General features: G+C 42.7%; 1 protein-coding gene, 1 non-coding gene and 1 pseudogene across 5 annotated transcripts; all 3 read left to right on the top strand.

The window, feature by feature from the left end:
* LOC114228608 (programmed cell death protein 2-like) overlaps nucleotides 1-364 on the top strand; it is an 830-nt pseudogene extending 466 nt beyond the window's left edge.
* Nucleotides 365-8,644: 8,280 nt separating this feature from the next.
* On the top strand, nucleotides 8,645-8,751 carry LOC114228642 (U6 spliceosomal RNA). Its single transcript, XR_003614771.1, has one exon. It is a non-coding gene; the product is annotated as a U6 spliceosomal RNA (small nuclear RNA).
* Nucleotides 8,752-25,133: 16,382 nt separating this feature from the next.
* On the top strand, nucleotides 25,134-60,419 carry IGFL3 (IGF like family member 3). Of its 4 annotated transcripts, XM_054710954.1 has the most exons (8): nucleotides 25,134-25,178; nucleotides 37,767-37,875; nucleotides 45,604-45,804; nucleotides 56,531-56,578; nucleotides 57,208-57,344; nucleotides 57,475-57,744; nucleotides 57,916-57,980; nucleotides 59,372-60,419. In XM_054710954.1, the coding sequence occupies exons 3-7, from the start codon at nucleotides 45,638-45,640 to the stop codon at nucleotides 57,978-57,980; spliced, it is 687 nt and encodes a 228-aa protein (XP_054566929.1). In that variant the 5' UTR covers nucleotides 25,134-25,178; nucleotides 37,767-37,875; nucleotides 45,604-45,637; the 3' UTR covers nucleotides 59,372-60,419. The 4 variants fall into 4 exon arrangements, with proteins under 4 accessions (XP_054566929.1, XP_054566930.1, XP_054566931.1 ...); XM_054710955.1 differs by lacking the exon at nucleotides 37,767-37,875 and having other exon boundaries at nucleotides 25,135-25,178; XM_054710956.1 differs by lacking the exons at nucleotides 25,134-25,178; nucleotides 37,767-37,875; nucleotides 45,604-45,804 and adding an exon at nucleotides 55,763-55,780 and having other exon boundaries at nucleotides 57,297-57,344.
* Nucleotides 60,420-60,948: the final 529 nt, after the last annotated feature.

The following is a 60,948-nucleotide window of genomic DNA, read 5'->3' on the forward strand; positions in this document are numbered from 1 at the left end:
AAGTTTCTGAAACAAAAGATGAATATGAGATTATCATGAGGAAGAACTGGATTCCATGGCAAAGCATGAATCCAGGGAAGATGCGATTTTCCAGAGGTTTAAAACTAAAATAGCCCGGGAACCAGGAGAGATTCTCAGACATGGCAGAGGGAGTGCCCCATCTGGGTCTCTGGCGAAATGTCCCCTGTGGTGCCAAGAGGATATCTGGCTCCCAGGTGAGGCCTCAGCTGCGCAGCTAAGGAAGGCCCGGACTGCGCAGGCGGGTTGATTGGGTGCCCTGGCCGCTTCTGCTCAGAGCTGCAGACCCGGCACTGGCTACACAGAAGAATTTGTAGGGAGGCAAGATGTAACAGATGCGCCTTAAAGACAACATAGTAAAGCCTTAAAAATACTCATAATCTTCTAGTCCTTGCAATTCCATTTTTAGGGCTTTTAAAAAAATTTGAATTTATTGGGTGACATTGGTTAATAAAATTGGTTTCAGGTGCACAATTCTATAATACATCGCCTGTACATTGTATTGTGTGTTCACCACCTACCCCAAGTCAACTATCCTTCCATCCCCACTTATCCCCACTTTACCCTCTTCTACTGCCCCACCCCCTTTCCTCTCTAGTAACCACCATTCTGTTGTCAGTGCCTATGATGGTTTTTTTCTTTTTTTTGGTTTAATCTCTTTTCCTTTTCCACAATCCCCCCTTTTTCACAAGCCTCCTAATGCCTCTCCCCTCTGACAGCTGTCAGTCTTTCTCTATCTACGAGTCTGTGGCTATTTTGTTTGTTAGTTTATTTTGTTCGTTAGATTCCACATTTTAGTGGAATCATATTCTATTTTTAGGACATTACCCTAAGGAAATAATTATACAAAGATGATGTTTTAGAATTTCTAAATATTAGTGAAACAAAAATGTCCAAGAGCCCTAGCTGGTTTGGCTAGTGGATAGAGCATCGGCCTGCGGATTGAAGGGTCCTGAGTTTGAGTCCAGTCAAGGGCAGATGCCCAGTTTAAGGGCTCAGTCCCCAGTGGGGGCCGTGCAGGAGGCAGGCTCCCCCCGGGACCATGTGTGGGAACCAGATCTATAATGCCAGGGAGAACTGGCGTGTGGAAGAGACCTCGTGCTCTTTGTCCAGAGTCTCCGTGTGGATGTAACTCACCTCCTGGCCCTGCTTCCAGCTGTGCAGCCTCAAACCCTCTGGTTTCCTGGAGGAGATGACGAGATGACTTTGAGGAAAAGGTGCCAGGAGTGAGATCTGACTGCTCCTCTGCCCTGCCATGAAGGAATGCCTCGGGTAGGGGCCCTGCTGCTCCAGGCTCCAGAGAGTGTGGGGTGAGCAGGGGACAGTTTAATGTTTGGGTTCTCCAGGCAGGACACCCTGCTCTGTCCTCCATCGTTTCACCTCTTGTCCCAGATTCTCATTCACCTGCTCTGCATGTCTCCCTCAAGCTCAGTCTCATAAAGTCCCTCTGTTTGTCATTCTAGTTGAAGAGAGACCTGCCAGAGGGACCAGAGTCCATGATTCCTGCAGCCGCAGCCGCCTCAAGAGGAGCCTGGGATCCACCTGGCCCTGGGATACCACCCCCCCCATTCCCATTCCAAACCCCACCACACGCATGCCCCCATCCCCCTGTTTTCTGTGATCACTGGTTAGGCTCATATGCAAGCACACAGTCCTTTGGTTGATCTATCTCCCTTGTCCCCACCCTCCCCTACCTTCCCTCTGAGGTCTGACAGTCTGATCAATGCTGTTCTTGTTCATCAGTCTATGTTGTTCATCATTTCCCCTAGATGAGTGAGCTCATGTGATACTAGAAATACACTTATAAGAACCGAAAATGAGACAAGCAATAATGGTTATGCTGAGAGGCAAATGAATCAGTCTATAGTGAGTTTCTTTCTGGGCCTACAGTTCTTTTGAGTCCCGATTTCTATGTCCAACAGTTGTTTATGTGTTCATAACAGCAATGATATTTCAGTTCTGGATGGTGGACAAATGGTGGTAATGCAGGTCCGACCCTCTCTGGTTTTGTCCTGGGCAATCTGCAGTGACGCACATCTGCTGACTCTAGTATGGCAAGGCATGGTCAGTGTCTTCCATCTCTGGACTGTTTCTCTTCTGTCTTCATGGCTGGAGCACTCCTGTCAATTCCTCTCTGTTTCAGGAATCCACATGGTCTCGGAGTTGTTTTCTGAAAATGTACAAACATATTCTCGACCAAAAGTTATTAAAAGAATATTTTCTATAAATTTGACTTGCGATCCTTTTTCATTTTTTTGCCCAAACAATTTTCCTTTGGCTTGTTTTGACACCATGTATGTTTTACCTGGGTGTCTTGCTATTAGCATTACAAATGAAAGTTAATTTTCTAAAGTAAAAATTTTCTAGATGTAATTTATTTATAGGATATTTTTCCTTACATGATATTCTTCTACTATCCCCCCTTTTTTGGTTTAAATATTGGGAGGCTTTGGGAAATTTTATGCTGTAATCTTGATAGCTTTTAAATTTTACTTTTTTGCACTAAAATGTGACTGCTTTAGGTTCATTATATGTTACGCAATTTTACCATGAGATGAACTACCAATAAAAATTTTAGTTAACACTTTAGGAACAGCTTTTTTGTCCAGTACAATTGATTTTTCTAGAGTATTTGCTTATTTTGATTGGCCAATTCAAATTAGTCTGAAAACTTGACTACTATTTTACTGTCAAATTTAATACTCTCACAACCATCTTGTTTTACCCTGTAAATATTAGTGGAGAGGATTATTTGCCTTCTTGAGTAGGCCCTGAGCATTCCTGGTGCTAGGCTGGATTTAGATATCATAGACCCCAGTTCCCCAGATCATGGGTGCAAGACATCTCCATCAAGTCTTGTTGCAGTGAGAGGGCATCTGCTGTCGGTCAAGTCTCTGTTACCTGGGTCCCGATTTGAGCTGGGCATGTGAAGCTGAGCAGCCATGGGAGCAGGAGATCTCCCTCGGCAGGGGTGAGGGTTCAGGCCCCTGCAAACTTGGGTGGGGTGAAGGTCTGTGCCCCACCTCTGTTGACCCCCAAGTTCTCTCCTGATGGCCCCTATGCGACTGTGCCTGTCTTAGGTTGTTCCTTCCTTGAGGAATCTTACCTGTCTCTGACTAACCAGCCATCCTCCGGGGCCAAGCAGGGTGATGTGAGGTTTAGTTCTGTCTCCTTGGTCGCCTATGCCCCCATGGCCTCCATGCCCAGCACCTGCCTTGGCATCCCCTCGCCTGCTGGCAGGGTCCCAGCACTGATCACATATCTTGTGGAACCCAGGTTTCTTCTTCAAGGAAGAAACACATTTCCCTTCTGCTCTCAGATTCTGGCTGGAGGGACGTGTGGAGTCCCAGCTCCAGGTTGTAGGTGGGAAGTGGGAGAGCTGTCCAGTCAGCTCTGCTCAGATCAGGGGGTCAGGGGAAGGCCCCCTGGACTGAGAAGACCTGTTGCCATGGACTGTCTCCAGACAGAGGGGGATTGTGAGCTTCGTTCTGGGTGGGTCCAGAGGCAGGCCAGCCACCGCCAATGCTAACATGATCTTCTGCCCTCCCCCCGACTTCTCTCCACCTGGAATCTCTGTTGCTGAGTAGTTTTGCTCTGTCTCTCCCCACCCTCTGTGACTCTTCTCTCCTGTCACCCTCTCTTGATCTACCGTTGGTTTATCTCAATCTCCTGATATTTCTTGAAATAACAATGCTGATAACAGGAGTATATTTTATTGAAAATGGTTTCATCTGTTGAGAACTAGAGATTATATAGTGGGAGTTTACAATATTTGTTGCATCACTTACTCTCCCCAATGGTAACTGTGTTTACAACCTACTGCTTGCATTTTTCTATAGATGTTATATATTTATATGCATATAAATGTGGGTACACATAGGCCACACTTTTCTCTTAAAAATAGGAATGAATATATATATATATATATATATATTCCTAAAAGCTCACCAATATTTCTTATGGCTGCCTAGATTTCCATTTTATGAATAAATTGCAATTTATTTCATTTGTCTTCTTTGAAAATCACATGAGTTGTTCTCAATTTTCAGTTTTATCCTAAAAAATGCTGCAATAAATAATCTTGCACATATTTTATGCATGTGTTAGAGTGTTCCACCAGAAACAGCACTAGGAGGGGAACCGTGAAGCAGGCTGTGCAAGGTGCACTGAGTCATATGTAAATGGAAAACAAAATAAAATTGAACCTATGTACAAATTCATTGGCTTATGTAACAAGAGTATGAGCCAAGATGGACCCAGGGTTTCAGTTCTACCTTGTTAACGGCCTCCAATAAACTTGGCACCAACTCCAAACCTTCCAAACAGGAGCGTCATGTTTATCGGAGATTTTATTTCTGGAGGTGTTTCCCACGGTTGTGCAAATTCCCCAGCAGTTGTGACTTTCCTGTCCCACAACCAAGTCAAAATGCCCAAACCCTTTTAAGGGAAATGCCTTTATTACACAGAGTTGGTCATGAGAATCGCCCTCACTAACCCATGACATCAGAGATTACATCCATTGGCTCACCAGCTCTCCTTTTATCAAAATAAAGCGCCTCTCAGAAATGAAGGCACAGTTAACAGTTAAGAGAACCAGGAATCACTGCTCCCACTCCCATTTTTATATCGCGGAGCCTAAAGCACTCCTGTCAGCACAGCAGGATTTGACTCATTTCGATTGTGTGGTTTCTTTCTTTTCTTTTTTTTTTTTTTTAAAGTACATATGAATGTGTATTTATTTTTTCACTTTTTTCTTCATTGATTAAGGTATTACATATGTGTCCTTATCCCCCCATTACACCTCCCCCAACTCTTGCCCTTACCTCTCTGGTGTCTGTGTGTTCTGTTTAATCTTTTTCCATGCTTTTGTATCTTGGGAAGAAACAATTCATCCTCAATGGGTTAAATCACCTAAATCTTCCAGATGTTCCTCAGGAGATAGCATTGCACTGCACTCACCTAAGGTCTGTGTCATTTGCCCAACAAAGTATAGCCCCCAACAACCCTGCAGCCCTTCATGCAGTCTACTTCCAGTCCCAACTCTGGGGTCCATTGGCATAGGTGGGACCCAGCTCCCTGGCTCTTGGGAACCAAGAACTCAAGGACATGACCTTGGGTCTTTCTCTGCCGGTCTCTATCAGCCCAACATTTCTCCCCAACGAGCTCCCCTCAGTTCAGTGGCACATGGGAAGTCAACAAGTCAAGGGTTCAGAATGATTGACCTATGACACCAGTCACTTTCACCTCTCCCCTCCACCACATGGGAATGAGCAGAAGTTAGTGTCTCTAGAAAAACAACATTCTTCTTCCTCAAGCCACCCCCTTCCTGGGTTCCAGCTCCCTCTTATATGTCTAGTTGGTTGAGCGCCTTTCCCATCTCGGGACTCAGAGAAGTTTCAAACCAAATAAAGAAACATACAAATAAAGAGATAACCTTCATTGAACTGGGGATGGGGGAGTAGAAGACAAAGATAATGGTGACTCGCATGAGAGAAGGTGGTGTGAAATCAGGAGTCCTGCAAGGGCAAGTCTGGTCTGTTGACCAAGAACATGAACAGAACTAATTGGGAGTTTCCTACTGAACCAGAGAAAGTGGTAGTATGACATTTTAAAAAAGGTAAATGAATGCAATCTAAAATTGTACACCCTGATAAAATAGCTGACCAGTATGATCATGAAGATTCTCCTACTTACTATCATGAGGGCACTAACGGAAACCAGACCATTTTTCCTGATAATAACAACAATAAAACTGAGGCCACTGCCTTCAGGTAGTGGATAAAGGCAGCATAAGACCTAAGACTCTGAAAGAAAAGAACCTCACAAAGTGAGCACCAGGATAATTGAGCTTTCTGCTCGGGGACAATTTCTCAACTTCGTCCAAGTAGCAGGGAGGCAGTGGTCAGAGCAAGCACCTGAAAGGACACAGAGTTGGGCTCTATTTTCTGCTCAAGCTTTTTATAAACCTAAAACGGCCACAAAAAATGTTTATTCATTTAAAAAGTGTATGTAGTGTAACTGTTTGTATGTGTGGTAGGTTATGGTCTGATATGGCTATAATTTTATCTTGATTGTGCTCTTGAGGAAGATAGCCATATATGAAGCTTTTTTGATGTTCACAGTGATTGGCAAAATGAACAAAAGAGTTTCATGACAAGGTCAGCTTAGATCAGCTCAAAATGTTTGGCACATCTGAGCTGGGTGGTATTTGCATAAGTCCCCAACTAGAAGCAGGCAGTATCTTGAATAGGAGGAAACTCTTTGAAGCTGGAAAAAACAGTACAAACTTGTAAAAGTTTAAATAAAAGGGAAAGAAGAAAGTTGGGGACTACTTAGAAACAAATCTGTCATTGAAAAGTTGGAGAAACAAAGGGAAGTGGCAAACCAGCATGACTTTGAGGGGAGAGTGATCTCACCGCATAAGAATTCTTTTTTTCCCCATTTTTTAAATTAAGGTATTATATGTGTACATATCTTACCATTGTCCCCCTACCCCACTCCCATACATACCCTCACCCACCAGAGTTTTGTGCCCATTGGTTATGCTTATATGCATGCATACAAGTTATTTGGTTGATCTCTTATCTCCCCCACCTCTCCCTAACCCTTCCGCTATAATTTGACATTCTGTTTGAGCTTTACTATCTCTGTATCTATCTTTTTGTTCAACAGTTTATAATTTTCTTTATTATTCATAAATGAGTGAGATCATGTGGTTTAAACATAAGACGGGAAACCATAAAAATACTAGAGGAATCCACAGGCAGCAAAATCTCAGACATATGCCGAAAGAACTTTTTCACTGACACTGCCCCTATGGCAATGGAAGCTAAAGAGAAAATAAACAAATGGGACTACATCAAAATAAAAAGCTTTTTTATAGCAAAAGAAACTATCAACAAAACAACAAGAAACCCCACTGTATGGGAGAACATATTTGCAAATGCTATCGCTGGTAAAGGTTTAATCTCCAACATCTACAGGCAGCTTATACAACTTAATAAAGGGAAGATAAATGATCCAAAAAAAAAAAAAAATGGGCAACGGACCTAAATAGAATCTTCTCAAAAGAAGACAGAAGGAAGGCCAAGAGACACATGAAAACATGCTCAAAGTCACTAATTATCCGAGAGATGCAAATCAAAATGACAATGCGGTACCATCTCACACCTGTCAGAATGGCTATCATCAACAAATCAACAAAGGACAAGTCTTGGCGAGGATGCGGAGAAAAAGGAACACTCGTGCACTGCTGGTGGGAATGTAGACTGGTGCAGCCACTGTGGAGAACAGTATAGAGTTTCCTCAAAAAACTGAAAATGGAACTCCCATTTGACCCAATAATCCCACTCCTAGGAATATATCCTAAGAAACTGGAAACACCAATAAGAAAGGATATATGCACCCCTATGTTCATAGCAGCACAATTTACAATAGCTAAAATTTGGAAACAGCCTAGGTGCCCGTCAGCAGATGACTGGATCAGAAAACGATGGTACATCTACACAATGGAATACTATGCTGCCATAAAAAAGAAGCAATTCTTACCATTTGCAGCAACCTGGATGGAATTGAAGAACATTATGCTAAGTGAAATAAGCCAGTCAATGAAACAAAAATACTGCTTTAGAATTCTTAATTCTTGACTGAGTTTTCAGTTTGAATGAGGTGTGTAGCAGATTAATACCAAGTTATTCTTTTTCACTGTAATGAGGTAAAATTCTACCCATAATTGCTCCCTTTTTACCAACAAAACTGATTTCCACATTCCTATTTTTTTGCACTAAAAGCTACCTAATTGAGCCTTAAAAAGCCAGCAGCCTTCAGAATTTTAAAAGGACTTTAAAAAGGCAATGAAGCATAAGCAGCCATGGGAAAAAATATAATTCTGCAATATGAAACTTCTTCAGAGACTCTGTTTTGATAAGGTGAAAATAAACATGTAATAAAATCCATCTTGTGAAAAAAATGGAGATTTCTATGAGTACTGATAGGAGTTAGATTTTAATCTTCTTTATCAATAATAATCTTCTTTATCAACAATTGTTGCCATGACTTATTTCAAGTCTTGTCTGTTTAGTTTTCTTATTTTAATATCTTATCATTTTGGAACTGATGATAAAAACAAAATTTCTGTAGTAAGTAGCATAAATATTTATGTTTCTTAGTTAAAATTTTCCATATGATGAAATAAAACCCTAGGTTTTTCTCTTTTAACTGAACATATTGAGTCTTACTTCATCTAATTTATAAATGGTGGTTGCTGAGTTCATTACATCACTAAGGACCCGTGGAAAAGGGTCTCCACTCTCGCAAGAAGAGAGGATGAAGGTCTATGTAGTGAGGCTCATGGCTTTCACCCTTAGAGACGATGCCCGAGAGAGATCACTAAATGGTCCTGTGTCCAGCCATCGAGAAGTAAGTTTTCTGGCCTCTTGAAGTCAACAGTAAAAGTCACAGACACTTGCATTGGGAACATTTGCCTCACATGTGACACCTCTCATGGGAGGTGGTGGTCAGAGCGAGCACCTGAAAGGACACAGAGTGGGGCTCTACTTTCTGCTCAAGTTTTTTATAAACCTAAAATGGCCATTAAAATGTTTATTCATTTAAAAAGTGTATGTAGGTGCTCATTTCGGCAGCACATATACTAAAATTGGAATGATATAGAGAAGATTAGCATGGCCCCTGCGCAAGGGTGACACGCAAATTCATGAAGCGTTCCATATTTTAAAAAAAGTGTATGTAGTGTCACTGCTTGTATGTGTGGTAGATTATGATCTGAGATAACTGAGTAAAATGTACAAGCAAAAGTGGTAAATGAGGATGGAGTGACAGAAAGCCAAGAGAGCAATGACTAAGAAAATGGGCAGACCATAAAGTAAAGCACATTGGGACAATTAGCTGGCAATCAGCTTAGGTCCCTCAGGTGTTAATGTAGCAGAGTGAAATGTTCGCTCTCTCTGACTCCTAATTCTAGCCTGCATTTTCCCCGGGCCTTCATGTGAATAGCTCTGGCTAGATTTCCCTGGCTGGGTAGCTCATTTGGTTAGAGTGTGATCCCGATACGCCAAGGTTGCAGGTCCAATCCTGCAACCTTGCAAGAATCAACCAGTGAATTCTTCCTCCCTTTCTCTTCTCTCTCTCTCTCTCTCTCTCTCTCTCTCTCTCTCTCTCTCTCTCTCTCTCAATTGTGTTAAGAGTAAAAAACAAGTGGTCCAAATGGTCACTTAACATAATCCACCAAGATCCCTAAAACAAGAGGTGGGGCAGGCCAACACTCTAATCATTGAGCCAAACCAGTCAGGGCAAACCTGCAATTTTTGGTGTACAAGACAACACTCTGACCAACTGAGCAACCCAGAAAGTGTCATCAACTACTTTTAAATTACTTATTTTGATCTACTATTTCCCTATCTTTCTGGAAATATGTGCACACACGATGGCATTTTTATACACCAGTAATGAACAATTAGATACAGAAACTGGAAAAAAAATCCCATTTACCTCCACTCATCTATTGATGGATACTCAGGCTGTCTCCAGATCTTAGCTATCATAAGTAATGCTGCAATGAACATAGGGTACATATATTCTTTCTGATTGTGTTTGGGATTTTTAGGATATATTCCCAGAAGTGGAATCACTGGGTTAAACAAACAAACAAACAAACAAACAAACAAACAAATTCCATGGATAAACTTAACCAAGGAGGTAAAAGACCTATATTCTGAAAACTATAGGACATTTAAAAAGGAAATAGAAGAAGACACAAACTGTTAGAAGCATATACTGCATTCATGAATTGCAGTATTAGCATCATTAAAATATCCATCCTACCCAGAACAATCTACAGATTCAATGCAGTCCCTATTAAAAATCAGCAATCTTGAGGAAGAAGAACAAAGTTGGAGGGATCACAATACTCGATATCAAACTATACTACAAAGCCATTGTAATCAAAACAGCCTGGTACTGGCACAAGAACAGGCATATAGACCAATGGAACAGAACAGAGACCCCAGAAATCCATCCATGCCAATATGGTCAATTAATATTTGACAAAGGAGGTAAGAGTGGTTCTGAATGAAGGTTGTTCTGAAGTTTAGTTATAACTTTGATGTGGTTGTGAAAGGAGACAAGTACTGCATTTATCTACACCTACATCTTGACCAGAAGTCCACTACCTATTTAGTCAGTGTAATTGCAAGCTCCTATCAGGCAGGAATAAAAGCAGCACAACAGGCTGAATTAATTGCCTGAACTCAGGCCTGTCATCTAGCTAAAAACCTTGACCACAAATATATATACCCTGATAGCTGCTATGGTTTTTGAGTAGCACGTGATTTTGGCATGCTGTGGGAACAGAAAGGTTTCTTAATCTCCTCAGAGCAACCTATTACAAATGGACAACAGGTTGCAGAATTATAAAGCAACAACCAAAATGATGGACAATAATTATGATATCAGGCCACTCTGACTTGGATACTATGGAACCTAAAGGAAATCAATTGGCTGACAGAACTGCTCAGCAAGCAGCCCTAAATGATAAGTTATCCAGGTGTGCAAATATGTTTAAAAACGCTTAAAATTTCAGGAAACTTCCACAGGCAAAGAAAAATGTATATAAAAGCAAAAGGAGGAACTTTTAAAAATATATATTTTTATTGATTTCAGAGAGGAAGGGAGAAGGAGAGAGATGGAAACATCAATGATGAGAGAGAATCATTGATCGGCTGCCTTCTGCACGCCCCCTACTGGAGATTGAGCCCACAACCTTGGCATGTACTCTTGACCGGATTTAAACCCAGGATCTTTCAGTCCGCAGGCTGACGCTCTATCCACTGAGCCAAACCAGCAAGGGCCAAAAGGAGAAACTTTTAACAGTAATTGACAATTGTGGATTAGATCCAATAAAAGACCTGCTGGGGCCTGATAAAATGATGTCATGGGGGAAACAATACTATTGGAAACCTCCTCCCACAATGGCCCTGAAAATTTATAGCCATGATTCTATTTGCCCTAAATACAACCTTGAAAGTCCACCCAAGGGTCCCACGGCATTTTCCTTTACCCCTGAGGCTTCTGAGATACAGCAGATGGATTTTATCTCAAGGACACCATCTCAATGATGTAATTATGTATTTGTATTAATTGGTATGTTCCACCAGGAAACCAAGATGGTGGCCTAGGTAAGCATCTAAACTGCTGCCTTGCACAACAATTTCAAAACAACAACTAAAAGACAGAACGGACATCATCCAGAACCACAGGAAAGCTGGCTGGTGGAAATTCTACAACTAGAAGGAAAGAGAAAAGCTCATGGATCAGAAGAGCCGCAAAGCGCTGAGGTGCGGAGACATGCACGTAGAGGTGAAGGGTGGCAGAGTGCCTGGCTGGCGGGAGGGGAAAGGAAGTCCCTGACTGCACTGAACCCCAGTTCCGACTGCACTGAACCCCAGCTCTGACCGAAACCCCGTGGACCCAGGCTCATATGGGTGGAGTCTGGACTGTAGAGAAAGGCACACGGAGACTCGGAGACTCGGAGACTTGGGGGAGCCGCAGTGGGAAGGTGCCTGGAGGCACGCTCACGCGCATGTGTGTGCAAGCGCAGAGAGGTCTGACTGCGGAGGTTGCTGCAGGCTTCCCATAGGGAAAGGAGTCGGAAGCTCCTGACTGCACTGAACCCCAGTTCCGGGTGAGCCCCTGGGGGACCCATGCTCTTACCGGGGGAATCTGGACTGTCAGGCGGAAACTCAGGGGATCCGTGGAAGGCAGAGGTCTGGAGGCGCATGTGCAAGGGCAGGGCTGACTGGAAGACAAGACTGTCTGCTCAGCCCTGAGACTCCAGCCCATCCAAGCTGAGCGCAGAGGATTTTGCAATTTTGCAAGTCTGGACCTATAAGGTTGTCTCCAATACAGAAGTTCTCCTGCTGATACTCACAGCCAACTGGCCTGGAGGCCAATTCCTCCCAGTGATACCAACAACAATCAAGACTTACCTACAACAAGGCTGTACACACAGACCACAAAGGGGTACACCAAGAGTGTCCACCTCAGGTAACTTGGGAGGCTGATCCACGGGGCCATATAGGACAACTAGCACACAAAGCTACCCTACCAACTCAGGGAAGCAGCGAAAATGCAGAGTCAAAGAAACAGACCACAAATGAAAGAAATGGAGGAGAACAAACGACTGGATATAGAATTCAAAACCACTGTTATAAGGTTTTTCAAGAATTTCCTAGAAAAGGCTGATAAATTTAACAAGACCCTCGAGGATATGAAAATGGACCAACTAGAAATTAAACATACACTGACTGAAATAAAAAATATTATACAGAGACCCAGCAGCAGACTAGAGGAATGCAAGAATCAAGTCAAAGATTTAAAATACAAAAGAAGCAAAAAACACTCAACTGGAAAAGCAAAAAGAAAAAAGAATCCAAAAAGTTGAAGATAATGTAAGAAGCCTCTGGGACATCTTCAAGCGTACCAACATCAGAATTATGGGGGTGCCAGAAGAAGAGAGAGAGCAAGATACTGAAAACCTATTTGAAGAAATAATGACAGAAAACTTCCCCACCTGGTGAAAGAAATAGACTTACAAGTCCAGGAAGCACATAGAGCCCCAAACAAAAGGAATCCAAAGAGGACCACACAAAGGCACATCATAATTAAAATGCCAAGGGCAAAGACAAAGAGAGAATATTAAAAGCAGCATAGAATAAACAGTTAATTACCTACAAGGGAGCACCCATACGATTGTCAGCTGATTTCTCAACAGAAACTATGCAGGCCAGGCGGGAGTGGCAAGAAATATTCAAAGTGATGAATAGCAAGAACCTACAACCAAGATTACTCTACCCCAGCAAAGCTATCATTCAGAATGGAAGGTCAGATAAAGAGCTTCACAGATAAGAAAAAGCTAAAGGAGTTCATCACCACCAAACCAGTATTATATGGAATGCTGAAAGGTATTCTTTAAGAAGAGGAAGAAGATAAAAGTAAAGATAAAAATTATGAACAACAAGTACATATCTATCAACAAGTGAATCTAAAAATCAAGTGAATTAAAAACATGAGGAATGGAATAAACTAGTGAATATAATAGAATCAGGGGCAAAGAAAGGGAGTGGATTGATAATTATCAGGGGGAAAAGGGTGTGGTGGGTGCAGGAAGAGACTGGACTAAAATCGTACACCTATAGATGAGGACAATGCGGGGGGGAGGTAAGGGCAGAGGGTGGGGTGGGAACTGGGTGGAGGGGAGCTATGGGGAGAAAAAGGAGAAACAATTGTAATAATCTGAACAATAAAGATTTATTAAATTTAAAAAAATAAAAAAGTAATTTGTATGTTCCCAGAGTGAACTGAGGCTTTTCCTTGCAAGAGGGCAACAACACAAACTATAAATATAATTTTTACTGAGAAAATAACCCCCCTATGGGAATTCTCTCTGAGTTACACAGTGATGGAAGGACTCATTTTACTGGACACGTAATTACATCTATTTGTGGAATTTGGCCTATGCTGCAGCATTTTCATTGTATTGATCACCTCTAATCCTCAGGATTGATGGACAAATCAATAAAACAATAAAGATCCAACAGGCAAAGTTAACAGATGCTGCTAATCTCTCATGGCCCAAAGCCACCCCCACCCCACAATCTTCAGCCTGCAATCACCCCTTTTGGGAGACATCAATGATCACCATCTATTTTTATATATAAAGAGGTAATATGCTAATTGCTCCTAACTGTGTCCCAGTCATGACCGGCTCAGGAGGAGGCTGTGTGTGCAGATGAGCGGGAGGGGACTGCATGTGTGGTGAGGCAATCCATGGATGGCGCAGGCCCGGAGACGGGGGGCCTGCCCAAGCTGTTGCGACATGGCTGCCATCAGTCCCACCTCTACGCGTGAGCTGCAGAGGAAACACCTTTTCTGATCACTCATTGGCTAAGCTCCCAGTACACCACTGGCAGTGTTCTTGGTAACTTGGGTAATAAGAATCCAAGAAGGTGATCTAGGGTTTTCCACCACACTCCTGGAGGAAAAAATGAAGGTCCGCTGCTGGAGGGGCTAAGAAATGTCATATCCTGCCTTAGCCAGTTTGGCTCAGTGGATAGAGCCTTGGCCTATGGACCGCAGGGTCCGGGTTCTATTCTGGTCAAGGGCATGTACCTAGGTTGCAGGCTCCTCCCCGGCTGGGGCCCAGGTCAGGGCTCATGCAGGAGGCAACCAATCAAAGTGCCCCTCTCACATTGATGTTTCTCTCTGTCTTTCCCTCTCTTTTCCACGCTCTCTAAAAATCAATGGAAGAATATCCCCAGGTGAGGATAAAAAAGAAAGAAAGAAAATAATGTCATATCCTATGGAAGAGACATCTTGAAAATGCCTAAAGAAAGTTGTCATTTTTTCATGGTGAAGGGACTGGTGTTCGTGTTGATGAAAACACCTTGGCGGCTGTGGCAGCTGGCAGTGGCAGCAGCAGTGGGGTGATGGGGGTGGCACCCTCCCCTGATCATCCCAGTCACCTCCTGCAGAGGGAGGCCACTAGGACATTCCCTGAGAGCTCCCGGACTGTGAGAGGATGCAGGCTAGGCTGAGGGCCCCCCGCCCCCCCGCCCCAGTGCAAGAATTTCATGTACTGGGCCTCTAGTATATATATAAAATGCCAGCGACTTTAATGCCCATAACAACTGGACGACAAGTCGCTATGACACCCACTGCAGCCAGTGAACCCAGCCCCTCCCACCTGACCGGCCCCACCCCTGATCAGCCTCTCCCACCCTGATGAGGGCAGGGTGGCTGGCGAACCCCCTCCAGGCCCCTCGCCCAGGCTGGCCCTACCCCCGAGTGGGAACCCCCCACCCCGATAGGAGGAGTGGCCCCTCATCCAGGCCAGCCCCGCCCCCAGTGGGAATCCCCACCCTGATTGGGGGCGTGGCCAGCCTGCAAACCACACATGGCCCCTCACCCAGGCTGGCCCCGCCCCATGCAGAGACCCCCCCCCCCCCGATCCAAGGCCCCCATCAGGGCAGGCCAACTGGCCCCCACCCATGCACCAGGCCTCTATCCTATATAGTAAAAGGGTAATATGCAAATTGACCCTAAAGATGGAATGATCAGAATGACCACTGGACCAGTCACTATGAGGCGCACTGACCACTTCTTGGTTCCTTTCCTTGGCCAGCAGGCTCTGATCGCCTGGATGGCAAACGGGGAAGCAGGGGTGGGTGATGGGGGATGTGGGTGGCACCAGGCCAAGGCCACCGCCCCGCTGGTCATCCCTCACACAAAGGGCAATCCACAGCGGGGGTGGGGCTGGCAAGCTGGTGGTAATAGCCAACCTCTTAGTCCCTTCCACTGGCCGTCAGGCTTGATCACCCTATGGTGAAAGGTGAACCGGGGTGGGTGGTGGCAGGAGGCAGGACCAGCTGTGGGCAGCCAGGGAAGATAGTCCTGATCACAGGCCAGGCCTAGGGACCATGCCTGTGCACAAATTTCGTGTGCTGGGCCTCTAGTTTGAGAAAATGGGTTGCTTTATGAGATTAGATGAAGGAACTTACCAGCTTACACTATTAAAAGGAGACATCTTCAACTATTGCCAAGGTTTGACAAAGTCACTTCAGGAAAATGCCAAATTGGTAACCACTCTCTTTCACAATGAGCTCCCAAGATGCAATGACTTGAAGGATCACCCACTGCAACCTGGAGATTTTGTTTAGTGGGAGCCACCAAATAAAGATTCTCAATGTCCTAGTTGGAAGGGACCATGCCAGGTATTATTAACCAAACCATTTGCAGCTACATTAAAGAGTGTAAAATCATGGATTCATGTTTCTTATTTAAAAAAGGCACCCTACCCAGAATGGTCAACAGTCCTTGTCTCCTATTACAAAGGACCAAGGAGATCTCTGAAGATGAGAGGAAGAGGACATCTGGGTAATTAGCTATTCCAAGATCCCCAACCTGACCTGCTACAAGTTTAGACTTTAAAACTATTTATTACTTTTAGATTTTCTAATTTTAGATTGATTTCTTTCTCATTTTATTTTGATAGTAATACCTGGAGCTGTTGCTGTAAAATTGTGTTGGATCACATATATATTTATAAATGGGCTAATATAGGATAGAATAGGAATAGAAAATGAAACTGATTGACATTCCTATTCCTCTCTCTCTGCTACATCTACATAGAAATTTCAGATCTTCCTCTCTGACCAAACGTAGAAAAGTTAGTTTGAAAGCCTGCTACTCTTTCCCATTTATTAGAAAACTAGAGGCCTGGGGCATGAAATTCTTCACTTGGGGAAGGGAGCAGTCCCTCAGCCAGGCCTGTGCCCTCTCACAGTCTGGGACCCCTTGCTCCTTACCACCTGCCTGCTCACTGCTCCTTACTCCTCAGCTCGCTGCTCCTTAGTGCTGCCGCAGAGGCAGCAGAGGCTCGCCATCCATGAGCCTGGCTTCTCCTGAGAGGCGCCCCCCCCTGTGGGAGCGCACTGACCACCAGGGAGCAGCTCTTGCGTTGAGCATCTGTCCCCTGATGGTCAGTGCTCATCATAGGGACTGGTCGTTCTGGTTATTCCACCGTAACAGTCACTTAGGCTTTTATTATATAGGTGACATTCTAATCATTCATTATGATGATGACACTGATTCTTCATTAGTTACCCTATGGTTTTTTCCCACTATATTTTATATTTTCCTTCCAGTAGGCATTAAATATTATGCATATTAGTTTTATGTGTACAGCATAGTGGTTAGACATTTAGATAATTTATAAAGTGATCCCCTCACTATGTCTAGTACCCACTTGGCACCATACATAATTATTACAATATTATTGACTCTATTCTCTATGCTGTACTGTATATACCATGACTATTTTGTTACTACCAATTTGTCCTTAATCCTTTCACATTTTTCACTCAGCCCCTAACCCCACCTCTTCTCTCTGGCAATCATCAGCCTGTCCTCTGCATCTATGAGTCTGTTTCTTTTTTGTTTGTTTATGTTGTTCTTTAGATTCTACATATAATTGAAATCATATGACATTTGTCTTTCTCTGACTGACTTATTTCACTTAGCATAATACCCCATAGGTTCATCCATGCTGTTGCAAATGGTAAGATTTCATTCTGTTTTATAGCCAAGTAATATTCCATTGTGTATATACCACATCTTTTAAATCCATTTTTCTATTGATAGAAAAATAGACACTTAGGTTGCTTTCTTATTTTGGCTGTTGTAAATAATGCCACAATAAACATAGGGGTGCAAAAATAGTTTTGAATTAATGTTTTGGATTTAATCAATAAATCAACAAACAACAACTGTTGGTGAGGATGAGGAAAAAAGGGAACATTCATGCACTGTTGGTGGGATTGCAAATTGGTGCAGCCACTATAGAAAACAGTACAGAAGTTCCTCAAAAAATTGAAAACAGAACTATCTTATGAGCCAACAATCCCACTTCTAGATATTTATCTGAAGACTTCCAAAACACTGTTTACCCCCCACTAATAACATAACTTTTAGTCACATACAATGAACCACATATTTACTATTAGATTATTATAATTTCTCTTTTATTATGTAATTATAATAAATAAATAATGAAGAAGCACAACAGAAATAATAGAACTTGGATCATGACAGCTGTAGATTAGAACTAATCCAGAGCCCTAGCCAGTTTGGCTCAGTGGATAGAGGGTTAGTCCGCAGACTGAAGGGTCCCAGGTTCAATTCTGATCAAGGGGTCAAGAGTCCATACCTCTGTTGCAGGCTTGATCCCCCTCCCTGGTTAGGGTGTGTGGGGGAGGTATCCAATTGATGTGTCTCTCTCACATTGATGTTTCTCTCTCTCTCTGTATCTTCTCCTCCTTTCCACTCTCTCTAAAAATCAATGGAAAAATATCCTTGGGTGAGGATTAAAAAAAATGATTCAGAGGGTTTATCCTCATTAACTGTCAGATCTATGCTCACTAAACTCCAATGGGGAAGTCTTTCTTGAAACAACAACATCAACAATTTTGCCCATGCTCACATTTAAGGTTGCCTAAATGTCTCTTCCTCCTTATTGGTCAAAATAAAAATGCCTAATACCATCTAGCATAACTGCAGTTGACTTCCTAGGAATGAGCCTTCCCAGGTTCATGGGTCCAGACGATGATCAAGTTGGTCGTCAATGCATCCCCCGACTGATTTATGACCAAAAGGGGGAAAGGAGAAAGGAAATGGTGCTTCAGCTTCTCCAGCTTCATCAGTAACCAACAGAGAACAATGGACTTTCCCAGATTTTCTTACCAAGGCACAAGTCTTGAGTGTGGTCACATATCTTCTAGAGTTTCAACAGTAAAGACAGATAATTACAGAGAAGAGTGACCATTCTTTCTACACCCTGATTACAATCACCTCAAAGAATTTTGAAGTAATTTAATGATTGCCACAATAACACTATTTATTTGTAATTTGCATTACTGTATTATTAACTTGTAGTTTATATTATTTATTGGTAACCTAGGTATTTATAATACTGTGTTGTAATACCTGATGTTTATAATACTTTATTATTTACTTGAACAAATGTATTTATAATACTGTTATTTATTATTATTATTATTATTATTATTTGGTTAATCCCCACCTAAAGATATTTTCATTGATTTTTAGAAAGAGTGTCAGAGGGAGAGACAGAGACAAACATCAATTTGAGAGAAACACATTGATTGGTTACCTCCTGCACATGCCCTGACCAGGGCCAGATCAGGGAACCTGCAACCAAGGTATGTGCCTTTGACCCGAATCAAACCAGGGATCCTTAGTCCATAGGTGTAGGCTCTATCCACTGAACCAAACTGGCTAGAGCTGAAATACTGTATTTTAAACATAGTATAATAAACATCAAAGTTGCTAAAAGACCAGATCTTGGTCTCAGAAGATGGCTGCTGGAAAGACGGCAGGGAGAGAGAGTAAGGGAGCAAAAGGGCAGTGTGTGGACATGTGTGGTGAGTGTGTGTGTGAGCTAGGAACAGTTAGATCCTGCAGGACTTTTGGGAGCTGGCTGTGAGACTGTGAGATCCCACTGCCACTGCAAACACTCCCGGGCGGCCAGCGCTGGCACAGAAACTATGCCATCTTAAAGGGCAGAACTGCTGTGACTAGGATTCTAGCCTCACCACCACCCAGACTGGCCTCAGACGCAAACCAGGACCCTATAGCCACTCTGGACAAAGACCTGCTACCACAGCTGCAGACCCAGGCACATTGAGACTCCAGAAATCCTGGCCGCAGATTTCTGTGACTCACAGAGCACATCCCCCTCCCTGCTGGCCCACCGCAGCAGCATATGGCCTGCACAACCAGTGGAGTGTGAGCGGGCTTCCTGCTGACACTGGGAGACTGTGCAACCCCACCCCCCAGCAGGCCAGGGACTTTGATTATCAGCACTCACATAATGGAGACTCTGATTCCCAATGTGCACTTGGGGATTCTCTTTCTCAGCATGTGCATGCAGGGACCCTGATTCTAAGTGCGCACGCAAAGCCACACTAAGCACCAATTCTCGGCACAGGCACATGGGGACTCTGATTCTTGGTGTACATGGCTCTTGCCGACCACGGCAGTCACACATCTCAGTGTCTGAGCTCTTCAGTGATGCTAGAGTGGCATGATGCTCCTGCCGCAGATGGCTCAGGCCCCCACAACTTGCCACTTGGACCTTCTGGTGATAGCTAGAATGTGGAGACAATGAAACAATCCCAAAAGGAAAGAAAAAGAGGAATCACCAAGAAAGAAAATAAGTGAAACTGAGGCATGCAATATGTCAGAAAAAGAATTCAGAGTAATGGTCATACAGTTCATAAACCAGATGGACAAGAAAATCAACAACTTACGCAAAAATCAGGAAGAAATCAAAAGTGATATAGTGACAATAAAAAACATGATGGAAGGTTTCAACAGTAGACTAGAAGAAGTGGAAGATCGAATTAGTGAGTTAGAAGATAAGGTATAGAAACAAGCCCAATCTGAACAGCAACTGAAGAAAAAAATTAAAAAGCAGGAGGAGAGCCTAATGGAGCTTTGGGACAACACAAAATGATATGGCTGCCAGAAGGACAAGAAGAGCAGCAAGGATTAGAGAATATATCTGAAGAAATAATGACAGAAAATTTTCCAGATATGAGAAAGAAAAAAGTCACACAAGTACAGAGAGTCCCAAGCAAGATGAACCCCAAAAGACCCACACCAAGACATGTCATAATTACAATGGCAAATGGTAATGACAAAGAGAGAATCTTAAAGGCTGTAAGCGAGAGACAGAGAGTTATGTACAAAGGATCCCCCATCAGATTATCAAATGATTTCTCCACAGAAACACATCAAGCCAGAAGGGAATGGAAGGAGGTATACAAAGTGATGCAAAACAAAGGATGAATCCAAGAACACTCTATCCAGCAAGACTGTCAATCAAAATTGAAGGGAAATCAGGAGCTTCGCAGACAAAAAATGGCTAAGGGAGTTTATCACTACCACGCTAGCAATGCAAGAAATGCTAAAGGGAATGCTGTAAAAAGAAGAAATAGAAAGGGAAGAGGAACACAGGCATAAAGAACAGAAATGGCTACAAACAAGTACCTATCAATAATAACATTAAATGTAAATGGATTAAATGCTCCAATCAAAAGACATTGAGTGACTGAATGGATAAGAAAACATGACCCATATATATGCTGTCTATAAGAGACCCACCATAGAACAAGGGACTCACACAGACCAAAAGTGAAGGGATGGGGAAATATCTTTCAGGCAAATGGAAATGAAAAAAAAAAAGAAAAAAGAATTACAGGCCAATATCCCAGATGAAAGTAGATGCTAAAATCCTCAACAAAATTCTAGCAAATTGGATCCAGCATTACATTTGAAAGATCATACACCATGACCAAGTGGGATTTATTCCAGGGATGCAAGGATGGTACAATATCCACAAATCAATAAACATGATACACCACATAAACAAATTGAGAGATAAAAATGATATAATCATATCCATTGCTGCAGAAAAAGCATTTGACAAAATCCAACACCCTTCCTTGATCAAAACACTCAGCAAGGTGGGAATAGAAGGATCATACCTCAACATAATAAAAGTCATATATGAAAAACCTGCAGCCAACATCATACTCAATGGGCAAAACTAAAACCATTTCCCCTAAGAACAGGAAAAAGACAGCGATGCCCACTCTCACCACTCCTGTTCCACATAGTACTGGAAGTACTAGCCATAGTGATCAGAAAAGAAGAAGAAATAAAAGGCATATAAATTGGAAAGGAAGTAAAATTATCATTATTCGCAGATGACATGATATTGTACATAGAAAACCCTAAAGACTCCATAAAAAAATTACTAGATGTAATAAATGAATTCAGCAATGTAGCAGGATACAAAATTAATACCCAGGAGTCTATGGCTTTTTTTATACAACAATAATGAACTAACAGAAAGAGAAACTTAAAAAAAAAATCCTGTTTACGATTGCACCAAAAAAATTAAGTTACCTAGGAATAAACTTAACTAAAGAGTTAAAAAAACCTGTACTCAGAAAACTACAGGACTCTGAAAAAAGAGACAGAGGAAGACAAACAAATGGAAGAACATACCATGTTCATGATTGGTAGAATCAACATCATTAAAATGTCCATACTACCAAAAGCAATCTATAGATTCAATGCAATCCCCATTAAAACACCAACCGCATATTTCAAAGACCTAGAACGAACTCTCCAAAAATTCATCTGGAATAAATTGAGGCCCTGAATAGCCATAGCAACCCTGAGAAAGAAGAACAAAGTTGGAGGGATCACAATGCCAGATATAAAACTATAATACAAATCCACTGTTCTCAAAACTGCCTGGTATTGGCACAAGAACAGACATATAGACCAGTGTAACAGAAGAGAGAACCCAGACATCTAAACAAGCCATTATGCTCAATTAATATTTGACAAAGGTGGCAAGAACATACAATGAAGTCAAGACAGTCTCTTCATTAAATGGTGTTGGGAAAATTGGACAGATACATGCAAAAACATGAAACTAGACCACCAACTTACACAAAAATGAAAAAACACTCTGAAAAATAAAACTATAGAGATCTATTTCTGCAGAAGATACCTTTTAGCTCTCCTCCTCCCCTAATGATAGTGATGATGACTGCTTTTATTAACAGAAAATGGGAAACCATAAAAATCTTAGAAGAAGCGATAGGCAGCAAAATAGCAGACACATGTTGTAGCAATGTCTTTACTGACACAACTCCTAGGGCAATGGGAACTAAGGAGAAAATAAACAAATGGGACTACATAAAAATAAAAAGCTTCTGCACAGCAAAAGAAACCATCAACAAAACAACAAGAAAGCCCACTGCATGGGAGAACATATTTGCCAATGTTATCTCTGATAAGGGTTTAATCTCCAACATTTACAGGGAATTCATACAACTAATAAAAGGAAGATAAACAATCCAGTCAAAAAATGGGCAAAGGACCTAAATAGACACTTTTCTAAAGAGGACACACAGAAGGCCAGGAGACATATGAAAATATGCTCAAAGTCCCTAATCATCCGAGAGATGCAAATCAAAACAATAATGAGGTACCACCTCACACTTGTCAGAATGGCTATCATCAACAAATCAGCAAACGACAAGTGCTGGAGAGGATTCGGAGAAAAGGGAACCCTCTTGCACTGCTGCTGGGAATGCAGACTGGAATAGCCACTGTGGAAAACAGTATGGTATTTCCTGAATTGACCCAGTAATCCCACTTCTAGGTATATATCCTAAGAAAACAGAAACACCAGTGAGAAAGGATATATGCACCCCTATGATGATAGCAGCACAATTCACCATAGCTAAGATTTGGAAACAGCCTAAATGCCCATCAGCAGAGTGGATTAGCAAACTGAGGTACATCTACACAATGGATTACTACGCTGTGGTAAAAAGGAAGGAATTTTTACCATTTGCAACAGCATGGATGGACCTGGAGAGCATTATGCTAAGTGAAATAAGCTAGTCAGAGAAAGACAAATATCACATGATGTCGCTCATTTGTGGAATATAATGAACATCATAAACTGATGAACAAAAATAGATACAGAGACAAAGATGCATCGAACAGACTGTCAAACTACAGCGGGAAGGCAGGGGAGGGTTGCGAGGGGGGGTGTAAAAGACCAACCGAAGGGTTTGTATGCATGCCTATAAGGGTAATCAATGGACACAGATACTGAGTGGGGAGGTGAGGGGGTGAGGGTATGTGCCGGGGGAAAGGGGAGGCTGGGGGAGGTGATTGGGGGAAAAAGGAGATATACAGCCTGTACTACTATTTGTAATACTTTAAACAATAAAAAACAACACTAGATCTTAATTGTTCCACTACAAAAAGAAATGACAATTCTGTGGCATGATAGAGGTGTTAGCTAATGCTACAGTGGTAATCATACTGCGATAAGTAACTGTATCAAATCAACACTGAACATCTTAAACTTATACAATGTTATATGTCAATTAAATGTTAATAAAAGCAGTCATCATCACTATCATTAGGGGAGGAGGAGAGCTAAAAGGTATCTTCTGCAGAAATAGATCTCTATAGTTTTATTTTTCAGAGTGTTTTTTCCTCTTAAACGAAGGCCCAAATGGCCACATGCTCCCTCCCCCCCCCCCCCCCCCCCCCCCGCATTGTGAGTGAACTGGGAAAGAGTCTGGACAGGTTCAATGCTGGGTGGGCACTTATAGCCTAAGAGAGTTGCCTAGTGTTAGCAACAGGGCGCCTCCCTCTGGTGAGAAGGTGAAAGAACACCATTCTCTGAGCAACCTGAAGTGGCTTCTGAGTGTTTGGTTCTTTCTTTCCCTTATAAGAAACTAGAGGCCAGGTGAATGAAATTTGTGCACTGGTGGGGGGGAGGGGATGTCCTCAGCCCAGCCTGTACCCTCTCCAATCTGGAACCCCTCAAGGGATGTCCAACTGCCAGCCTGATCACTCCCTAACCACTCCCCTGCCAGCCTGATCGTCGCCTAACTGCTCCCCTGCTGGTCCGATCATCCCCAACTGCCCTCCCATGCTGGCCCCATCACCCCCAACTGCCCTGCCCTGGTCGCCCCCAACTGCCCTCCCCTGCAGGCCTTATAGCCTACAATTGCCCTGGTCGCCCCACAACTTCCCTCCCCTCCCTACCTGATTGCCCACAATTGCCCTCCCCTGCCGGTAATCTTGTGCCGGCCATCTTGTGACCACATGGGGTGGCCTCCTTGTGCGAGGGTGTGATGGTCAATTTGCATATCACTTCTTTATTATATAGGATAGAGAAATTCCACAGAAATACACAAATAAGGTGTGAAGGAAAGCTTTTAGTGCCAGCAGGAAGATTTGAATGTTGAGATCAGCCTTTCCCACATTTTTAGGAGACCAACTATTACAAAATGAGTGCATAACAAAATAGAAGTACGTATAAGATAAAAGGTAAGTTCCTCACCTGGAGTGGACTACTTTTTAAATTCTCTACCTAGACCAGTGATGGGCAACCTTTTGAGCTTGGTGTGTCAGACTTTGCCAAAACACTGAGCATAACTTGGGTAGTGTGTCCCTTTGAGGAAAAAACATTATTTCGCAAATGTTTCATCCTCAGGAGCAGCAAATGTTTCATCCTTGGCATGTGGCCGTCTCAGCGGCCGCGTGTCATCAGAAATGGCTACGCGTGTCAGTGCTGACACGCGTGTCATAGGCTCGCCATCACTGACCTAGACTATGATTCAAACTAGTGGCTATAACTCAGAGAAGGGAGATATGTCCCAGAAGAAGACCTCCCTAAAAGACACCAGCTTGCCTGTGAGTGTGGTAATCTTCCCATCCTTCGATTAGTTTTTCTCAAGTACTGTAACTTGCGTGAATTGAAAATGGGGAGTGTTGAATAAGATTCTAAAACCTCCTGATTAAGATGCAAATTTTCTTTACCCTAAAACAATGACTGGGCTGAAGCTGCTTGTCATTCAAGGGTTGGCATCAATGTATGAGGGAGGAGTTAAGAAAGGCACCTCTTTTTATCAACAACATCCACCCAAGGTGGTCAGAGACAGCTGTGATTGAATAAGGTAAGCTGGATGCAGTGATGGAGACCATGGGTAACAGTGGGGGAGGGGGGTCCTAAGAAAGAGGGTGTTAGAAAGGACTTACTATAAGATTTGGGCTAATGATAGATCATTTGGAGAATGGTTTAAAGAAGTGGGAATTTTCTCTGAGTTAGATGCTGTCAGGAGGCTGAGATAATTCTGTGACTGAGTGTTTTTATTCTTAGAAGCAAGTACAACTAGAGTGAGGTTAAAGCTGTGATTGGTAAGGAAGTAGCAGTCACTCATCTTAGCGAGGACGGGAGATGTTTGGTCATTACTGTGGTTTGGACAATGTTTTTGTGTAGACATGATTCCAGAGTGGCCTGGTTTTTGCCCTTTTCCATCACAGTGACAGAGTGGTCTTGCTTGATGTGGATGTTCTGTGACATTGTGAATGTTAACCAGTAGAACACCAAGGCCTGGCTGGGAGATCCAGGCCAGCTCCTGGATGTCAGGGATGTTTTTCTTTTTCTTCTTTTCAGAATTATTTTAAAATTAGTAACAACAATAACAACAACAACAACAAAAAAACCCTTTCCAAACAGTGTTAGAAATAAAAGACATACGTCTCTCAGGTTCAGTGGAACTCCTATCTGATTTTTGGAGACTTTCAAGTCCTAAATGCTTATTTAAGCCCAAGATAAATGGCATAAGGATACAGGAAAATTTAAAAGTCAAGTTTAAATATATATGTGTTTCAAACAATTTCCTTATAAACCTAATTGGAATATATAGACTTTTGTATTAAAATTAAAGATATCTGGATTTCATTGGCTATCAACCATCCCTTATAATACTGCCTAAACATTATCAAATGACAATAGCCACGCATTGTTCTCTACTGAAAAGGAAGTAGTTTCACTGGGGCAGCTGATGGCCTTATTTTAATTTGACCAGGTGTCAAATTATAAAATCTTAAATTCAAGTGTGGCCAGCCTGCTACAGCTTCCATTGCTCATTGGCACCTGGGAAATTTAAACTGTAGTGGTTCCTTCAAAACAGCTTCCTGACTAGAAGAAGGACCTAAAGTATATTGTAAATAGTCACAGCTTCTGATGTCTGACATAAGCAAAATCTATAAAATTTAAAGAGAAACATGCAGCACAGTTTAAATTTCCTATACAAACTTCCCCCCCTGCATTTTTATGTTTTTTGTTAATCCTCACCCAAGGATATTTTTTTCATTGCTTTTTAGGGAGAGTGGAAGAGAAGGTTCGAGGGAGGGTGGGAGGGAAGGTGAGAGAGAGAAACAAAGAAGCATCAATGTGAAAGAGCAACATTGATTGGGTGCCTACCACACATGCCCCTGCCAGGGCCGGGATCGAATGTGCAGCTCAGGTAGGTTCCCTTGACCACAAATCGAACTGGCAACCCTTCTGTGTGTGGGGGGCCAATGCTCTAACCAGTGAGCAACACTAGCCAGCCTTCCCCCCTTGTTCTTTTTACATATATATGGCACAACCAGCTACAGTACTTGTTACGCAGATAGTAAACAAATATTGCATGCAAGTTTGCCTTCTGAGAATAGAAAGTGGCATGTAGAAGTAGCAGAATGGCTACACAGCCTTTGAGCTGAGTTAAAGTTTGGGTCAGGATACAGAGACAAAGAAGCATCGAACAGACTGTCAAACTACAGCGGGAAGTTTGGGTCTCATAACAAAAACTATTCTCAAAATATGTTCTAGAAAAATGGAAAGAACCCAAACTGCTAATTGTAAACAAAATAAAGAAAAGTGACCCGATGCCTACATGGAAAAGCTGAAAGGCATTTGAGGGAAACTTGGAAAGAGACATATTCCCAAGACTGTCTTCAAAGTCATGGGTGTAGTTTTCCCTCCTGCCTTGTTTTCAGAGACCCAAGGTCCATGGAAATCAGTTCATCTTGATAGAGATGAACATTAAGCAGGGCGTGCAATAGTAGCACCACGGGACTCAGAGAGTGTTACAAGAAAAAGGGTGGAAGGAAGGGAGGAAAGGGTGGAAGGAAGGGAGGAAAGGGAGGAATGGAGGGACTGAGAGAATAAGAAAAAAAAGAAAGATAGAAGGAAGGTAAACTGATGCACTGAAATAAAATTGAAATCCCCCAAAGAAGTTGGGGAAACCATAAATAGAGAAGAAAGAAATTTATGAAAGAGAGAGCCAAGTCTACATATCTTCTTGATGCAGACATGGAAAAGTCTTTCATTGTGCTTACATCATTTGCACAATAGATGGCGCCCAAGTAGTTTCAAAATGCCTCCAATAGGCCTTTTTTTTTTTCTGCTTCCCTTACCGTTAAAAAAAAAAAAAGATTTAGTTGTGTTTTTCAATTACAGTTGACATTAAATGTTATTTTGCATTAGTTCCAGGTATACAGCATAGTGATTAGGCAATAATGTACTTTAAAAAGTGTTCCCTCTGATATTTCCAGTACCGACCTGGTACCATACATAGTAATTACAATATTATTAACTATATTTCCTATGATGTACTGGAGACACACGATTGAGTCTGTCCAGGATTCTGCCTGGACTTCTTGGAGAACACAAGCTTAGCAGGGTGGGGCTGCCAGGAAACAGGAGAGTGGAGCCAGCGAATCCTCCACAGGGGGAAAGGCACCGAATAGGCTCACGGAAACCCCTACCCCAGAACCACACAACTTAGTTACTAATACCCCCTCAGCCTGCCTCGACCTCTACACCATGCTGCTGACTACTCTGAAGGGTGTGAGATGTGCAGGGTGACAAGGAGTCCAGAAATGGACTGTGACCTTATAAAGCATAAAGGGGCTTGGGCAGTTAGTGGGGTGTGAGGAGCGATAGGACCTGTGACCAGGAGGGAGGAAGGAACTACCTTAGTAAGAGAATATAACATAAGTACGGAAAAGAAGGGAGGCCTGATTTGCCTGGGATGAAAGATAATTACCTAGAAGGGTGTCTGCCTTTTCAAGAAATATACACTGAGTGGCTAGATTATTATGATCTCCGAATGCATAATAATCTGGCCACTCAGTATATATATATATATATATTTTAAAGGCCCAGTGCATGAATTCGTGCATGGGTGGGGTTCGGCCAGCCTGGCCAAGGGGAGGAGACATGGGCAGTTGGCAGGCCTGCCTGCTGGTCGAACTCCTGGTGGAGGGGACAATTTGCATATTAGCCTTTTATTATATAGGATACACACTGAGTGGCCAGATTATTATGCATTCAGAGATCATAATAATCTGGCCACTCAGTGTAGTTCCCTTTGCCTTTTTATAAGCTAGAGTGATTTTTGCCTGATTCCATCTGTTGATTGACATAGGGATGATGGTATATGCTGGAGAGGAGAGGGAAAGGCAGAGCCAGCAGTTCCTGGCTAAGCTGGGTTGGTCTGGTTTAGGAGGGAGTAGATAAGGTTAAGAGGTCATTCGAGATTGAGTGGAGGTGAGAAAGTTCCTTAAGATGTAGGAGAGGAGGGCTGTGATAGGATGAGAAGGAGAGCTAATCCCCACTTTCAGGGCGGCGGGGGTGGGGGTGGGGGTCATCCCAAGGAAGGGAAAAGGTATGTTTGGGATCTAGAAAGAAGGAAATCTCTTCCCATGGGTAATTGAAGTCCCCTTGTAGAAGGGAGTTCCACAGAAAGGTGAGAATCCTGGGGCGAAGGGAGAGGGGGCAGTAGCTAGGACCTGGAGGGTTTGTATTGGGAGAGGAGGCGGGCTTTTAAGGAAGTCATGGTTGGTAGGGTCAGTACAGAGGGGGTATGTTCAGGGATGCTCACTCGTTCGTCCTCTTCTTCTAGGATGTGGGTAAGGTGGAGTCTGGTGGGCCTAGTCTGGTGGCTGGGATCCTTAGGGGACTCCAGCTCCGGTGATGGTGGTGTTCCAGGGATGGGTTTTAATCTGGGAAGGGGGAGCCAAGGAGCGTGCCCTTACAGTTTAACTGCAGTTGGGGTAGTTAGGCGTATCTGATAAGGGCCTTGCTATTGGGGCTGTAAATTATTTGATGAATGGATTTCCTTTAGGAGGACCTGGTCCCCTGGCTGTAGAGGAGTAGGGGGGAATGTTTCCTATAAAGGGTCGAGGGAGGACCTGATCTGCATATTCTGTCAGTAATTGTCGAATGAGATTTAAAATGGGGACATAGTCTCCTAGAGGGGTTTCTATGGAAGGGAAGTTTCCTACTAAGAAGGGTCTTCCATACATGAGTTCCAAGGGACCAAAACACGAGGTGCACGGGGCATTGTCCTGATGCCCATAAGGGCTAGAGGTAGGAAAATAGTCCAAGGTTCTTTGATTTCAAGAGTTATTTTAGTTTAGGTGAGACTTAAGGAATTTGCTTTTTCTACCTTGCCTGAAGATTGAGGCTGGCAGGGAGTGTGTAAGTTCCACTGGATGTTCAGAGTGGAGGAGGCCGGCTGAGTTATTTGAGACATGATTGTAATGAGGCCTAGAACAGGTTTCAGGGCTGAATCTGGGAATGATATACTGAATGAAAGCTTGTGTGACCTTGGAGGACTTTTCAGAGGTAGTGGGGAATGCTTCACTCAGCCTGAGAAGGTATCTACCAGGGGTAAGAGATATTTGGTTCTTTTAATAGGGGGCGTGTGAGTGAAGTCAATTTGCCAGTCTTGTCCAGGGATTTGGCCCCTTGCCTGATGAGTGGGGAAAGAAAGAGGTCTAATTTATCCTAAACGAGTAGAATAGGTTTTGGTAAAATCTTACAGTAGGGAGGCTAGGCTAAGACATGTGATAAGGTGTTTTGGGAGTGGTCTGTATCCTATATGTAGGGAATTTGATTAACCTCTAAGATGTTGTGGGCCTGTCCCTAGGGAAGGATATAATTTTCCCTGAAATTTTAACCATGGATCTTCCAGAGTGGCCCCAAGAGCTAGTAGGCACTGAAGCTCCTCTGGAGTGTTTTAGGGGCATTATATTGGGTGTAACTAAGAGTTGGGGAGATGGAGGCTTCCTCTGAGCCACTGCCTTGGCTTCCTGGTCTGCTTTGTTATTTTCCTGCTTTGATCATTCCCGATTTGGTGTCCTTTGCAGTGTATGACTTTTAAGAAAGCTAGAAAAGGGGAGAGAAGTTCCTAAATATCAAACAGGAAGACCTGTTGAGGCTTTCAATGATAGTGTCAAGGACTGGTAATGAGCGGTGGAAATAAAGTCTAGGCCTCAACTTAAGGCCATAAGCAGCAGTAGAGAGCCTGGGCAGGGCTGCTTTAGCTTACTAGGAGAGAAGAGGTCCCTTCGGACATCAGGGGTGATCAGGTCCTGACTCACTGGACAAACTTTTCTACAATTTTTCACAAACTTTTCTACCCATTCACAAATCACCAGCTTTAGCCAAATGTAAACAACCAGCATTTCTTAGGTTGATATTTATAAACACATTTTAAACACACTCTTACTTTCAAGAAAACATACCTTCAACAAAGTACAGGAGAACTTATGTAATAAAAGCTAAGAGTAGGTGGATTTAAAACTTGTCTAACAATCAATGGTTGGTATCTTATGTTATTTTAAAATATTTAGATGTTTATTATTTAACCTAGCAATGCTCTAAGTTACCAAAGACTTTGGAAAATACGTGTAGGTCTATGAGGCTGGAGAAAAGGCAGAGGATGGAAAGGAACAGTTCCTGCAGCCTGTGCAAGGACTGGAGTTTCCCTCGCTTCCAGCCGCTTGGATTTAAAGCGGCCACATTTTTCCTTAGAGATAACATGCTAAGGTTTGAGTGATAATGAGTTCAGCTTCTGATAGTAGCAGGAGTGTTAAGCAAGCATTTGCAGTAAAGAAAGTTATTCTTTGCGAAAGGGGGGTGAGAAGATGGGGAAGTGAGAGCAGTTTTCTGATCATTAAAAGGAGTGAGAATGTGGCTTTGGGAGGTAAAGGCTCAGTGAGGGGTCCCTTCCCCGCGTCATAGAGGGGCTTTGTAAGAAGACTAACGTTGGGAACCCAGAGGCAAAAGTACCCAGTGAGCCAGAGAAAGGAGAGTATTTCTTGCCTAGAGGAGGGGACAGTCATGGAGGAGATAACATGTTTACAGTCTAAGGTAATGGCTCTACTTTGTGGGGTGAGAGTGAAACTTACGTAGGTGACTGTGGTTCGGGACAACTGGGCTTTATGAGGGGGTGTTAGGTAGCTCCAGTTGGGCACCTAGGTGGAATGAGGAAAGAGGGAATAAAGGGGGTGTCTAGTAAGAAGCAATGTAGAGGTGAGGTGGCTAATGACTGGGAGACTAATCCATCAACTCCTATAATAGAGACTGAGGAGTGGACAAGGGTCCAGCAAATTCGAAGAGGGCAGAATAAGTGGCCCCAGTGCTGATTAAAAAGGAGATCGGCTTACCTGCCACCACAGTCGTTACCCGAGGCTCTGTCCTGGTGATGTAAGTCTGTGGGGCCTTGTCAGGGCCTGGGCAGCTTCAGTCTTTAGTGGCCAGTCCCAGGAGGTCTGGGAGCTCCAAACCGGGTTCAGAGAGCAGACTTGTGGGGCTAACTGTGACCTGACCTAGAGGGGCCAGACTGCAGTCTGATTTCCAGTGGCCTTTCCTCCCGCACCTTGAGCAGGGCCCAGGCAGGGGTCTCAGGTTTGGACAGGACTTGGCCCAGTGTCCTTTATTTTTGCATTTGAAGCCTGATCCCAGAGGAAACTTAGTCCCTGATTTACTGTTAGTTGGAGGACCGACACTCCATTTGGGTTTGTAAGAGCGGTGGCTAGGAGCTGGAAGTCTTCCTTCTGGGCCTCCGCCTTGGCCTGATCTCACTTTTGGTTTTAGATTTAGGTCTCCTCTTCTCTATTATTAAAGACCTTAAAGACCAGATTGAGAGGTCTTTTTTTTTGGGGGGGGGGGAGGGTTGTGGATCTGTGTCTGTTTTTTTAATTTTTTTTTAGAATTTTATTTATTTATTTGTTTATTTATTTATTTATTTTTAATGAATCTTTATTGTTCAGATTACAACTGTTTCTCCTCCCCCCCCTCCATATCTCCCCACCACCCAGTTCCCACCTCCCCTCTACCCTTACCTCCCCCACGCTGTCCTTATCCATAGGTGTATGATTTTTGTCCAGTCTCTTCCCGTACTCCCCACAGAGACACCCCTTTCCCCCTGAGAATTATCAATCCACTCCCATTCTATGCCTCTGATTCTATTAAGCTCACCAGTTTATTCTGTTACTCAGATTTTTAATTCACTTGACTTTTAGATTCACTTATTGATAGATATATATTTGTTGTTCATAATTTTTATCTTTCTTCTTCTTTTTCCTCTTTTTAAAGAATACCTTTCAGCATTTCATATAATAGTGGTTTGGTGGTGATGAACTCCTTTAGCTTTTTCTTATCTGTGAAGCTCTTTATCTGACCTTCAATTCTGAATGATAACTTTGCTGGGTAGAGTAGTCTTGGTTGTAGGTTCCTGCTATTCATCACTTTGAATATTTCTTGCCACTTCCGTCTGGCCTGCATGGTTTCTGTTGAGAATTTAGCTGATAATCATATGGGTGCTCCCTTGTAGGTAACTAACTGTTTTTCTCTTGCTGCTTTTAACATTCTCTCTTTGTCTTTTGCTCTTGGCATTTTAATTATGATGTGTCTTAGTGTGGTCCTCTTTGGATTCCTTTTGTTTGGGGTTCTGTGTGCTTCCTGGACTTGTATGTCTATTTCTTTCATCAGGTGGGGGGAGTTTTCGTTCATTATTTCTTCAAATAGGTTTTCAGCATCTTGCTCTCTCTCTTCTTCTGGTACCCCCATAATTCTGATGTTGGTACGCTTGAAGTTGTCCCAGAGGCTTCTTACACTATCTTCAACTTTCTGAATTCTCTTCTCTTCTTGCTTCTCTGGAGGAGTGTCCTTGGCCTCTTTGTATTCCAAATCTTTGAGTTGATTATTGCGATCCTCTAGTCTGCTGTTGGGTCTCTGTATAATATTTTTTATCTCAGTCAGTGTATGTTTAATTTCTAGTTGGTCCTTTTTCATATCCTCGAGCGTCTAATTGAATTTATCGGCCTTTTCCATGAAATTCTTGAAAAACCTTATAACCGTGGTTTTGAACTCTATGTCCAATCGCTTGTTCTCCTCCATTTCTTTGGTTTGTGACCTGTTTCCTTGCCTCCTCATTTTTGCTGCTTCCCTGAGTTGGTAGGGTAGCTTTGTGTACTAGATGTCCTATTGGTTCAATGGGTCAGCCTCCCAGTTACCTGAGGTGGACACTCTTGGTGTACCCTTGTGTACTGTGTGTCCCCCAGCAGGAGCTACAGCAAGAACTAGTTTTCTCCTCCTTTGCTTGGGCGGTTTTGGAGCAGTCTGACTGGAGCTTTAGTTTATTTGGTTAAGCTGCCACAAGGCAGGCCATTTATATGCAAAAGCCGCTGTGTGGAGCCTGGGCGGGTTTGTAGAATGTGCTGGGCGGGGCCTCAGGGCTGGTCGGGGTCTCAGGGCGTCACTAGGCTAGGGCGTGGCAAACGGCGATGGCTGCCTTCAGCCGTCTCTGCCTTTCCGAGTTTCCAAGTCCCTGCGCCCCGCGCTCCAGTGCAGTAAAACAATGATTGCTGGGCACACCTCTGCAGAAAAGTCACTCTCACTTTCTGACCTGATGGCCGAGAGTCCAGCTTCTCCCCGTAGGTGTCTGGGTCCCCCATGTGTCCCCAGAAACTGGATTTCAGAGTGATCAGGAGCTTGTCTCCCTGCGGGTTGAAGAAAAGCCACGCGCCCAGTCACCCGCCGCCGGCCCGATTCACGCGCCTACGTACCTCAGGTTTTCCGCGCTTGTGCTCCCTTCTCTCCTTAGTTGTAAATCTACCACTCAACCAGCTTTCCCGTGGTTCTGGGTGGTAGATGTTTTGTCTTTTAGTTGTATTTTTGAAATTGTTGTGCGAGGCAGCAGATTAGTTGTTTAACTTTGCGGCCATCTTGGTTCCTTCCATCTGTGTCTGTTTTTTTTAAGTTTGTGGCATATGTTGGAAACCTCCTGGGTTTCCACACCAAATGTTAGGGTCACCAAAGGAGGAATGCATGAGGCCAAAAAGGGTAAGGGACTATACATTTATTAGGTCATCTGGATACCAAAGGGGCTGAGCCCCAAAACGGCGCCAGCACCCAGTGATGGGGAGTCAGAGATTTTAAAGGACTCTAGGCAGGCTTTTTCTAGGTGGAGAATTCTCTGGGCCGGTCCAGATTCTAGGACAATCCGGAGGGGAAGGATAATAGTCTTAGCAAGTGGAATGCAAGTGAAATGCCCATTGTGAAGTGGTCTAAAGGTCAGTTTCCAGGGGAGGGGATATTGATTAAATTATTTGATCAGACCTAACAGCCCTGGGGGCAAGGTTCTTGTTTTCCCAGTTTTGCCCCTTGCTAGGCACCCAGGGCTTCCTGCCAAGGGGAGTTTCTGTACGTGGCCTATCACCCTTGTTTTGCTCATCTCTGTCTAATTGACCACAACGCTAGTCAGGACAATTAGGAAAGAAAGAGAAGTAAAAAAGCATCCAAATCAGAAAGAAAGGAAAACTGTCTCTATTTGCAATGAGATGATATTATATATAGAAAATTCTAAAGGCCCCACTACAAAATGTTAGAACTAATAAACACATTTAGTAAAGTTGCAGGATACAGAATCAATAAACAAAATCAGTTGTGTTTCTATACACTAACAACAAACTATCAGGACAAGAAATTAAGAAAACAATCCCATTTACAATTGCATCAAAAAGAGTAAAATAGGCCCTGGCCAGGTAGGTTAGTCGGTTAGAGCATTGTCCTGATAGGCCAAGGTTGCAGGTTTGATTCCCACTCAGGGTACATATAAGAATCAACCAATGAATGCATAAGTGAGTGGAACAACAAATCTATGTCCCCCCCTCCAAACTCTCTTTCTCTCTTTCTCTCTCTCTCAAATCATAAAAAATATGCCTTCCATATAGTGTGATTTTCCCTGTATTATTTTTTAAAATATACTTACTTTTCCCGAATAGATCATGTGTGTGTGTGTGTATGTGTGTGTACACACATGCCTTTTTCTCTATTATGATTATTTGGAAATACTAGTATACTATGCATTTTTATTCCATAGATTGCTATATCCAAATGTTTAACAAAAGCATTTAAGTACAGTTCTCCAGCCCTAGCTGGTTTGGCTTAATGATAGAGCACCGGCCAGCCTGTGGACTGAAGGGTCCCAGGTTTAATTCCAGTCAAAGGCACATGCCCGGTTTGCGGGCTTGATCCTCAGTAGGGGCATGCAAAAGACAGCGGATAAATGATTCTCTTTCATCATCCATGTTTCTATCTCTCTCCCTCTCCCTTACTTTCTGAAATAAAAAACAACAACACATATTTAAAGTACAGTTCTCCATTTCTTTATCATTATAAAACGGAAGAGTCAATATGCCTTTTTTTTGTCCTGCACTGCAACTCGTACAAGACACATACATCTCTCAAACCCCAATATCAAGCCTTAAAATGGGAAACTTTTGCAGTTATAGTTACTAGCTATTTTAGTTTATTCCCTGATAGTTCATATTCTATTTGAATTCTTTGTTGAATATTTAATGGTCAATTTGCTGATAGTCTGAGACTCATCAATATCAAACAGTGACAAATTGGGGTCAATTTTCAGAATTCAAGGACTGCTCACCTTTAAACAATCTGACTGTGGGTTTTTTAATCCCCACATCTAACAAGTGGCCTTGTATAGAGCCTATAAGCAAGAGAAACAGGGAATTGGCCTTCATCCTAACTTCCTGCAGACTTGTGATAACTTTGGAAGTCCAAACAATTCTGTGAAACAGCAGGAAGGTGTAAGATCAGCATAATAATAAAAGGACCAGATTCTAAGGAAAATATTGGATGTCTCCCTTAATCCTCCATTCCCCTTCCCACCTGTAACACCCTGTTTTATATCCACTCCTCAAAGTACAGCGTTAACTTTTTCTGTTTTTAGGCCCTAATAAGTGATATACCTCTCTTTCTTGATTAATTTTGGGACTCCCTTATTTCTTCTAATTTTTAGTAGTTGTGTATTAATAATTATTTTTAGGAGTGGTATTTATGACTTTACATTTTTTTCTAATTTTGTTTTTTTCGCCCAAGTAAAACAATACAAATATCTACACTTATTTCATTTAGTTCACAAAAATCAGTTTGGAGCAACTCACATTTTTTACTTAATGAGATATTCCTTTTTATGTCTCCTGAAAATATTAGTGGACTACTTATATTGTTTTGACAGAGATTTACTCATTTGGCCACTTCTTTATTTGAGTTGACCTTTTACTTGCCATTTTGTCCCTTATTTAGATGAAAATAAGCTCTGATTAATTTTTCCCCTTGTCATCTCATTTCTACCTCAATAGTCTTGCACCACACTTGTCGTCGTAGTAACCCATCATTAGCTACCCTCTATTGGTGAACAATCTTGAATTATTATATCCAGTATTGAAACATATGGCCTGGTTTATTAATGTAAAAATAATTCTGATGAGCCAACGCACCATTACAAGTCGGCTGAGAACTTTTCTGAGAACAGGGAGTGACAGAAACATCATCGGGAGCAACAGAAACTTCATCCTCCACAAGTATGGTGCTTCCCATACTTGTGGAGGATGAAGATGATATCCTGATCAGGAAAAGCAGCATTCTCCTCCTACTGAAACCAGACACCCAGTGTGAGACTAAACAACATAGGGAGTGACAGAAACTTCATCCTCCACAAGTATGAGCGCTTCCCATACTTGTGGAAGATAAAGATGGTATCCTGATCAGGAAAAGCAGCATTCTCCTCCTACTGAAACCCGACACCCAGTGTGTCCGGGCTGCCTGTCAATACCTGAGCCAATCACTCAGAGACAGGGTTGAATCATACGTGAGTGTTTTTTCTAATACTGCCCGCAGTATCGGGGAGCAGCAGGCATCTGTTCTGCAGTCCCCCATAAGCCAGTTGCTTATATTGGGTAGAAGGACAAAGATTACATGGGGAAGCAGGGATTACAGATACAGTATAGGAAAGTGGGCATGGGATAATCATTACAGGTTACAAGTCATGCGAGCTGGGGGTGGGGGGGTGGGTGTATCACAGAAGGCAGGCGCCTCTGAGAACCCCGGGACCAGATTACAGGAAATAGGGGTTGGAGGTTGTAAAGAGCAGGTGCCTCTGGGACTAGATAGATTCAGCCACGAGGTTGTAAATCTTTCCATAATGATAGGTAGTTCTTGGGACAGGAGGTTAGACTCCTTTCCAAAGTTAGCTCCCATGTCCCAGGGCATGTAACATGCTTTCTCTAGTCAGAAAAGAACAATCACGGTTAACACAGCATGATTAATATTTCTTATAATTATAGTTAGTTTCCAATATTCTATTTCTGCCCCTAACACTACCCCAGATCAGTGGTCATGCTTTACACCCTCTGATCTTCCTTCTCCTAAATGATGTGACTGCCAAACCTCCTAGAAGAGCCAGATTTGAAAAGCCCATGCTATTTTAGGTTCTTTGTTGTGTGTGTTTTTTCTTTTCTTTCATTCTTTCTTTTTCCCTTTCTTCATTGGAAATCAATATTCTTGTAACAGAATTAATCTTTAAAAACAATTATTTTCTTCTCCTGTAAATTTCCAGCTTCCAGACTCAGGAAGGATGGAGATTCCTGTCACACCCAGGGAAATGCTGAATGAGAACCTGTATGAGGGCATCATGATTAAGGCTGGCCATCCTATATAATAAAGAGGTAATATGCAAATTGACTGTCACTCTAACACACAAGATGGCTGTCCCCATATGGACACAAGATGGCCTCCACAAGATGGCCAGCAGGGGAGGGCAGTTGTGGGCGATTAGGCCTGCAGGGGAGGACAGTTGGGGGGGGGACCCAGGCCTGCAGGGGAGGACAGTTGTGGGGGACCAGACCTGCAGGGGAGGGCAGATGGGGGTGATCAGGCCTGCAGGGGAGGGCAGTTAGGGGCAACCAGGCCTACAAGGGAGGGCAGTTAGGGGTGACCAGTCCTGCAGAGGAGGACAGTGGGGGGGACCAGGCCTGCAGGGAAGAGCAGTTGTGGGGGACCAGGCTTGCAGGGAAGGGCAGTTTTGGGGGGGACCAGGCTGACAAAGGAGGGCAGTTAAGGGTGACCTGGCCAGCAGGGGAGGACAGTTGGGGGCATCCAGGCCTGCAGGGGAGGACAGTTAGGGGTGACTAGGCTGGCAGGGGAGGGCAGTTAGGGGCAATCAGGCCAGCAGGGGAGCAGTTAGGCATTGATCAGGATGGCAGGGGAGTGGTTAAGGGGTGATCAGGCTGGAAGGCAGAGGGGTTAGGGGCAATCAGGCAGGCAGGCAGGTGAGCGGTTGTGAGAGGGATGTCCGACTGCCTGTTTAGGCCTGATCCCTTGAGGGGTCCCAGATTGGAAAGGTTGCAGGCTGGGCTGAGGGACCCCCCCCCCCCGGGCATGAATTTTGTGCACCAGGCCTTTAGTGATAAATGAGAGCAAAATAGGAGATACTTTCCCACCTTTATAAGTAATGACTTAAGTAAGATAGAAAACCTTTAAGTGAGAAACTGTGCTACAAACAAGTACCCTATATAATAAAATGTAGAAACCCTACAGAGAATATTAGCAAACAAAAGTACTGTGGTTTACAAAATTTGTATTATGCAACAGAAAGGATTGCTCAATGCCATGAAATCTTGCCACAAGAATATTTCATTTAGACAGGAAGATCTTCCCAGATACACCTTGGGTGGAGTCTATGGGAAAGGCATTCAAGGAGTGCCTCCCCTACCCTTTTCTACTCTGGGAACCTATTAAGACATTCTAATTCTGTGACTATTCTGTAACTAACAATTTGTACTGCTTAATCTCTTCCCCTTTTCTTTCGTTTTAAAAATTAAATATATTTTATTGATTTTTTTTTTTAAGGAGAGGAAGTGAGAGGGAGAAAGAGTTAGAAACATCAATGAGAGAGAAACATCAATCAGTTGCCTCCTGCACACCCCCTACTGGGGATGTGCCCACAACCAAGGTACATGCCCTTGACTGGAATCAAACCTGGGACCCATTCAGTCCACAGGTCGACGCTCTATCCACTGAGCCAAACCTGTTAGGGCTCCCTTCCCCTTTTCATCAATCTCCCAGCTCCCTGCCCTCTGACAATCATCAGTCTGTTCTCTGTATCTATGAATTTGTTTCTATTTTGTTTATTTTGCTCTTTAGATTCCACATATAATTGAAATCATATGGCATTTGTCTTTCTCTGTCTGATTTATTTCACTTAGCGTAATACCCACTACGTCCACCCATACTGTCACAAAAGGTAAGGGAATCTATAATAATAAAAGCATAATATAAAAATTGACCAAAACAGCCAAACAGCGGAATGACTGTCTGGACGACCACACTATGACACCCACTGGCGCCAGACCAGCCAAGGTGGGTGCTATGCAATTGGTTGGGAGCTGTCCCCCCCCCCCCCACTGCCATTGCTCCATGATTGCCCTGTAGAGGGAGGCCCAGGTCAGCGGCTGGTGGCTCCCTGGTTGACTGTCCCAAAGAGGGCGGCCCAGGCCACCAACCAGTGGGCTGTGGTAGGTGGACATGGCTTCCCTCTGCAGGGCGATTTATCCCAGAGCCCTGGCTGGGCCTACCATCATGCAGGGCTCTTGGACTGTGAGAGGGCATGGGCCAGGCTGAGGGGAAGGGGATCTCCCCCCAGTGCACGAATTTCATGCACTGGACTTCTGGTATAGTCAATAATATCATGATAAATATGTAGGGGGGTCCTTGGGTACTTGAAGCAGTTGGGGGGGGGGGCTACTGTAAAGTACTGGTACATGATTTTCTAACCACTTTATTGTACATATGAAACTAATACAGAATAATATTGAATGTAAATAATAATTGAGGAACAAAACCAAAAATTTAATCCTTGGTGATTTAAAACAAAATTAATAGAAGAGATCCAAGATGGTGGTAGAATAGGTGGATGTTACCTCTTCCTAGGATCAAAATAGATTTACAACTAAAATATGGAGCAAGCAACCTGAATAACCAAATGAAGACTAGCTCAAGAGAAGTCTTATAACCAAAGATTTATAGAAGAAGCCATATTGAGACTAGTAGGAAGGGCAGAGATGAGAAAAGGGCTGCCCCTGCTCCAATGGGTGGCTGAGATTCCAGAGGAATATCTCAAGTGTGGGGGTTCCCCTTGTGAAGTGTGGGGTTTCAATCCCAAGCCGGGCTCCCCAGCCCAGAGCACCAACGTTGGAAAGAGGTACCCAAATAACATCTGGCTGTGAAAATCAATGGAGATTCCATCTGCCAGCGAGAGACAAGAATATGCTTGAGACACAGGTGTCGTCTTAAAGGGCAAATGCACAAAATCTCCTTTGCAGCCACTAACCCTGGGCTTTGGCAGAGGGAGGACAGAGAGGAGTAGAGTCGTGTGAGGAGAGACTGGGGGCTGTAGTTCTGGGGAGAGACTTGAAAGGGCAGCCAGTAGGACCCCTGTGCTGAGTCACTCTCCCACACCACAGATGCCACCTGTCTTGGATGGAGCACTCCTTTCCATATGGCATCAGTCGGAAAAGCAATAGCCCTACCATCTGGGCTCCCTTTTGCCCCACCCTGTGGAATTTGCACCTTGCTGAAGAGTCAGCTGCCTGGGCTAGGGTGTAGCAGTCTGGGAAGACTCAGAAAGTGTTAGTGACTGAGTTGTGTGGCTTTGAGGCAGGGGCAATACCCCCACCCACCTACTTTCCCATGAACCCGACTGCCACCTCCACCTCATGGGAGACCCATGAGTCCCACTTTCAGGGCTCCCATCAGCCCCCTGATTCCTGGTGGCTCCACCTTGCTGAGGTCTGGTAGAATCCAGGACTGATTGAGTTGTGCAGCTTTGGGGCAGGAGCAAATCTCTTCACCTCCCCCAAAGCCTGATGGGCAATTCCTCTTCATGGGAGATCCACTAGCCACCTCCTCCCAACTCCGAGTGGTCCTGTCCTGCTGAAATTAGGATTCTGGCATAATTTGGGACAGACTGAGTTGTGTGGCTCTAGGACACACACAAAAAAGCTGTATTTTCCTCACATGCCTGACTGGTGCAGAGCCCTCCTTTTACAGGGCCTCCCTCTCCCTACCTCTCTCTCAAATCAATAAAAAAAATATTTTTAAAGAAGATTACTTAATGATAAAGGGACTAATCCTACAGGAAGGTCTAAACCTTGTAAACATTTTTGCATCCAACATAGGAGCACCTAAATATATAAAACAAATCTTGATGGAATAAAGGGAGAGATCAACAGTAATACAGTCATAATAGGGGGTTTTCACACCTCAAGGACATCAATGTATAGATCTTCCCAATAGAAAATCAACAAGAAAACAGCAGCTTTAAATGATACACTGGATCAGATGAATTTAATTGATATCTCAGAACACTTCACCCCAAAGCAGCAGAATACACATTCTTTTCAAGTGGACATGGAACATTTTCTGGGATAGACCACATGTTTGGACACAAAACAAGTCTAAATAAATTTAAGAAGTCTGAAATTATATCAAACAACTTTTGTTATTGTAATGGTATGCAACTAAAAATCAATGGCAAGAATAAAACTGAAAAAAGCCACAAAAATACAGAGGTTAAATAACACCTTATGAAGCAATGAATGAGTTAAAAATGAGATCAAGGAAGAAATCAAAAGATCCCTTGAAACAAATGAAAATAGAACACAGCAAGCCAAAATCTATGGGACACAGTGAAAGCAGTCCTAAGAGGGAAATTCATAGCATTATAAGCCTATCTCAAGAAACAAAAATCTCAAATAGAGAAAAATCTCAAATAAATCTCTAACTTTTCACTTAAAGGAACTAGAACAATAAGCAAAGCCCAAAGTGAGCTGAAGAAAGGAATTAATAAAATTCAGAAAAATTCAACCAGACTCATTAAGAATAAAAGAGAAGATCCAAATAAATAAAATCAGAAATGAAAGAGAAGAAGTAACAACTGACATCAAAGTGATACAAAAGATTGTAAGAAAATATTGTGAATAATTATATGCCAACAAATTGGACAATCTGAATGAAATGGATAAATTCCTAGAAACATACAATCTTCCAAAACTGAATCAGAAAAAACAAACAAACAGAAAATAGGAGTAGACAGATTACAACTAATGAAATTGAAGCAGTAATCATAAAACTCCCAACAAACAAAAGTCCTTCACATGTGAATTTTACCACACATTGAAATAACTAACACCTATCCTCCTCAAATTATTCAAGATTGGGGAAGACTTCCAAGCTTATTTTATGAGGCCAGCATTATCCTAATTCCCAAACCAGATAAAGACAACACAAAGAAAGAAAATTATAGGCCAATATCTCTGATGAACATTTATGCAAAATCCTCAATAAAATATTTGCAAACCAGTTCCAGCAATACATTAAAAAGATCATACACCACGATCAAATAGGATTTATTTCGGGGATGAAAGGTTGGTACAATATTTACAAATCAATAAATGTGATACATGACATAAACAAAATGAAGGATAAAAATCACATGATCATATCAATAGATGCAGAAGAAACATGTGATACAACCCAGCACCGATTTGTGATTAAAAAAACTCTCAGCAAAGTGAGAATAGAGGGAATATACATCAACTCAATACAGGCCATCCTCTCTAATAATAGGCAAATATGCAAATTGACCATACCTCCAACACGCCCACAAGCCACGCCCACAAGCCACGCCCACCATCCAATCAGAGCGAGTATGTAAATTAACCCAAACCAAGATGGCTACAGCCACAGAGAGCAAGGTTTCCTAGGTAACAGAGGAAGCCAAGCTTTCTGCCTGCCCTAGCCAGGCCTAAGCCTCCACTCAAGCTAGAGTTTCAATTATAGAAGGTAAACAAATTCAAACAAATGGCGGCAGAATGGAGCTTGAGAGTGTAGGCCAGGGTTGCCGACGGCAACAGTGGAAGCAAAGCTTTCTGCACACCCTGGCTGGGCCCACCCGCTTCAGGCAACAAAGTTTCAATTATAACCCCAATACAAATGGCTGCCGGCCGGCCTCGGAGGGAGCCCCAGGCTTGGCTCCGCTCCAGGCTACGAAGTTTCAATTGTAGAAGGAAAATAAATTCCAGATACCAGGGCCTCCACTTGGGTTGCCAGGGGGCGTGGCTGGCCTGCAAACCACCACAGGCCCCTCGCTCAGGCCTCCCCACACCCCAAGGGAACCCTCACCTGATCCGGGATGCCCTTCAGGGCAAACCAACTCGCCTCCACCCATGTACCAGGCCTCTATCCTATCTAATAAAAGAGTAATATGCAGATTGATCATCACTGCAACACACAATATAGCTGTTCCCATGTGGTCAAAGATCCTGCCCCTATGTGGACACAAGATGGCCACTACAAGATGGCCAGCAGGAGAGGGCAGTTGGGAGGCACCCGGCCTGCAAGGGAGGGCAGTTGAGAGGGACCAAGCCTGCCAGGGAGGGCAGTTGGAGGTGATCAACCCTGCAGGAGAGGGCAGTTAGGGGTGACCAGGCTGGCAGAGGAGGGAAGTTGGGGGCAAACAGGCTGGCAGCAGAGTGGTTTAGGGGGTAATCAGGCTGGCAGGCAGAAGTGGTTAGGGGCAATCAGGAAGGCAGGCAGGCAAGCAGTTGGGAGCCAGCAGTCCTGGATTGTGAGAGGGGCAGTCGGACATCCCTCAAGGGGTCCCAGATTGGAGAGGGTACAGGCTGGGCTGAGGGACAACCCCCCTCCGTGCACGAATTTCGTGCACCGGGCCTCTAGTATATGATAAACCTACAGCCAACATCATACTCAATGGGCAAAAGCTAAAACCATTTTCCTTAAGATCAGGAACAAGATAAGGATATTCACTTATTCATCATAGTACTCAAAGTTCTAGCCACAGGAATCAGACAACAAGAAGAAATAAAAGGCATCCAAATTGGAAAGAAAGAAGTAAAACTGTCATTTTTTTGCAGATGACATGATACTGTATATAGAGAATCCTAAAATTCCACCAAATAACTACTAGAACTGGTAAATGAATTCAGTAAAGTAGCAAGATACAAAATAAATATCCAGAAATCAGTTGCATTTCTATATACCAATAATGAACTATTAGAAAGGGGAACTAAAAACAATTCCATTTCCATTTACATAAAAAACCTAGGAATAAATTAACCAAGGATGTAAAAGGCATGCATTTGGAAAATTATAAGACACTGAAGAATGAAACTGAAGGAGATACAAATAAGTGGAAGCATATACTGTGTTCATGGATAGGGAGAATTAACATCATTAAAATGTTCATATTATGCAAAGCAATCTATGGATTCAATGCAATTCCTATCAAGATGTCAATGGTATATTTCATGGAACTAGAACAAATACTTCAAAAAATGTATATGGGCCCTGGCCGTTGGAATTCAGTTGGTTAAGTGTCATCCCCTGCACAAAAAAGGTTGCTGTTTTGATTCCTGGTCAGGACATATGCCCAGGTTTTGGGTTTGGTCCTAGGTTGGTCAGGGTGCACGTATCAGAGGCAGCCAATTGATGTTCCTCTGCCTCTCTCTTCCTTTTTCTCTAAAATAGATAAAAAAGATATTTTTAAAAAATGTACATGGAACCATAAAAGATCCTGAATACCTACAGCAATCTTCAGAAAGGAAAACAAAGTTGGAGGAATCATGCTACCTGACATCAAACTATACTAGTACAAGGCCATAGTAATCAAAACAGCATGGTATTGGCAAAAAAAACCCCAGACATAGAGATCAATGGAAGAGAATAGAGATCCCAGAAATGAACCCAAACCTTATGATCAATTAATATTTGACAAAGGAGACAGGAACATACAATGGCATAAAGATAGTCTATTCAATAAATGATGTTGGGAAAATGGGACAGATACATGCAAATAAATAAGTAAATAAAGAAATAAGTATGTCCTCTTTGGAGAAGTGTCTATCGGGGCGTTTGCCCAGTTTTTAATTGGGTTGTTTGTCTTCCCATTGTTGAGTTGCATAAGTTCTTTATATATTTTGGAAGTTAACTCCTTATGAGAAGTATCATTGACAAATATGTTCTCCCACACAGTGGGATCCCTTTTCATTTTGTTGATGTTTTCTTTTGCTGTGCAGAAGCTTTTTAGTTTGATGGGTATTTACTTTGCATCCTACAACCTTTCAATTTCAATGATTACCTCCAGGATTTTTTTTTTAAAAGGGAGATTAATGGAGATGGCTTCAGTTTCCTGGTATTTTCATGTGTCAACATATAAGCCAGGATTATGTGCAGCTAATTAACTTTGGCGGGACACTAACCCTCCCGGGACAGGAGAGGCTGGGAGGCTTATGAAGAGCTGCCATAACGCTGTTCTCACTGCTTCTCTATCTTTCTGGGAATCTGTCCTAAAACCATTTCTCCTTGTCATCTCCCAGTGATGACGAGATCTGAGGCTTCTACTTCACACCCATGGGACTGAGCTGCAGGCTCCAAAGCTGCTCAGACACAGCATGGCATCTCTCCTCAGCAACAGGGTCCTATCATCCTTGCTGCAGTCACCTGACCCCTTTGACGTCGCCCTGTGCAAGGGACAGAGGCAGCTGGCACCTGGGGCTAGCCTTAATTTCATTGTCTATGTAAGTATTAAACTGACTAAATCTTAAAAGAGCGTATTGTTTTGTGACTGACTGAATCTATCAGCCATGCCTCTGGCTCGACAGTAGCTTCCATGGATTTCTATGTAGACAATTTAATTACACAGACATGAATTCCTCTAGTAATATTCTTTGTGATTTTGTTTCATAATCAGTTGTACTATTTGTTGGGGGCTTTCTATTTTAGTCAGGAATTCCTTGCTTGTAGGTTGAGAAATAGGAATGAAGTGCAAAGCTAATAACTTAGGAAGCAGGAATGTAGGTCTCTGGGTTTGTGTTTCCAGCCATGTGCTGTGTAAATGGGAGGTGAGTCTCCACAGGTGGGACTCCTGTCAGGTGCCTGGGCAGGAGGACACATTAAGGAAACCTGCCAACGTATATACCAACCCACACAGACACCTGCCAAAGTAAGAGAGGGGGGCTAATATAAGCGATTGTGCAGCACTCTTGTACTGAAGTACTGCACATTCACTTAATAAGAGGAGGGAGTCCCTCCACTAACCATGAGCTTTACCAGGTCTGAAAGTCTCTGCCTCATCTCTCTTTCACCTTCCCAACCTACTCACTGTGACCTGGGAGGGAGCCAGCAGAGACAGAGGGGCCATGGAATAACCCACTTATTATCTCGTGGCAACAGCAGTGATGATGACAATACAGTAACAGTGAGAAACATGGATGGAACCTCTCTTTGTACCAGGCACTTTACAAGGTGCTCTTTCAGTTGGTTTTATGAATCCCAGAGGGTCTATCCTACATCTATCTGTTCCTTTTTTATTCTTTCTACCAGGGTTTCTGCAGGCCCTGCTCTCCTTCTAAATCACGCTGCAACATCATAATTTCCACTAAAAACTTTGAGGAGTTGTAGACAGTGTGGGTCTGAGGTGGATTGTGTGAGAAATCCAGAGTTTGGTGGGTTATAGTATAGCAGCTCTACTTGGGGGTGGGGTTTGTTTTGTCCTCACTGTAATAGTGACCCCGACCTCAAACACCCCTCCTGGGGAATACTCACAGAGGAAAACAGCAGCTCTACTACAATAGCTCTTGGTTTATAGATAAGCTCCTAGACCTGAGTCCAAGGGCAATGGGAGGTGAGTTTGGGGAGTCTAATGGGCAGCAGGGCTCTGTGGTTCCATTTCTTTGTCTGAAACACCACAGCCCTGCCAACAATGGAAAGACATACGGCAGAATCCAGTGCTTTGTCAGGCAACTGCAGACTCAGACACTGTTTTCTCCCTTGCTGCTGGCCCTGCTGGTTTGTCCCCTCTCCTCCCAGCTCTTTGTTCCTCCCAGTAGAAGGAAGTACCTGTTACCACCACTTCCTCCCTCTTCCAGTTGAGCCACAAGCTCTCAGCTGCTTCTCTGCGTCTTCTGCGCTTTCCTCTCTTCTTGTTTCCCTGTTTATTCCTGGTTGCCCACCTTTACATGTTCCAATACATGGGTCTCTCAGGCATGGGTCTGTGTTGAGCAGGGATTTCGTTGTTGAATTATAGTTGGCTAACTTGTTGACATTTCAGGGGGAGAGGTCAAGTGCTCTTTCATACTGCCATTCCCCTGAAGTAACTCAGGTCCTTTGCATTTCAATGCAAGTTGTAGGATCAGATTGTTAATTTCTGCAGTCTTCCAATCTATGAACATGGATGCATTTCAGTTTATTTATGTACTAGAGGCCCGATGCACAAAAATTTGTGCAGGAATGGGCCTTCCTTCCCCTGGCTGCTGGCACTGCCTTCACTCTGGCCCAGAGCTGCCTTTCTGCCTTCCCACACTGCCCAGAGGCCTGGAGCAGCTGGGGCAGTGCAGAATGCCTGTGTCGTCACCATGGTGATGATGCAAGCCTCCCACCCCCGGCCACTCGGAGCCTGTGTATGCAAATCAACCTGCCATCTTTTTTGGGTTAATTTACATACTCACTCCTGATTGGTTGGTGGGTGTATCAACAACAATACAATCATAGTAGGGGACTTTAATACACCACTGACATCACTGGATAAATCCTCTAGACAAAAAATCAGCAAAGACACAGCAATCCTAAATGACTCACTAGATCAGATGGACTTAACTGACATATTCAGAACATTTCACCCCAAAGCCACGGAATATACATTCTTCTCAAGTGCACACGGGACATTTTCAAAAATAGACCACATATTGAGTCACAAGCAAAGTCTCGCCAAATTCAAAAAGATTGAAATCATACCAAGAATCTTCTCAGACCACAATGCCATAAAATTAGAAATAAACTACAATAAAATAATCAAACATCTCAAACACTTGGAAACTGAATAGCATGCTATTAAATAATGACTGGGTTACCAAAGAGATCAAAGAAGAAACTAAAAGCATCCTGGAAACTAATGAAAACAAAAACAGAACAATCCAAAATCTATGGGACACAATGAAAGCAGTCCTGAGAGGGAAGTTTATAGCTCTACAAACCTACCTCAAAAACAAGAAAAAATGGTAGTAAATAATATAACTCTACAACTCAAAGAATTAGAAAGAGAGCAACAACAACAACAAAAAAGCCCAGAGTGAGCAGACTGAAGGAGATAATAAAGATCAGAGCAGAAATAAATTTGCATCTTTCTCTTTTATTAGTGTAGATTTGCTTCACTTTCAACAATGTTATGCTGATTTTAATGTACAAAGTTTACACTTTTTTGTTAAATTTATTCATGAGGACTTAATTGTGGTGTATTGTAAGTAGAATTATTTTCTTAATTTCATTTTCAGATGGTCTTTGGCAGTATATACTATTGATTTTTATATGTTGATTTTGTATCTTGCAACCTTGCTTACTTTGTCAGTTAGTTATGTAGGGTGTTGGTAGCTTTCTTAGAATTTTTAATATACAAGATCATGTCATTTACAAATAGAAATAGTTTTACTTCTTTTCCAATCTGAATGCACATTATTCCTTTTCTGGCCTAATTTCTCTGGCTTAAACATCCAGTGCAATGTTGAATAGAGTGCTGAGAGTGGACGTACTTGTCCTGCTCTTAATGCTAAAGAGAGAGCATTCAGTCTTTCACCATGAAGTGTGATACGTTGTGAGCTTTATTATGGATATGCTTTATTGGGCTGAGGAAGTTCTCTTTCATTAATAGCTTGTTCTTTGTTGTTGTTTTTTAAATTATGAAAATGTAGATTTTGTCAAATGCTTTTTCTGGATCATTTTAGATAATCACATGTTTTCTCCTATATTATATTGCATCTATAAAAAATATTCATGTTCTTTTCTTTTGAATATGTCCTTTATCTCTCAAACTTCATCTGAAAGTCATGGTGCCCAGAAGTTGAAATACAGGAAAGCTCCAACTCCAAGATCTACTCAAACCCAATTATATTCCCCAAAGCAACCATGCACCCAAATTCTCCCCCTCCCCCCACCCCCCCGCATCTAACCTTAGCTTCCTTTCTCCTTCCAAGTCACTTTAATGATATCTTTAATACCCGTTCTGACCTTCTCCCAACTGGGAAACTTCACTGCATTCTTAGAATTCTAAGCTATGGTTCAAAAAATGTTTCCCCACATTCTCTCCCTTTATAGGGTCCAGGCTGCCCAGGCCCAGCTTTCTGGACTCCTACCTGTGTCAGGAACTAGACTCTATGCAAAGAAAACTCCAAACCCAAACCTTTAAAACAAATACGAAACTAAGCTTCCTCACACTGGCCTGTCCTCCCCGAGGTCCACAATCCCCAGCTCAACATTAACCCTCTTTTTTTCTTCTCCAGGTTTCATCTGCATATTAGTATTCCTCCTTCTCCAGTTGCTCAAAGTCAGGTACACAAGAACAGACATATAGATAAATGAAATAGAACAGAGAACCCAGAAATGGACCCAAACCACTACGCTCAATTAATATTTGACAAAGGAGGCATGAACATAAAATGGAATCAAGATAGTCTCTTCAACAAATGGTATTGGGAAAATTGGACAGATACATGCAAAAAAAATGAAACTAGACCGCCAACTTACACCATACACAAAAATAAACTCAAAATGGATAAAGGATTTAAACATAAGATGGGAAACCATAAAAATACTAGAGGAATCCACAGGCAGAAAAATCTCAGACATATGCCAAAGCAATTTCTTCATTGATACCACTCCTAGGGCAATGGAAACTAAAGAGAAAATAAACAAATGGGACTACATCAAAATAAAAAGCTTTTGCACAGCAAAAGAAACCATCAACAAAACAACAAGAAAGCCCACTGCATAGGAGAACATATTTGCCAATGACATCACCAATAAGGGTTTAATCTCCAACATTTACAGGGAATTCATACAACTTAACAAAAGGAAGATAAACAATCCAATCAAGAAATGGGCAACAGACCTAAACAGATACTTTTCGAAGGAGGACAGAAGGAAGGCTAAGAGACATATGAAAACATGCTCAAAGTCACTGATTATCCGAGAGATGCAAATCAAAACAACAATGCAGTATCATCTCACACCCGAGAGAATGGCTATCATCAACAAATCAACAAACGACAAATGTTGGCAAGGATGTGGAGAAAAGGGAACTGTTTTACACTGCTGGTGGGAATGCAGACTGGTGCAGCCACTGTGGAGAACAGGATGGCATTTCCTCAAAAAACTAAAAATGGAACTCCCATTTGACCCAGTGATCCCACTTCTAGAAATATATCCCAAGAAACTAGAAACACGAATCAGAAAGGATATATGCACCCCTATGTTCATAGCAGCACAATTCACCACAGCTCAGATTTGGAAACAGCCTAAGTGCCCATCAGTAGATGAGTGGATTAAAAAACTGTGGTGCATCTACACAATGGAATACTACGCTGCAGTAAAAAAGGAGTTCTTACATTTGCAACAGCATGGATGGAACTGGAGAGCATTATGCTAAGTGAAATAAGCCAGTCAGAGAAAGACAAATACCACATGATCTCACTCATTTGTGGAATATAATGAAAAACAAAAACTGACGAACAGGGACAGATCCAGAGGCAGAGAAGCATTGATCAGACTGCCAGACCTCAGAGGAGGGTGGGCGAAAGGAGATCAACCAAAGGACCTGTATGCATGAATATAAGCCTAACCAATGGACATGAACACCAGGGGGGTGAGGACATGAGTGGGGGTGCTGGATTGGGGGTTAATGGAGCGGTGAGGACACATATGTAATACCTTAATCAATAAAGAAATTTAAAAAAAAGAAAAAAAAACTATTTGAAGAAATAATGACCAAAAACTTCCCCCGCCAGGTGAAAGAAATAGACTTACAAGTCCAGGAAGCGCACAGAACCCCAAACAAAAGGAATCCAAAGAGGACCACACCAAGACACATCATAATTAAAATGCCAAGGGCAAAAGACAAAGAGAGCATCTTAAAAGCAACAAGAGAAAAACAGTTAGTTACCTACAAGGGAGTACCATACGACTGTCAGCTGATTTCTCAACAGAAACTATGCAGGCCAGAAGGGAGTGGCAAGAAATATTTAAAGTGATGAATAGCAAGAACCTACAACCAAGATTATTCTACCCAGCAAAGCTATCATTTAGAATTGAAGGTCAGATAAAGAGCTTCACAGACAAGAAAAAGCTAAAGGAATTCAACACCACCAAACTTTCTCTGACTCACTTATTTCACTTAGCATGATAAGTCTCCAGGTCCCTCCATGCTGTTTCAAAGGGTAAGAGGTCCTTTTTTACTGCTGCATAATATTCCATGGTGTAAATATTCCAAACCAGCATTATATGAAATGCTGAAGGGTTTTCTTTAAGAAGAGGAGGAGGAAGAAGAACAAGGTAAAGATAAAAATTATGAACAACAAAGTGACAACAAATACATATCTATCAACAAGTGAATCTAAAAGTTAAATGAATAAAAAATTTGATGAACAGAATAAACTGGTGAATGTAATAGAATCAGGGGCATGGAAATGGAGCAGACTGACAATTCTCAGGGGGAAGGGGGTGTGGGAAGAGATTGGACAAAAATCTTATATGCATGTATGCAGTACCTATGGATGTGGACAGTGGGATGGCAAGGGCCTGGGTGGGGTGGGAACCGGGTGGAGGGGAGCTATGGGGGGAAAAAGAGACATCTGTAATAATCTGAACAATAAAGATTAAAAAAAAATCCTTATTGTTGAAAGTATTACATATGTCACCCCCCTTTCCCCCCCATTAATCCTCTGCCCTCCTTGCCCCCTGCCCCAGGCCTTCACCACACTATTGTTTGTGTCCATGGGTTATGCAGATATGCATGCAAGTTCTATGGTTGATCACCTCCCACCCACCCACCCTCCTCCAACTTCCCTCTGAGATTCCTCACTCTGTTCCATGCTTCAGTGTCTCTGGATCCACTCTGTTCATCAGCTTATTTTGTTAATTAGATTCTATGTTTGAGTGAGATCGTGTGTTATTTGTCTTTCTCTGACTCACTTATTTCACTTAGCATGATAAGTCTCCAGGTCCCTCCATGCTGTTTCAAAGGGTAAGAGGTCCTTTTTTACTGCTGCATAATATTCCATGGTGTAAATGTATCACAGCTTTTTTGTACACTTATCTATTGATAGGGACTTGGGCTGTTTCTAGATTAGCTAATATCTAATCTAGAAACAGCCCAAGTTCCCTATCAATAGATAAGTGTACAAAATCTTATCTATAGTAAATTGTGTACAAAATCTAAGCTATAGTAAATTGTGCTGCTATGAACATAAGGATGTGTACATTCTTTCTGATTGGTATTTTGGGTTTCTTAGGATATATTCCTAGAAGTGGGATCACTGGGTCAAATGGCAGTTCCATATTTATTTTTTTTAGGAAACTCCATACTGTTTCCTATAATGGCTGCACCAGTCTGCATTCCGACCAGCAGTGTACAGTACTAGGGTTCCCTTTTCTCCACATCCTCACCAGCTCTATTCATTTATTGATGGTAGCCATTCTGACAGGTGTGAGGTGATAACTTAGTATCTTTTAATTTGCATTTCTCTGATGATCAGTGACTGAGCATTTTGCATATGTCTCTTGGCCATCTGTATGTCCATTTTAGAAAAGTGTCTATTTAGGTCCTTTGCCCATCTTAAAATTGGATTGTTTGTCTTTCTTTTGTTAAGTTGTATGAGTTCCTTATATATTTTGGATATTAAACCTTTATCAGATATATCATTGCCAAATATGTTCTCCCATGAAGTGGGCTCCCTTTTAGTTTTGCTGATATTTTCTTTTGCTGTGCAGAAGCCTTTTATTTTGATGTAGTCCCATGTGCTTATTTTCTCTTTAGTTTCTTTAGCCCTAGGAGATGTATCCATAAACATATTGCTATGAGAGATGTCTGATATTTTGCTGCCTATGGTTTCTTCTAGGATTTTTATTGTTTCATGACTTACATTTAGGTCTTTTATTCATTTTGAGTTTATTCTTATGTATGGTGTAAAGTTGGTAGTCTAGTATCATTTTTTTTGCATGTATCTGTCCAATTTCCCCAACACCATTTATTGAAGAGACTGTCGTGACTTCATTGTACGTTCTTACCTCCTTTGTCAAATATTAATTGAGCATAAAATTTATGGCTTGGGTTGATTTCTGTGGTTTCTGTTCTGTTCCATTGATCTATATGCCTGTTCTTGTGCCAGTACTAGGCTGTTTTGATTATGATAATTTTGTAGTTTAACTTGAAATCTGGTATTGTGATTCCTCCAACTTTGTTCTTTCTCAAGATTGCTGCAGCTAAATGGAGTCTTTTTTGATTCCATATAAAATTTTGGAGTATTTGCTCTAGATCTCTGAACTATGCTATAGGCATTTTAATGGGATTGGATTGAATCTATAGATTGCCTTGAGTAGTATGGACATTTTAATGATGTTGATTCTACCAATTCATGAACATGGTATATTCTTCCACTTGTTTATATCTTCCTCTACCTCTTTTTTCAACATTCTGTAGTTTTCCAAGTACAAGTATTTTACCTCTTGGGTAAGCTTACATTATTCCTAATGTAGGAAATAGGCCTCTGTGATCCATCTTCAGCATAATCAACTTTTAGAGAAAACTAACAGCATGTGGCCAGTTGGTTACTGAATTTTCCCAGGGCAAACAAGATGTAGGGAGCAGGAAAGAGGGTATAAGAACAAAAAACTGTGCACTTGATCAGTAGCACATTTTCCAGGAAGATTTGCCTGCCACAAGTAGATAAAGGGAGGTGGAGACAACTAAAAGAAAGGCCTCAGTCCATTTTTCAAAATAGCCCAATAGGAGACAATAAGACCTAGGTGATATATGGGAAAACTGTTAACCTCATGGTACTCAGCCAATGAGGAACCAGGGGAGGGACTCTCATGTACTAGGAATAAATAGCCTGTGATTGCCTTTCCAAGTGTGCCTGTTTAACCAGACACCCACTTTTGCAAGACCTCATTAAAAGTCTTGTTTGCATTTCTGTCTCCGAGTCCATTACTTGAATTAGGAGAGGTGAGAATTTCTCACACTAAATATCTTAATTTTTTTTTGTTGCAATGGTAAATGGGATTGCTCGTTTAGTTTCTCTTTCTGAGAATTCATTATTGGTGTATAACAAAGCCATCTATTTTTGGGTGTTGATTTTGTATCCTGCTACATTGCTAAATTCATTTAATAAATCTAGTAGTTTTTTTTGGTGGAGTCTTTAGGGTTTTCCATGTCCAATATCATGTCATCTGTGGGTAATGAGAGTTTTAATCCCTCCTTTCCAGTTAGGATGCCTTTTATTTCTTCTTATTGTCTGATTGCTGTGGCTAGCATTTTCAGTACTATGTTGAATAAGAATGATGAAAGCAGCTGAAACCGGTTTGGCTCAGTGGATAGAGCGTCAGCCTTTGGACTGAGGGCATGTACCTTGGTTGCGGGCACATCCTTGGTTGCGGGCACCTCCGGTCAAGGGCATGTACCTTGGTTGCGGGCACATCCCCAGTGGGGTGTGTGTAAGAGGCAGCTGATCGATGTTTCTCTCTCATCGATGTTTCTAACTCTCTATCCCTCTCTCTTCCTCTCTGTAAAGAATCAATAAAATATACTTAAAAAAAAAAAAAGAATGATGAAAGCAGACATTCCTGTCTTGTTCCTTTTCTTAGGGGAAATGATTTTAGTTTTTGCCCATTGAGTATGATGTTGACTATAGGTTTGTCATATATGGCTTTTATCATGTTGAGATATGTTCTATTTCTACTTTGCTGAGAATATTTTAAATTAAAAAATTGGTGTTGAATTTTGTCGAATGCTTGTTTTGCATCTATTGATATGATCATGTGATTTTTGTATTTCAATTTGTTTATGTGATTTATCATGTTTATTTGCAGCTATTGTACCCGCCTTGCATCCCTAGAATAAATCCCATTTAGTCATGTGAATGATCTTTTTAATATATTGCCATATCAGATTTGTTATATATATATACATGTATATATATATGTATATACATATACATGTATATACACATGTATATATACATATATATGTATATATATGTATATATATATACATATATATATATGTAAAAAACAGCATAAACTGATGAACAAGAACAGATCCAGAGACTGAGAAACATGGGTCAGAACGTCAAACCTCAGGGAAGGTGGGGGTGGGTGGGAGTAAGGGGGAGAGATCAACCAAGGGACTTGTGTGCATGCATATGAGCCTAATCAATGGACACAGACAACAGGGGGGTGGGGTATTAGTGGGAGGTAAGGGGGTAATGGGGGAATAAGGACACATATGTAAAAAAAAAAATTAAAAACACACACAAATGCTAGAACTTTCGGAAGAAACTGAAAAAAAAAAAAAAAAAAGAAAGGACAAGTCACAAGTTTCCAAGTTAGTATTTACTCTGGGAGTGGAAGTTGATTGGAACTGATTCATGAATATTTAATTACATCTTACATGTAATTATGTCTCCTCATACCCCTCTATTTCACACAGCACTTCACTTCTGTTTAATATGGGTAAGTAGGTGCCACAGGTATGCATATATATACACTCACAGACCTGGAGGGTAATAAAGACCATGGTGGCCAGAATCGTTGATAAGGGGGCTCCAGCCCAGAGTCTAGCTTATGGATTATAAAACCCCTTACGTACTTTTGAACCTTAAACTTACTTCTCTTTCCTATTCAATACTTGGCTTCCCACCTTTTAATCACCCCATTTTATTTGTGACTTTATCACAATCTCTCTCCTGACCTAAAAATCTTAACTCTATAAAAATGTGCATGTCCCATCCTTTTCTACATGTCCTTCATCTCTTAAACTTCATCCACAGTCATGGTGCCCAGATGCTGCAATACAGGACAGCTCCAACTCCAGACCTATTCAAACCCAATCATATCATCAAAGCACCACTGCCCCAAATTATCCCCCTATCAATCTAACCTCAGCTTCCTTCCTCCTTCCTAATCACCTTACTGATATCTTTAACTCCTGTTCTGCCCTTCTCCCAACTGGGCACTTCACTGCATTTTTAGACACTTAAGCTATGGTTTTCCCCACAATCTCTCCCCTTGAAGGGGTCCAGGCTCCTAAGGCCCAGTTGTTTGGACCCTTACTTTTGTCAGGAACAATACCTTATGCAGAGATGGTTCCAAACCCAAACCTTTAGAGCAAATCTGGAACTAACCCTTCCCTACACTGGCTGGCCCCCACCCTGAGATCCACAATCCTAGCCATGTCCTCAACCCTTCTTCCTTCTTCTCCAGGTTTCATCTGCCTATTAGCCTTCCTCCACCTCCAGTGCTCAGAGTCAGGTGAGTGTAGAATGGGAAAGAATGAAGAGGGATGAGACTGCTCTTGGGAAGTGATTTTAAAGAGACTCCCGATTCAGGGCATGGAGATAGTGCCTGGTTCTCCTTGAAGTCACCAGCAATTTCTCTTCACGGGCCCACATGAATGCAGGGGCCAGATGCGGCGAGGATCTCCCTTTTCTGCGTCCAGCATGGGAAGAGAGATTAAATGAACCGGTTCTAAATGGAGGCGGCCAGGGATTGAGAAATAATAAAAACAAAGAAAGCAAGACGCAGAAATAAATTCATAAAGCTGGGAGCTGGGTAGGACGCCATCCTCTCTGATGGAGAGGCAGGATGACGATGACCCTGAACCACGCAGCACATTTATTTTATACCTCCAAATACCAGGAAGTAACACCAAAACTTAGGCTCAAAGGAGCCTATTTGCATTTTTTAATAGGCCAGAGTATTCATAGTGCTTGCCTGGATTTTCATATCTAGACCCGCCCCTGATGACACCTGGGCTGGTACGAAGGCCAAGCTAATTACATGTCTCCACCTTCTTTGGGAAACAGGTATCCGAGAGGTGGCTCTGCCACTCTCCTCGGACTCAGCTGAAAATTTAAAGACATGCCCAATGTGCCTTTCAGGTGGCCCTCTGCAACCCTTCCCTACACTGGCTGGCCTTCCCTGAGATCCACAATCCTAGCCATGCCCTCAACCCTTCCTTCTTCTCTAGGTTTCATCTGCCTATCAGCCTTCCTCCTCCTCCAGTGCACAGAGTCAGGTGAGTGTAGACTGGGAAAGGATGAAGAGGGATGAGACTGCTCTTGGGAAGTGGTTTTAAAGAGACTCCTGATTCAGGGCATGGAGATAGTGCCTGGTTCTCCTTGAAGTCACCATCAATTTCCCTCCAGGGGCCCATAAGAATGCTGGCCTGTGGCTGTGCCAGCAAGCACCCGTGTGTGGGCACCGGATGTACAACCACTTGGAGCAATGCTGTGACGATGACACCATCCTGCCCCTCAGCCGGACCCGCTACTGTGGCCCCAACTGCATGTTCTGGCCCTGCTTTGAGCTCTGCTGTCCTGAGTCATTTGGCCCCCAGAAGAGATTTGTTGTGAGACTGAAGGTTCAGGGGATGAAGTCACAGTGCCCTACCTCTCCCATTTCCAGAGTCTGTCCAGGTAAGGACCCTGCCTCACTCAGGTGACAACAGGACAAGGGGGCTCAGGCAGGATGGACCCTGGTGGTTGGGGCCCTTCTGGGTGGGTTCCCCAGGCCTGCATCTCCCCATCCCTCTCTGTGTCAGCGTCTCTCCTAAACTGCTCAGTCTCCGTCTCTCTCGTTTTCTGCAGCTTATGAGGAACAAACCGGCCATCCACTTGAAACCTGGGATAACTCAGGATTTGAAGATAAATAGGTGGGTGGCATGTTTTTCAAATAATAAAAATTCCAATATCAGCTGAGTTAACTGTTCTTTCTGAATTTCCTGTGGCAACTTGCTGAGAAATGATTTCACAGGAACTTCTCTCTGCTCCTAAAGCCTACCTTGCCCACAGCAATCAGTGTCTCCGAAGTCAGCCCAAGTATTCTCTCTCTACTCTGGGCTCAGGGTTCTCTCAACAAGTGGCAAGACGTGAGGATGAGGAGGTGGATATTCCTCTCTGTGAGGTGTAGACGACCCAGCCCCAGAGCCACCTTGTGGTTCCTGCACCTGCAGTTCCTATGGGAGGTGGGAGGGTGGGAGCTGCCCTGAGGGGCTGCAGAGGAGAGGAGGGAGAGAGCCTCTGCCTCACTGTGATGGGCTAGTTTCTTGTTCTGAGTCTGCATTCTCTGCCCCTCACTCCCAGCTCCCAACACTTCTTGTTATTCTTTTTTCTTGTCATTCTTTTGATGGCCTGATGTCTATGATTAAAGAGGGAGAGGCATACAGATTGTGAGTGAGTGAAGGAGAGAGAAACAGGGACAGAGAGGAAGAGGAAGACTCCTGGGTCAGTTTGCTTCCTGCTGAGTGTCTTGGTCACGAGCACCCGGAAGCCCCAGGGGGAGGCTTGGTGCAGAGCACTTAGGGTCAGCAGCTGATTAGGAACCTGGCAGGGCTATGTGACCATGGGCTTGTCAAATGTAGGCCTGCATTTCCCATCTGAAAACTGGAGACAGGAAGCCATGCAGTGAGCAAATGTACAGAGGTCTGCTCGGTGCAGGCACAGTATCAGTGTCGGGTCAGAGAGAGGACCGAGTCACTGTGCAGGACAAGGCCTGCTCTTGTGCTGGTATCAGGCCTTGAGCAGGACAGCACAGTAGTCAGGGCTTCACTCTGGGCCCCAACACACCCTGGGTTCAAATCCCAGCTCTGTCAGATTCTGCCAGCGTGGTCCAGGTGAATTGGGGCCAGTTACTGTAGCCTCTAAGTGCCTCATTTCCTCAGCTAAAAAGTGGGGACCCTGCAATCCCTAAACTCATGGGGTAGTCGAGATGACTAAATGGCTGGATGTGTGTGAAGGGCTGAGAACAGACACAGGACCCACCAGTTTCTCAGAGTTGCTCACTATTCTGATACTCAGCAGGTCCTCATCTTGAGGGATGTAACGCTCTACTTGCCCCTTCCCCCTCCCCCAGCCCCAATGCCTCTGTCTGTTCTACTTTGTGATGGGATTCTCTTTGCCTCAGGGCCTTTGATCCTGTTACATTTTTTTGCCTGAAAATCTCTTTCCCTGGGTCACTGCCAAAGCCTATGTGTTCCATGCCCATAGGTGTTCCTGACCCACAGAATCTAAGTTTATTCACATGTTGTTTGTTCTGTTTTTTTAGATGACAACACCTTTTCCTGTAATTAATGGTGAAAACACTCATAAAAGCAGATATAGCCAAGATCTGGAAGCAGCCTAAGTGTCCATTAGTAGTGAATGGATAAAACAGCTTTGGTACATTTACACAATGGAGTACTACTCAACCTTAAAAAAGAAGAAAATTTTACTCTTCGCGGCAGCATGGATGGTCCTGGAGAACATTGCCAGCCAAAGAAAGAAAAATACCATATGATTTCACTCATGTGGAATCGAATGAATAAACCAAACTGGCAGCTCTTGGGTGGGGTGTGGGGTAGAGGGATCAGCAAAAAATAATTTTAGAAAGAGAAAGAATTCTTGGACAATAGTGTGGTGATTGTGGGTGGAGGGGGTGGGTGGAGTGGAAGAGGGTAAGGGGGGATAAATGGTGATGGGGAAAAAAATTTAAGTCAATTAAAAAAACAGCATGGTACTGGCATAAAAAGAGCCACTTAGATCAAAGGAATAGAATAGAGAGCTCAAAAGTAAACTAACAACTACATGGTGAATTCATATTTGACAAAGGAGGTGAGACCATATAACTGGGTAAGACAGTGTGTTCAATAAATGGTGTTGGGAAAATTGCACAGATACATGTAAAGGAATGAAACTAGATTACCTTCTTACACCATGTATAAGAATAAGCTCAGCCCTGCCTGGTGTGACTCAGTTGGTTTTATGTCATCCATGCACCAGAAGTCACCGGTTTGATTCTCCCCGGTCAGGGCCCATACCCAAGTGTGGGTTCAATTCCATCAGCAACCAGTTGATGTTTCTCACATTGATGTCTCTCTCTGAAAAAAAATCCATAAGCCAAAACCGGTTTGGCTCAGTGGATAGAGCGTCGGCAAGGGGTCATTTGCCTGGCCTTGCGGACTCAAGGGTCCCTGGTTCGATTCCGGTCAAGGGCATGTACCTTGGTTGCGGGCACATCCCCAGTAGGGGGTGTGCAAGAGGCAGCTGATCGATCTTTCTCTCTCATCGATGTTTCTAGCTCTCTATCCCTGTCTCTTCCTCTCTGTAAAAAAAAAATCAATAAAATATATTAAAAAAAAAAAGATCAGGCTGAGTTCTGACCTCTCTTTGCTATTGCAATCATGCTCATATGTGTATATTTGTGTGTGTGTCTGTGTGTGCATGCATATTTATGAATAAGGGACTGGGGAGAGGTAGAGAAAGGTGATTGATTAGCAATAAAACTTGAGAATGTATCCTCAATTTATATAAAAAAAATCCATAAAAACATATTTTGAAAAAAAGAAAGAAATTCAAAATAAAGACCTTAGTGTAAGATTTGAAACCACAAAACTCCTAGAAGAAAAATCGTCAATTTATACAAATTAACAGCCCCCCCCCCAAAATCAAATTATCCAACTAAAAATGGCAAAGGATCTGAATAGGCACCTCTCCAAATGGATATACAAATAGCCAATAGACATAGGAAAAGATGCCCAACATCACTAATCATCAGAGAAATGCAAGGTAAAACCACAGCGACATATCAACTCACACCTGTTAGGATGGCTACCATCAATCAATCAATCAGTGTTGGTGAGGATG

This window comes from Eptesicus fuscus, chromosome 21 (genome assembly GCF_027574615.1).
Source record: "Eptesicus fuscus isolate TK198812 chromosome 21, DD_ASM_mEF_20220401, whole genome shotgun sequence".
Classification (NCBI taxonomy): Eukaryota; Metazoa; Chordata; class Mammalia; order Chiroptera; family Vespertilionidae; genus Eptesicus; species Eptesicus fuscus.

What these genes read in the sequence shown, in the direction of transcription:
- IGFL3 (XM_054710954.1), top strand. Translation starts at nt 45,638, where the DNA reads ATGGGACTGAGCTGCAGGCTCCAAAGCTGCTCAGACACAGCATGGCAT. An exon ending in GCCTTAATTTCATTGTCTAT is followed by an intron (nt 45,805 to 56,530) that starts GTAAGTATTAAA and finishes CTTCTTCTCCAG; the next exon opens with GTTTCATCTGCCTATTAGCC. An exon ending in CCTCCAGTGCTCAGAGTCAG is followed by an intron (nt 56,579 to 57,207) that starts GTGAGTGTAGAA and finishes TGTGCCTTTCAG; the next exon opens with GTGGCCCTCTGCAACCCTTC.